This window comes from Bombina bombina, chromosome 4, assembly GCF_027579735.1.
Source record: "Bombina bombina isolate aBomBom1 chromosome 4, aBomBom1.pri, whole genome shotgun sequence".
In the NCBI taxonomy this organism is placed as follows: domain Eukaryota; kingdom Metazoa; phylum Chordata; class Amphibia; order Anura; family Bombinatoridae; genus Bombina; species Bombina bombina.
The window spans coordinates 94505054-94577142 of NC_069502.1; the positions used below are offsets into that span (position 1 = coordinate 94505054).

General features: G+C 41.5%; 1 protein-coding gene across 1 annotated transcript; it reads right to left on the minus strand.

Moving 5' to 3' along the window:
• Window positions 1–23423: 23423 nt before the first annotated feature.
• Window positions 23424–51910, minus strand: LOC128656912 (interleukin-17A-like). The gene is made up of 3 exons (XM_053711086.1): window positions 51884–51910; window positions 30191–30396; window positions 23424–23661 (listed from the first exon to the last, which is right to left on the minus strand). The coding sequence occupies exons 1-3, from the start codon at window positions 51908–51910 to the stop codon at window positions 23424–23426; spliced, it is 471 nt and encodes a 156-aa protein (XP_053567061.1).
• Window positions 51911–72089: the final 20179 nt, after the last annotated feature.

The following is a 72089-nucleotide window of genomic DNA, read 5'->3' on the forward strand; positions in this document are numbered from 1 at the left end:
TGCTATATTCACAATTATTCCTGCTCAGAATAATAATACATTTACACTATATACATATTGTGGTATAAATAAACACAGAGATATGACAGACAACATTGTTTAGAACAAGAAAGGAACTTAGAGACATGTAAATATGTTTGCAAAATATTTCTGACAGAACACACATATATATATAAACTGTATATACAGGTATGTGCAAAGAAATATGTACAAATTGTAGCATTAATTTATAATATTAATATAGCTACTAACACACACAGTAAGTGAGATATCCCTCTATTGCTAGTAACACACACACAGTGCAGGGAGCTATACCTCTTTAGCTAGTAACACACACACAGTAAGTGAGCTATCCCTCTATAACTATTTGTTCCAGAAATTGTTTTAACTTTATGCTCTTGATAAAGGCTTCTTTTAGACATAACGTGTTGAGCTGTATTTTAAATAAAATCTGAAGCTGCACCTGAAGACACCTTTGTGATGATTTTAATAAAAGACTTATTTTAACTGCAATGTTGTGAGTATAACTAGTTTATGCGCCAACAACATTGTCTGAAATCTGCTACACTATAGTGAGCTCTTTTATTTTGGAGGTGAAAGCAACAAGGTTGACTCAGAGGATGTGGCAGCTTAGTTCCCTGGAGTTGACACAGCGCCGCCACTTTCATCACTTTCTGCTTCTATAGCTGGCAGTGAGCACCTGAAGGGAAGGGCTAACATTGCTTCATACTTTATCCATTCTAATGAGCTATCTCTCTATAGCTAGTAATACACACACAGTAAGTGAGTTATCCATCTATAACTAGTAACACACAGTAAGTGAGTTATACCTCTATAGCTAGTAATACACACACAGTAAGTTAGATATCCCTCTAGAGCTAGTAACACACACACAGTAAGTTATCCCTCTATAGATAGTAACACACACACAGTAAGTGAGTTATCCCTCTATAGCTAGTAACACACACACAGTAAGTTATCCCTCTATAGATAGTAACACACACAGTAAGTGAGTTATCCCTCTATAGCTAGTAACAAACACAGTAAGTGAGATATCCCTCAATAGCTAGTAACACATGCAGTAAGTGAGTTATCCCTCTATAGATAATAGCACACACAGTAAGTGAGATATCCCTCTATAGCTAGTAACATACACACAGTAAGTAAGTTATCCCTCTATAGCTAGCAACACACACACAGTAAGTGAGCTATCCCTCAATAGCTAGTAACACATGCAGTGAGTTATCCCTCCATAGCTAGTAACACACACAGTAAGTGAGTTATCCCTCTATAGCTAGTAACACACACAGTAAGTGAGTTATCCCTCTATAGCTAGTAACACACACACAGTAAGTGAGTTATCCCTCTATAGCTAGTAAGACACACACACACAGTGCAGGGAGCTATCCCTCTATAGCTAGTAACACACACACAGTGAGATATCCCTCTATAGCTAGTAACACACACACAGTGAGATATCCCTCTTTAGCTAAGAGCACAACACAGTAAGTGAGTTATCCCTCTATAGCTAGTAACACACACACACACACAGTGCAGGGAGCTATCCCTCTATAGCTAGTAACACACAAACAGTGAGATATCCCTCTATAGCTAGTAAAACACACACAGTAAGTGAGATATCCCTCTCTAGCTAGTATCACACACAGTGAAGGGAGCTATCCCTCTATAGCTAGTAACACACACACAGTGAGATATCCCTCTATAGCTAGTAATACACACACACAGTAAGTGAGATATCTCTCTATAGCTAGTAACACACACTCAGTAAGTGAATTATACCTCTTTAGCTAGTAACACACACTCAGTAAGTGAGATATCCCTCTATAGCTAGTAAAACACACAGTAAGGGAGATATCCCTCTATAGCTAGTAACACACACTCAGTAAGTGAATTATACCTCTTTAGCTAGTAACACACACACAGTAAGTGAGATATCCCTCTATAGCTAGTAACACACACAGTAAGGGAGATATCCCTCTATAGCTAGTAACACACACTCAGTTAGTGAGATATCCCTCTATAGCAAGTAACACACATACAGTAAGTGAGTTATCCCTCTATAGCTAGTAACACACACACAGTAAGTGAGTTATCCCTCTATAGCTAGTACTACACACACAGTAATTGAGATATCCCTCTATAGCTAGTAATGCACACGCAGTAAATTAATTATCCCTCTAAAGCTAGTAACACACACACAGTAAGTGATATATCCCTCTATAGCTAGTAACACACACAGTAAGGGAGATATCCCTCTATAGCTAGTAACACACACACAGTAAGTGAGATATCCCTCTATAGCTAGTAAAACACACAGTAAGGGAGATATCCCTCTATAGCTAGTAACACACACTCAGTAAGTGAGATATGCCTGTATAGCAAGTAACACACATACAGTAAATGAGTTATCCCTCTATAGCTAGTAACACACACTCAGTAAGTGAGTTATTCCTCTATAGCTAGTACTATACACACAGTAAGTGAGTTATCCCTCTATAGCTAGTGAAACACACAGTGAGATATCCCTCTATAGCTAGTAACACACGCACAGTAAGTGAGAAATCCCTCTATAGCTAGTAACACACACTCAGTAAGTGAGTTACCCCTCTATAGAAAGTAACACACACACAGTAAGTGAGTTAACCCTCTATAGCTAGTAATACACACACAGTAAGTTACGTTATTTAGCTCCATACCGCACACAATCAGAGCGCTGCTGAGACGTGCTCGTGCACAATTTCCCCCTAGACATCAATGGGGAGAGTCGGCAAAAAAAAAAACAACTAACACTTGCGATCGTGAAAACAAAAGTTCTGTAACGCAGCCCCATTGATGTCTATGGGGAAATAAAAATACTGTTTAAACCTAACACCCTAACATAAACCCTAAGTCTAAACACCCCTAATCTGCTTCCCTCAACATTGCTGATGTCTACCTACAGTTATTAACCCCTAATCTGCTGTTCCCGATATCTCTGCTACCTAAATAAAATGATTAACCCCTAATCTGCCGCTCCCGATATTGCTGCCACTATACTACATTTATTAACCCCTAAACCACCAGCCCCCCACACTGAATCTTCAATGCAATGGACGCTATGGTGTCTGTTGTGATATTATAATATATAATGCTTTCTTCCTAGTTTGTGCTCTGACTTGTAAATGTATATAATTGTTGCAAAGAAGCAGGGGCGTGGGCAGTGTTGTTAGAGTGAGGAACCAGGAAATAGTGTGTAGTTAGTTGCTGTATAAATGGACTCTATGTTAGATATATTTCTAAATCACCTGGATTTACAAACACTACATTTTGGTGATGAGGATTATGTTTGAACCCTATTGCTTTGTCTCAGCAAACAGTAAGTAACCTGGTACAATACCCACAAGAATGGCTGCATGTAATGAATACAACTTCCCTGTGTTTGACTCTGATGAAGAACTTAGCTCAGTAGGCCCAAGATGGCTAAAATGGATTCCGAGATTTGAAAATTATCTTATTGCTTTGGATTTTACTGATGCAAACAGAAAATGACAGTGGAGGGCCCTCTAGTGGGACTGGAACATCATTAAGGGAGCACCAGATTGAAGTCTGGAGGAGGGTAGCATGTGTTGTTACAATGTTGCAGGAGTGGAGGCGGTGTTTGTGCTTACCTTTATAGGGTCCTGCAGCAGTGTATCCGGCCTCTTCCTGATCCAGACTTCGAGGAGAAATTTTCTGCTGTTCTGTGTTGAGTGTGTAATATGGAGAGATCGAGGAGAAAAGTGATGCCCCCAAAGAGATACAGGGAGGTGGTGGAGCTGAGGTCCAGGAAGAAGGGTCCAGCTACAGGAGGAGAAGGACATATGTCAGATGAGGCGGTACCCCCCCCACCCCAAAAAAAAACCCTAGCAGACGTTTTAATAAGGGGAAGAATGCTAGAGCTGGAAATGCAGGCCCTGGGAACCAAGCTAGGGGTGAAGGAGGGGAGGGGGTAGTGGCAGTACAGGCCAGGTGACCTTGGCAGCTGCAGCATCTCCTGGTGCTGTGTACTTGTGCAGGCTGTCTCTCAGGGGCATCCGGTGGGGCTAGCAGTCCTAGGGGAGCAGGCCATTTCGGGCCCTCTGCCCAGCTTACCTCCGGTCGCAATGGCGGCCGTTCTTGCCCTGGCCCAGTCGTTGCTTTCAGTTATGGGGCCATCAGGCCTCGTGCAGGGCCAGGGGGAGCCAAGGCTGGAGGTGGCGTGGTCGAGGGCTTGCGGCCTGGTCCCCTGCCTGGATCGGATGTGGTGCACGCGCAGAATATCCAAGATGGCGGCTCCCGCGAGACTTCCTCCTCGAGATCTTCAAGCGAGGAGGATCTCGGCCGCCATCTTGGAAGAAGGGAGGTACCCAGTGAGGAGGGCCCACGTGACTGGAGCAGCCCAGGTAACTTGGGGAGGCTCTGGGATGCGGATGGGGCCCTGGGAGGTTGGGAGATGACACCGGGGGCACAGAGGCACTTACCGGCGGGCAGGTCAGGTGGCATCAGAGTAGTGCGGGGGGGCGGATGTTCCCCAGGAGTCAGTGGTGCATGGACGAAGTTTGCTGGGTGCAGTGGAGGAGAGGCATAGAGCGGATGCAGGGCTTGGCAGCAGGGGGCCTTCTGGTGTTAAGGCGGCCGATTGTGGGCCTCAGGCCAGGAATGTATATGTGTCAGAGGGGGCGGGGCATGCAGGGATAACACATGCAGGGCCTTCTGGGGCACAGCGCAGTAGGGGAGAGAGCTTGAGGCATGGAATGCAGTCTGATGGTGTGTATGAGGTTCAAGAGCACAGCAGACAGGGTGTACAGAGTATGAGTGCACAACAAGGGGTTAATGGGCCTCGAGTGTTTAGACAGCAGCAAAACCAGGGCGCTGGTATGCATGTGGTGCAGATGAGTGGGCACCAGGGAAATCATGGTGTGAGTGTGCAGGAGGCTGGGCAGGAGCATGCGGGAGCAGTCTCTGAAGTGACAATCAGGAGGGCAGTGGAGGCTGCGCTCAGGGAAGCAGCTAGGCCTAATGTAGCTCCTGTGTTTAGTGCGCACGCCCGGTAGGCTGCTGGGCAGGAAGAAATCATCAGAAGGGCAGTAGCAGCAGCGTTGGGGGTGGAGGTTGGGGTAGGTAATCGGGAGAAAAGTGCCAGCTCCTCTCTCGAGACCTCATTTGCAGACCGGAGTACTCCCCAAGTTGTTTTGTCTCCACATGCGCAGGAACAACAGCCCTCAGTTATGGCGAATTCAACAGCAAGTGCCTTGGTGGTGGCAGGCCCCAGCAGAGAGCAGCCAACGGAGGATGGACCTATGCCACAAGCGGCCAACGCGGACCAGGCGGTGAACCGTGATTACTTTCCACACGACATTACACAGGCTGACACAGGGTCTTCCACTAGTGGGTCTGGTTCAGAGAGTGTGGAGGACTTAGGGCTAGTGGGGAAAGGGCAGCGCAGAATGTTTAAGTGGATAAAGAAAATGGCAGCAGAGCAGGCGAAGGCGAGGGTTCCAAATTTTGTGGGTGGGCCTGCGGCGGCCCCGGGTGCAGGGGGCAATGTGCTCCCTGCGGGTCAGGTGCGCAGCAAGGTGGCTGTGCAGGGGGATACATACGCCTGCTTGGTTCATTCACTGTATGGTCATCTAAAGATGAAGGTCATTAAAAAGATAAGAAGGGCGGTATGCTAATGTCTTCAACCTCTCCTTGGATGCTTTTAGAGCAAAGGAGAGGGCCGGGGATGGCACTGGCCCAAATAAAGTGCATAGGCCTGAGACCTATGATGAGTGGGTAAAGTGCTTCAGAGTCTTTGCCGCATGCTTCGTGGATAGGTGGCCTCTACAGGGGCACAACCTATTCAAATACCAGGATACCATTGAGGATATCCACTTGAGATTTAAGGAAGGGGCATGGCAGTGATATGATATGGCTTTTCGAAGAAAGATGGTGGGCAACCCTTTGCTCCCTTTTGGCATGCAGGACATGCACCTGTGGTCGAAGTTGGGGATTGAGGGGGGCTCCCCGTCACTGGGATTGGGGCGTCAGGGAGCAGCACGAGCTAGCTCACGTCAAAACAGAAGGGGCAAAGAGTGCTGGAAATTCCAGGATAGGCAGTGTGACAGAGGGAGCAGCTGCTCCTTTCGTCACATATATAAATTCTGTGGTGGGCCTCACCCAGGAGCCAAATGTGGGAAGCAAAAGGAGCAAAGCCAGGGAAAACCAGCTACTAAACAAGGAGCTGGAGCTAAGGGCCCCAACCCCTCTTAAATTGGCAGCCATGGAGATATGGCTGGCGAATTACCTGGATCCAGAGGCTGCTGCTTTACTCCGGTCTGGGTTGGGGGGGGTTTAGGATCCCGGTGTTGGGTGAGGTTGTGGGATCAAAAATACATAAGAACTTAAAGTCTGCTTATGAATTCCCACAGGTAGTAAGGGAAAAGCTGGATAAGGAGATTGCCATGGGCAGAGTGGTTGGTCCATTTGCTGCACCGCCATTGTGTGACCTCGTGGTATCCCCGTTAGGGGTAGTACCTAAGAAGGAGGCTGGAAAGTTCCGGCTACTACATCACCTGTCTTTCCCAAAAGGGGGTTCTGTCAATAACGCCATTGACCCAGACCTTAGCTTGGTGCATTATCAGTCGTTTGATGATGCACTGGAGCTAGTTTGGGCCTTAATGGCAAAGCTAGACATAGAGTCTGTGTTCCGGCTGTTACCATTACACCCCTCTGCGTATAGGCTGATGGGGATGAAATTTGAGGGTGCATATTATGTAGACAGGTGCTTGCCCATGGGATGCTCATTGTCTTGTGCGCTGTTCGAGTGCTTTCGCTCGTTTCTCCATTGTGCGGTGCAGAAAGCGTCCAGGGTGGGTGTGTGGCACACTATCTAGACGATTTTCTGCTCGTAGGGAGGGCTGGTTCCGATGAATGTGAACAGCTCATGGAAGTAATGGGGGATTTGACGGCCAGGTTCGGGGTCCTGTTGGCAGCCGACAAAACACAAGGCCCCTGCACTTGTCTCACATTCCTTGGGATTGAGATAGACTCTGTGCAAGCGGTTTGCAGGCTCCCAAAGGACAAGGTGGATCGCAGGCTACAATTGGTGCAGAAGGTCCGAGGCTTAGATAGGGTCCCCATTAAGGAAGTACAGTCGCTACTGGGTTTACTTAATTTTGCAGGGAGGGCCATTCCAATGGGCAGAGTCTTTAACCGCCGTTTGGAAGGCCAGTTGAAAGGCCCAGTGGGGTGACGCAAGTGGGCTAGAGTCACAGATGAGGTGAATGATGACCTGGCCGTATGGGCCAGGTTTCTAGTGCAATTTAATGGGGTTTGTCTCTGGAGGGGACCTCCAGTGTCAAATCAGGTCCTTCATCTCTTCATGGATGCAGCAGGTGGCTTCGGGTATGGAGCATACCTGGATGGGGAATGGAGCGCAGCCCCTTGGCCCAAGGAGTGGATAAAGGCTGCCTATACTAGAAACCTTGCCTTGTTGGAACTCTTTCCAATAGTGGTAGCCATTGAGATATGGGGAGCACGCCTGGCGAACAGGTCAGTGGTGTTCTGGACGGACAATATGAGTGTGGGGTACACCATTAACAAATTGTTCGCTTCCTCCCCAGGGGTAGTATGCTACTTGAGGCATTTGGTGTTGCGCTGCTTGCAGCTCAACATATGCTTTGTCGCAAAACACGTTCCCGGGAGTGCAGAACGTGATCGCTGATGCACTCTCTCGATTTAATTGGGAACAGTTTAGAAAGGTGGTGCCGAGAGCAGAGAAAGAGGGTTTAACATGCCCACTTTTTCTTTGGCAGATGTTGAAGGTTGGGAAGGCATCCTCCCCCTAATTAGGGCATCCTTGGCGCCGAAGACATGGTCCTCCTACCTGGGTCATTGGAAGAAGTGGGAAATCTTCTGCCAGCAGAAGGGCATTCAGGAATGGGGGGCCTCACAGATGCAGGTGCTTGCATGGCTAGCGGCTTTGAGGAAGGAAGGGGTTAGTAGAATGGGTGCAGGAGGTAGATTATCGGCAATAGCCTTCTTTAACAGGGCGCTGGGGTATGTTGATCAGTCGAAAACTTTCTTAGTGCGACAAGTGTTAAAAGGGTGGGGTAGACCGGCCCTGCGTCCAAAAGACCAAAGAAAACCGATTACCCAGCTTCGATTGAGACAGTTGGCTACCGAACTGACAACGGTATGCTCATCGGAGTATGAAAAACTGCTATTCAGGGCTGCTTTCGCTTTGGCCTTTGCGGGGGCACTACGCTTGGGGGAGCTGGTGTCCTCGGCTAAGGTGAATGGGTCAGGCGGTATTCAGGTAGAACATGTCAGATTGACAGAGGGGTTTTTGCTGTTGTTTGTGCCTAGGTCGAAGACAGACCAGGAGGACAGAGGGACGTGGCTTCCGCTTGCGGAGCATCAGTTTCCGGAGTGTTGTCCGGTGCACTGTGTAGAGGCTTTTATGAGAGTACGTCCTGCGGGTCCACAGCAGTTTCTCGTGCACGAGGACACTAGTTCCTTGTCGATGTTTCAGTTCCGGAAGGTTCTGTACAAGGCAGCAAGTAGGGCGGTGTTGGATCCGGCTAGGATTGCCCCGCATTCATTTAGGATTGGGGCCGCAACTAGCGCGGCGGGAAGGGATGCACCTGTGCAGGAAATCAAGCTACTGGGGTGATGGAAGTCAGCCCGGTATAAAACATACATCAGGCCCCTGAATAAGATATAAAAAAGAAAAAAGAAAAAAAAGGTTTTCAGTTCATTATGTATATAGGTTTGTTGGTCTTCTGGAGACTGGGGTTGCTAACCTTTACAGTTTAGGTTAGGGGTTTAGGCAGCACCAGCGGGGAAGGGAACACCGGGGTGGGGGTCTTGAGGGCAGGAGATAATATGGTTTGCTCATTTTTTGCCAGGTTCGCTAGGTGACACTTCCCCACCGGTGCGGGTATGGATAGTAGGTCACTCCTACATCCATTGGGCTTCCATCAGGGCGTTGCAGACTACGGAAGGGCAGCAGCTTGGATTCGCTACGTCCAGGGCCAACTTTCGGTGGTTGGGGCGCAGGGGCCTGGTATGGGAGGATTTACCGGCTCTTTTGCAAGAGGCTCATAGGGGGTGGGGGCAGCCAAAGGTTTTTGTGCTGCATTTGGGCGGGAACGACTTGGGGTCGGTACTCGCATTGGACCTCATTAAGAGGATGGCTGCAGATTTGAGATGGGAACACACATGGTTCAGGGATGTGTGTATTGGTTGGTCAAATGTGGTTGCTCGACTACAATGGCGGTATATTGTGACCCAGAAGGCAGCGTACAATGTACAAAAGAAGGTCAACAGGGAGATGGGAAGACGGTCTTGGCCCTGGGGGGCTTTATGATCAGACATGAGACAATTACAGCCGACAAGAAGGAACTATTTCGCCCCGATGGTGTCCACCTAACAGATGTTGGGTTGGATATGTTCCTGAAGGACATCAGGGGGGCATTGTTAAAGGTGCTTTAAGTGTCACACGGGCTGTGTAACTGGGGGAGGTACCCTATTGAACAGTTTAAAAAAAAAAAAGTTAAAAAAAAAAAATGTGTTGATGATTACAATTTGGTGTTAGTTGTTAGTTATGATACCTGTCGGTTTTTCGTGTGGCGGCAGGAGGACGCCTGGCTCTTGTGGCGGGCACAGAGGGAGAAAAGTGACGGTCCAGAAAAGGGAGGGGTGATGCCCGCTAGGCGCCGGCCTGGGGTCCTCTCCCTTACGATCGAGGGCCGGATATCTCTTAAACAACACAGCTCTCTCTTCGTGCCATTTGGGTGTGACAACTGGGTGTTGCGCCGCAAGCATCGAAAGGGGCCCTGGCCAGCTTCTAGTAGGGGTTAGGTTAGGGTGAGATGCCGCCACCAAGTGTTATGATAGAACGTCTTATAAAGTTACAGTTAATATGTCTGAGCACCTAGGTATTTATAAAGAATACGTAGGCACTAGTTAAGCGTTTATTTAATAAACGTGACCGGGACAGGTCTTTTCCCAAGAATTGGTGTTGTATCTTATTTTATTAGAGGGTTCTACATTACGTAGGACGGAGTAGATGGTTGAAACCTTATGACAGTGGAGGGCCCTCTAGTGGGACTGGAACATCATTAAGGGAGCACCAGATTGAAGTCTGGAGGAGGGTAGCATGTGTTCTTACAATGTTGCAGGAGTGGAGGCGGTGTTTGTGCTTACCTTTATAGGGTCCTGCAGCAGTGTATCTGGCCTCTTCCTGATCCAGACTTTGAGGAGAAAGTTTCCCGCCCACCCGTCCCTGAGGAAGAAGAAGGTGTCGGCAACGATGCGGCTGAGCAAGGGTGAGTGTAGCCCGGCAGGGGTAGGTTTAGTTGAGCTAGCCTTAGTAAGCCTGGGTTTGTAATATAGCCATCCACCCCCGACAAGAGGGTTGTACGACTCGATTGGAGGGGGTTGCCCCTTTAGGGTCGGGTGGGGATGCCCTAGCTGGCGGGTGGTCAGGGCCCTGGGGAGCGGGCACGGAGGGAGAAGAGTGGCAGTCCAGGAAAGGGAGGGGTGACGCCCGTTAGGCGCCAGCCTGGGGGTCCTCTCCCTTACGATTGTGGGCCGGATATCTCTAAAACAACACAGCTCTCTCTTTGTGCCATTTGGGTGTGACAACCGGGTGTCGAGCCGCAAGCATCGAAAGGGGCCCTGGCCAGCTGCTAGTAGGGGTTAGGTTAGGGTGAGATGCCGCCACCAAGTGTTATGATAGAACTTGTTATAAAGTTACAGTTATATGTCTGAGTGCCTAGAATACGTAGGCACTAGTTAAGCGTTTATTTAATAAACGTGACCGGGACCGGTCTTTTCCCAAGAATTGGTGTTGTGTCTTATTTTATTAGAGGGTTCTACATTATGTAGGATGGAGTAGATGGTTGAAACCTTAAAGGCTTTACTGCTTCATTTAGCTGGAGAAAAAGTGTATGACATTTATGATACCTTGTCTGCAACCTTTGACACATGCAATGATGTTAAAGATAAACTGACAACATATTTTCTCCATAAAAAGAACACTCAGTATGAAATATACATATTCAGACAGGCAACACAACAGGGTGATGAACCTTTAGATGCATTTCAAACCAGGTTACATTTACTAGCAAAGAATTGTGAGTTTTCTAATACAAAGCTGCCCTTCTTCAAAACTTAGGAAATATGCACTAAGACAATCTGAATTATCTTTAAAAGATTTGCTTGATTATGGCAGAACATTAGAAATTGCTGACAGGCAAGCTGCAAGCATAGAAAATAGATCTACTGAAGATCAGTTTATTACAAATAGAGTTCAAAAAGACAGTTCAACAGTACAGCCCACAAGAAAGAACCAGACCTCATGTTTGTTATGCAGGAACTGTGGGGGTTTCTATCCACATAATGGGACTTGTCCAGCAAGGAATAAGCAATGCAGGGCATGTGGAAAATTTAATTGCTTTGCAAAGCAATGTAGAACAAAGCTGTATCAAATACCTCAATCACATACTGAGCCACATACATCAGAGCAGTGGAAAGTAAATCTAGTCAGATTTCCTGATCAAAAAGGACAATATTCAAACAATGATGACAAATATGTATTTGTAGTAAACAACATGTGTAACCTAACTCAGCCACAAGTTGATGTACTCATTAATGACACTAAAATCACTGCATTGATTGATTCAGGATCTGCTGTTAATTTAGTGGGTGAACAAACATTTCACATGTTAAAACTACAGCCACAGCTATTACAGAGTAAAATAAATATATATGCATATGGATCAACTAAACCCATTAATGTAATTGGTAAATTTACAGCCACATGTGCATTTAAACACAACAAAACAGCAACTATGTTTTATGTTGTAAAGGGTCAAAACTCTTCTCTTCTGAGTTTTGAAACTTCATCCAGTTTGGGACTTATAAAGCTTATGAATGCAATTTCACCTAGAAAGGACAAAGCAGATCGGTTAGTACAGCAGTATTCTCATTTGTTTAATGGCATTGGTAAATTAAAAGATTTTGAAGTACAGCTGCATATTAATCCACATGTAAAACCTGTAATACAACCACATAGAAGAGTTCCATTTCATCTAAGGCACAAGGTTGATGCTGAACTCAGGAACCTTGAAACACAAGGAATCATCGAAAGAGTGCAGGGGCCAACTCCATGGGTCTCCCCAATAGTATCAATGCCAAAACCCAAAGACCCAAATAGTGTAAGAATTTGCATAGACATGAGACAAGCCAACACTGCCATTATCAGGGAGCGCCACGTTACTCCAACATTAGATGATATAATTCATGATCTCAACCAGGCAAAAGTTTTCTCCAAACTTGATTTAAAATCAGGCTATCATCAACTGGAATTGGATCCAACAAGCAGATATATAACTACATTCTCAACACACACAGGATTGTGGAGATACAAGCGCTTAAGTTTTGGTGTTTCTTCTGCTGCTGAAGTATTTCAAAATGCAATACAGCAAACATTATCTGGAATTCCAGGAGTTAAAAACTTCAGCGATGATATTATTGTGTTTGGAGCTACTCAAGAGGAACATGATAAAAATCTCACAGCAGTTTTTGAGCAACTTCATGAGAAAGGACTTACCTTAAATTGTAGTAAGTGTGAATTTAACAAAACTAAACTAGAATTTTATGGATTTGTCTTTTCAGCTGAAGGCATATCAGCAGACCCAAAGAAAGTGGAAGCAATTCAGAATGCAAATCCTCCAATAGACTCCAGTGAAGTCAGAAGTTTCCTAGGGATGGTAAATTAATGTTCTCGATTTATCCCTAATTTCTCTACTATTGCCACACCTTTAAGAGAGTTAACAAAGAAAAGTAATAGTTTGGAGTTGTGAATACTTTCATTTATATTTATATGGTTGTCCATTCACACTGATCACAGATCATAAGCCTTTACAGCTGATCTGGAATAATCCAAAATCCAAACCGCCCCACTAGAATAGAAAGATGGGGTTTAAGGCTACAACCATATAATTTTACTGTGGTTTACAAATCTGGAAAAGAGAACCCAGCAGACTATATGTCTTGACATCCTATATCAGCAGATTCATTCACAAGTTCTCCAAGTTCCATGGATGCAGAAGAATATATCAATTCTGTTACTAATCATGCTATACCTAAAGCTTTGAGTGTAGAAGAAATACAACAAGCAACATTAGCTGATCCTATACTGCAAAAACTCAATGTATTAGTCCGGAATGGAAAATGGTACACAGCTGATTCTGACAAAATACATGGAAAAGAGTTGAAGTCATTTGCAAGATTTGGCAAAGAACTCTCAGTAAATAATGACAACAGTATTATCTTGCTAGGTAATCGACTAGTCATTCCGACATGTTTACAACAACAAGTATTATCCTTAGCACATGAAGGTCACCAAGGAATAGTTAAAATGAAAAGTTTATTGCGAGAAATAGTGTGGTTTCCATCAACAGATCAACAAGCAGAAAAGTTGGTGAGAAATTGTATTGTGTATCAAGCCACAACTCCAGGAGCTCACAAAGAACCTTTAAAAATGTCTGCATTGCCTGAAGCACCATGGTGTAATGTGAGTATAGATTTTTATGGCCCATTACCTACTAGAGATTATTTGATGGTGGTTATAGATGAATATTCAAGATACCCGGTAGTAGAAGTTATCAGCTCAACATCTTCAGTCACTGTTATTCCGGTTTTAGACAAAGTTTTCTCTTTATTGGGAATTCCTAAAATTGTTAAAACAGATAATGGTTCCCCATTTAACAGTACTCAGTTTAATAAATTTGCTTCATATATTGGATTTAGACATAGGCGAATTACTCCTTTGTGGCCACAAGCTAATGCAGAAGCTGAAAGATTCATGCGTTCTATGGGGAAATTTCTAAGGGCAAATACAGCACAAGGTAGACCATGGAAACAAAATGTATACTCTTTTCTGAGAGACTATCGATCAACTCCCCATTGTACTACTGGCAGATCACCTGCAGAGCTGTTATTCAATCTCAAACTTCGGATCAAAATTCCGGATATAAATGATTCACAGAGATACTCAACAAGGACTTGATACAAAAAGACAGTCATGCCAAAGCCAAGATGAAAACTTATGCGGATAAATAATATCATACCAAATCTGCTCCTTTTGCTGTTGGAGTCCTGTGTAGGCAAGATAGACGACACAAGTTGGATACTTTATATGATGTCGTCCCATATACAGTTACAAGAATTCAAGGATCAATGATCACTGCAGTAAGAAATGGACATACAATTACTCGGAATTCTTCTTTCTTCAAGAAACTACACAAAGAGCAGGACACTGAATTATCTGATGCAGAAGATGATGATTCTGATATACCCAAATTATTTCAAGAACATGATGATAAAATGGATAACACAGAGAGCAGTGAGGGGGAAGAATACATAGCACATGATCAGTCCTTAGATACTAATCGAAAATACCCTCTCAGAGAAAACAGAAGACCTCCTGAATACCTTAAAGACTATGAAAAATAATGTGTTTTCATGTAATGTATTATGTCATCATGCAACTCTTTTGTGTGAAATATAGTTGGTCTTATTTCTAGATATTAAGCATAGTATAGATATAGTTATATTTATGATTAGTTTAATTGTTATGTTTCTAATCTAAAGTAAGGGAGAGATATGGTGTCTGTTGTGATATTATAATATATAATGCTTTCTTCCTAGTTTGTGCTCTGACTTGTAAATGTATATAATTGTTGCAAAGAAGCAGGGGCGGGGATAGTGTTGTTAGAGCGAGGAACCAGGAAATAAAGTGTGTAGTTAGTTGCTGTATAAATGGACTCTGTGTCAGATATAGTTCTAAATCACCTGGATTTACAAATACTACAGACGCTATTCAAGATGGCATCCCTTGCAATCATAATGGCTGAAAAATTCGAATTAGCCAAAAGAATGAGAGCTGCTTAAATCCTATTGGCTGATTTGAATAGCCAATAGGATTTTAGCAGCAATAATTCCTATTGGCTGATTCAAAATTTTAAGCCAATAGGAATGCAAGGGATGCCATCTTGAATTGCGTCCCTTGCATTGAAGATTCAGTGTATGGCAGCGACCATATGAAGAGGATGCTCCGCTCTGGATGTCTTCAGGATGGACCCGCTCCGCGCGGGCTGGATGAAGATCGAGGAGGCCACCTGGATGAAGACTTCTTGTCGCCTGGATGAGGACTTTGCAGGCTGGATGAAGATAGGAGAGGCCACCTGGATGAAGATTTCTTGCCGCATGGATGATGACTTTGCCGGCTGGATGAAGATAGGAGAGGCCGTCTGGATGAAGACTTCTTGCCGCATGGATGATGACATCGCCGGCTGGATGAAGATCGTTCAAGCGGGACTTCAACAACTGTAAGTGGATCATCGGCGGTTAGTGTTTGGTTTTTTTAAGGGTTTTTTGGGTGTTTTTTTTTTTAGTTTAGGGTCTGGGCAGTAAAAGAGCTAAATGCCATTTTAAGGGCAATGCCCATACAAATGCCCTTTTCAGGGCAATGGGTAGCTTAGGTTATTTTAGATAGTTTTTTTTATTTGGGGGGTTGGTTGGGTGGTGGGTTTTACTGTTGGGGGGGTGTTTGTAATTTTTTACAGGTAAAAGAGCTGATATCTTTGGGGCAATGCCCCACAAAAGGCCCTTTTAAGGGCCATTGGTAGTTTATTGTAGGCTAGGGTTTTTATTAGGGGGGGCTTTTTTATTTTGATAGGGCTATTAGATTAGGTGTAATTCTTTTTATTTTATTTTTGATAATTTCGCCTAGATTATGAGTTTTGTGTTAGGCTGAAAAAGCAGCTTTAACAGGTCCTAACGCTGCTTTTTCACTACCGCTGGTATTACGAGTCTTGCAGGTTTAGGGTACCCGCACACTTTTTTGGCCTTACCGCAAAATGACTTACGTAAACTTTGCAACCCCTTTTTTCTATGGGACTTCCATAGCGCTGATATTATGAGTCTGTCCTGGGAGGCCAAAAACTGAGCGGTAAACCCTACCCCGTCAAGAGTCCTAACGCCCTTTTGCGCGGCATTGCCCCAAAGTAATCAGCTCTTTTACCTGTAAAAAGAAAATACAAACAACCCCCCCAACAGTAAAACCCACCACCCACTTAACCAACCCCTCAAATAAAATACTAACTAAAAAAAACCTAAGCTCCCCATTGCCCTGAAAAGGGCATTTGGATGGGCATTACCCTTAAAAGGGCAGTTAGCTCTTTTGTGGCCCAAAGTCCCTAATCTAAAAAATAAACCCACCCAATACACCCTTAAAAAAACCTAACACTAACCCCCTGAAGATCGACTTACTGTACTGAAGACCGGACATCCATCTTCAAGGAAGCGGCAGAAGTCTTCATCCAACTAGGCTGAAGTCCTCAACGAAGCCAGGAGAAGTCTTCATCTAAGCCGGGTGAAGTGGTCCTCCAGACGGGCAGAAGTTTTCATCCAGACGGCATCTTCTATCTTCATCCATCCGACGCGGAGTGGGTCCATCCAGAGTTTTCTTACTGAATGATGGTACCTTTAAGTGACGTCATCCAAGATGGCGTCCCTTAGATTCCGATTGGCTGAAAGAATTCTATCAGCCAATCGGAATTAAGAAAAAATCCTATTGGCTGATCCGATCAGCCAATATGACTGAGCTCGCATTCTATTGGCTGTTCCAATCAGCCAATAGAATGCAAGCTCAATCCTATTGGCTGATTGGATCAGCAAATAGGATTGAACTTCTATCAGCCAATCGGAATCTAAGGGACGCCATCTTGGATGACGTCACTTAAAGGAACCGTCATTCATTAAGAAGACTCCGGAAGAAGAGGATGCTCCTCGTCGGATGTCTTGAAGATGGACCTGCTCTGCGTCGGATGGATGAAGATAGAAGATACCATCTGGATGAAGACTTCTGCCCGTCTGGAGGACCACTTCGCCCGGCTTGGATGAAGACTTCTCCCGGCTTCATTGAGGACTTCGGCCCGGTTGGATGAAGACTTCTGCCACTTCCTTGAGGATGGATATCCGGTCTTCAGAACTGTAAGTCGATCTTCAAGGGGTTAGTGTTAGGTTTTTTAAGGGTGTATTGGTTGGGTTTATTTTTTAGATTAGGGACTTTGGGGCGCAAAAGAACTAACTGCCCTTTTAAGGGCAATGCCCATCCAAATGCCCTTTTCAGGGCAATGGGGAGCTTAGGTTTTTTAGTTAGTATTTTATTTGGGGGGTTGGTTGTGTGGGTGGTGGGTTTTACTGTTGGGAGGGTTGTTTGTATTTTCTTTTTACAGGTAAAAGAGCTGATTACTTTGGGGCAATGCCCCGCAAAAGGCCCTTTTAAGGGCTTATGATAGTTTAGTTTAGGTTAGGGTTTTTTTTTTTATTTCGGGGGGGGAGCTTTTTTTATTTTGATAGGGCTATTAGATTAGGTGTAATTTGTTTAAAGATCTGTAATTTGTTTTTTATTTTCTGTAATTTAGTGGGGTTTTTTTTTGTGATTTAGCTAATTTAATTCTATCAGCCAATTGGAATTAAGGTAGAAAAAAATCCTATTGGCTGATCCAATCAGCCAATATGACTGAGCTCGCATTCTATTGGCTGTTCCACTCAGCCAATAGAATGCGAGCTCAATCGTATTGGCTGATTGGATCAGCAAATAGGATTGAACTTCAATTCTATTGGCTGATTGCATCAGCCAATAGGATATTTTCTACCTTAATTCCGATTGGCTGATAGAAGTCTATCAGCCAATCGGAATCTAAGGGACAATGGGGAGCTTAGGTTTTTTTTAGTTAGTATTTTATTTGGGGGGTTGGTTGTGTGGGTGGTGGGTTTTACTGTTGGGGGGGTTGTTTGTATTTTCTTTTCACAGGTAAAAGAGCTGATTACTTTGGGGTAATGCCCCGCAAAAGGCCCTTTTAAGGGCTATTGATAGTTTAGTTTAGGCTAGGGGTTTTTTTTATTTCGGGGGGGGGGGGGGCTTTTTTATTTTGATAGGGCTATTAGATTAGGTGTAATTAGTTTAAAGATCTGTAATTTTTTTTTTATTTTCTGTAATTTAGTGAAATTTTTTTGGGGGGGATTTAACTAATTTAATTTAATTTATTTAATTGTATTTAATTTAGGTAATTTATTTAATTGTAGTGTAGTGTTAGGTGTTATTGTAACTTAGGTTAGGTTTTATTTTACAGGTCAATTTGTATTTATTTTAGCTAGGTAGTTAGTAAATAGTTAATAACTATTTAATAACTATTCTACCTAGTTAAAATAAATACAAACTTGCCTGTAAAATAAAAATAAACCCTAAGCTAGCTACAATGTAACTATTAGTTATATTGTAGCTAGTTTAGGGTTTATTTTATAGGTAAGTATTTAGTTTTAAATAGGAATTATTTAGGTAATAATATTAGTTTTTATTTAGATTTATGGTAATTATATTTAAGTTAGGGGGTGTTAGGGTTAGACTTAGGTTTAGGGGTTAATACATTTAGTATAGTGGCGGCGACGTTGGGGACGGCATATTAGGGGTTAATAAATGTAGGTAGGTGGCGGTGATGTTAGGGACGGATAAATTAGGGGTTAATAATATTTAACTAATGTTTGCGAGGCGGGAGTGCGGCGGTTTAGGGGTTAATATGTTTATTATAGTGGCAGCGATGTCCGGAGCGGTAGATTAGGGGTTAATAAATATAATGTAGGTGTCTGTGATGTTGGGGGCGGCAGATTAGGGGTTAATAAGTGTAAGATTAGGGGTGTTTAGACTCGGGGTTCATGTTAGGGTGTAAACATAAATTTTATTTCCCCATAGGAATCAATGGGGCTGCGTTACTGAGTTTGACGCTGCTTTTTTGCAGGTGTTAGACTTTTTCTCAGCCGGCTCTCCCCGTTGATTCCTATGGGGAAATCGTGCACGAGCACGTACGACCAGCTCACCGCTGACTTAAGCAGCGCTGGTATTGAAGTGAAGAGCAAAATTTTGCTCTACGCTCACTTTTTTTCTTTTAACGCCGGGTTTGTAAAAACCCGTAATACCAGCGCTGTATGTAAGTAAGTGGTGACAATAAACTGCTCATTAGCACCGCATAGCCTCTAACACTAAACTCGTAATCTCGCTTTCTTTTTGTTATTTTTCGTAATTTAGTGTTTGTTTTTTTGTAATTGAGTTCGTTTTTATTTTTTTGTAATTAGATACTCTGTAATTTTTAGAGTAGTGTTAGGATTTTTTATTGGTAGTTTAGTTTTATTTAATTGGTAGTTAGTTTAATACTTATAATTGTTTAATTGTTAGTTTCAATTTTTTTTTTAATTTGACAGGTAAGTTTTAATTTAATTTAGGGATTAATAAGTTTATTATAGTGGGGACAATGTTGGGGAGGGATGGGGTAAATACATTATTTTAGTGGCGGCGATGTCGGGAGCGGCAGATTAGGGGTTAATAAATTTATTATAGTGTTTGCGATGCGGGAGGGCCTCAATTTAGGGGTTAATATGTAGTTTATGGGTGTTTAGTGTACTTTGTAACACTTTAGTTATTAGTTTTATGTAACAGCTTTGTAGCGTAAAACTCATAACTACTGACATTAGATGGCGGTACGGATTTTGTCATTTTAGGCTGTAACGCTCACTTTTTAGCCGTACCACAAAACTCATAATACTGGCGCTATGGGAATCCCATGAAAAAAACATTATTTTTACGAGTGCAGGACTGACGTTGCGGTACGGGCTAAAAGGCTTGCGGTACAGCTATACCGACAACACTTGTAATAGCTGTGGTGCTGTTTTAACTCTGAAAATGCCATATTTTCAGCGTTACAAGCTGCAACGCAAAACTTGTAATCTAGGTGTTAGTGGGTTAATGGCAGGAGGTAAATGCTGGGCCAAGAGTTAAAGGGACACTAAACCAAATTTTTTTATTTCATGGTTCAGATAGAACAGACAATTGTAAGCAACTTTCTAATTTACACCTATTATCATTTTTTCTTCATTCTCTTGCTATCTTTATTTAAAAAGCAAGAATGTAAAGCTTAGGAGATGGCCCACTTTTGGTTCAGAACCTAGGTTATGCTTGCTTGTCGGTGGCTTAATGTAGCCACCAATAAACAAGCGCTATCCAAGGTGCTGAACCTAAAATGGCTTGGCTCCTAAGCTTTACATTCCTGCTTTTTAAATAAAGATACAAAGAAAAATTGATAATAGGAGTAAATTAGAAAGTTGCTTAAAATCGCCTGCTCTATCTGAATCATGAAAGAAAAAAATTGGGTTTAGTGTTCCTTTAATAGCTAACGCCTAGTTAATAACTATTTAATAGCTACCTAGTTAAAATAATTACAAAATTACCTGTAAAATAAATCCTAACCTAAGTTACAATTAAACCTAACACTACACTATCAATAAATTAATTAACTAAACTATCTACAATTATCTACAATTAAATCAACTAAACTAAATTACAAAAACAAACAAACACTAAATTACAAAAAATAAAAAAAGATTACAAGAATTTTAAACTAATTACACCTACTCTAAGCCCCCTAAAAAAAATAACAAAGCCCCCCAAAATAAAAAAATGCCCTACCGTATTCTAAAATAAAAAGTTAACAGCTCTTTTAACTTACCAGCCCTTAAAAGGGCCTTTTGCGGGGCATGCCCCAAAGAAAACAGCTCTTTTGCATTTAAATAAACATACAATACCCCCCCCAACATTACAACCCACCACCCACATACCCCTAATCTAACCCAAACACCCCTTAAAAAACCTAACACTAAGCCCCTGAAGATCTCCCTACCTTATCTTCACCACGCCGGGTATCACCGATCCGTCCAGAAGAGGGTCCGAAGTCTTCATCCTAGCCGGCAAGAAGAGGTCCAGAAGAGGGTCCGAAGTCTTCATCCTATCCGGCAAGAAGAGGACATCCGGACCGGTAGACATGTTCATCCAGGCGGCGTCTTCTATCTTCATCCATCCGGCGCGGAGTGGGACCATCTTGAAGCAGCCAACGCGGATCCATCCTCTTCTTCGACTCCCGACGAATGAAGGTTCCTTTAAGTGACGTCTTTCAAGATGGCGTCCCTCGAATTCCAATTGGCTGATAGGATTCTATCAGCCAATCGGAATTAAGGTAGGAAAAATCTGATTGTCTGATTGAATCAGCCAATCAGATTCAAGTTCAATCCGATTGGCTGATCCAATCAGCCAATCAGATTGAGCTTGCATCCTATTGGCTGTTCCGATCAGCCAGAAGAAGCCGGCTGCTTCAAGATGGTCCCGCTCCATGCCGGATGGATGAAGATGGAAGACGCCACCTGGATGAACATGTCTACCAGTCCGGATGTCCTCTTCTTGCCAGATAGGATGAAGACTTCGGACCCTCTTCTGGACCTCTTCTTGCCAGATAGGATGAAGACTTCGGACCCTCTTCTGGACGGATCGGTGATACCCTGCGTGGTGAAGATAAGGTAGGGAGATCTTCAGGGGCTTAGTATAGATTTTTTAAAGGGGTGTTTGGGTTAGATTAGGGGTATGTGGGTGGTGGGTTGTAATATTGGGGGGTATTGTATGTTTATTTAAATGCAAAAGAGCTGTTTTCTTTGGGGCACGCCCCGCAAAAGGCCCTTTTAAGGGCTGGTAAGGTAAAAGAGCTGTTCACTTTTTATTTTAGAATAGGGTAGGGCATTTTTTTATTTTGGGGGGCTTTGTTATTTTTTAGGGGGCTTAGAGAAGGTGTAATTAGTTTAAAATTCTTGTAATCTTTTTTTATTTTTTGTAATTTAGTGGGGTTTTTTTTGTAATTTAGTTTAGTTGATTTAATTGTAGATAATTGTAGATAGTTTAGTTAATTAATTTATTGATAGTGTAGTGTTAGGTTTAATTATAACTTAGGTTAGGATTTATTTTACAGATAATTTTGTAATTATTTTAACTAGGTAACTAGGTTATTAACTATTTAATAGCTATTGTACCTAGTTAAAATAAATACAAAGTTGCCTGTAAAATAAATATTAATCCTAAAATAGCTACAATATAATTATAATTTATATTGTAGCTATATTAGGGTTTATTTTACAGGTAAGTATTTAGCTTTAAATAGGATTAATTTATTTAATAAGAGTTAATTTATTTTGTTAGATAAAAATTATATTTAATTTAGGGGGGTGTTAGTGTTAGGGTTAGACTTAGCTTTAGGGGTTAATACATTTATTATAGTAGCGGCGAGGTCCGGTCGGCAGATTAGGGGTTAAAACTTGAAGTTAGGTGTCGGCGATGTTAGGGAAGGCAGATTAGGGGTTAATACATTTATTATAGTGGCGTCGAGGTCCGGTCTGCAGATTAGGGTTTAAGAAGTGTAGGTAGGTAGCGGCGACTTTGGGGGGGCAGATTAGGGGGTAATAAATATAATATAGGGGTCGGCAATGTTAGGGGCAGCAGATTAGGGGTACATAGGGATAATGTATGTGGCGGCGGTGTGCGGTCGGTAGATTAGGGGTTAAAAAAATGTATTAGGGTGGCGGTGATGTTGGGGGCGTTAGTTTAGGGGTACATAGGTAGTTTATGGGTGTTACTGTACTTTAGAGCACAGTAGATAAGAGGTTTATGAACCGGCGTTAGCCCAGAAAGCTCTTAACTCCTGACTTTTTCTGCGGCTGGAGTCTTGTCGTTAGAGTTCTAACGCTCACTTCAGCCAAGACTCTAAATACCAGCATTTGGAAGATCCCATTGAAAAGATAGGATACGCAATTGGCGTAAGGGGATCTGCGGTATGGAAATGTCGTGGCTGGAAAGTGAGCGTTAGACCCTTTCCTGACTGACTCTAAATACCAGCGGGCGGCCAAAACCAGTGTTAGGACCCCCTAACGCTGGTTTGGACGGCTAACTAGGAACTCTAAATCTAGGCGTAATTATTTAGTTGTGATATAAATTAAGCAGATACAATATAAATGGTTCATTGGAAAGTGGGCAGCAGATTTCTGTTCCCATAAGGTATGCTGTAAACTAAAAATACAACTGCCCTAAACAGTTTTACAGGTAGATGGAAATGTGTAGTGCAAATGAAGGAATTGCACAGCTCAACTAGATGTCACCAAATTGTATTTATACCAAACCAAATATAAGATTATACAAGAGGTATAAAGATTTTTTACTTCTATTGAAATAAACATAAATTGTGTTACAAATATAAAAATAGATTATCATCTTCATAGGTGATGCAGTTTCATTATATAAATAGTTATTTTAAAATAAATATACTTAATATGTTGCAACAAAATTGCTTCATTTATACATGCACTTTAGAAATGCTACTATTTTATCTTATCCATGCTTTTAGTTTTTAAAGCACAAGAATAAGTTCACATTTTAGAAATGTAATTTCTTCTGACTTTAACAGAGAATATATCTACTGTCCCTACATTATGTGTTGGATAATGGGTCTGACGCAAGTGCAGCCAACAGTAACTATCTTCTTTGCCAATTTAAAGTTGTAGTTGCAGCCTCTGAGCTCCCGACGCAGGACCAGCATCTCCTGTCTGATGGGGATAGAATTCATACTGAAGTCCACGTTACCCTCAGAATCCAAACATCCATCATGCTGGCATTTAGCTTCAGCGATGACATGGGGGTATCGGTACTGATCAATATCAAGGCTGTAGGGATGGATATAACAGAATATATTTAATAAAATAACACTAGAAATTGAAAAGTTATCATGTGATCTAATTATTTTAAATTAAAACACACTTTTATATTCAAGCTCCATACATCAGCGAGGTTTAAGGGACAGGAAATAAAATTTCAGGATTCATGCACTATTAAAAACATTTGAAATTAATTGTATTGTCATCTATCTCTTAGGAATCCTTGTTAAAACTCACAGAGGTAGGCTCAGAGACACATGCACACTCCTCAGTCTACCTTGTGGATTTTTATTTGCATGAATTATTTTTCAGCTAGATTGCAAGTTTGTGCGTTCGTCTTTTAACGCTGAAAATATGGCATTTTCAGCCTTAAAACAGCAATGCGGCCATTACAAGTTTTGTCAGTATAGGTGTACCGCAAACCCATAACTAAAGTGTTAAAAAGTACACTAACACCCATAAACTACCTATTAACCCCTAAACTGAGGCCCTCCTGTATCACAAACACTAAAATAAACCTATTAACCCCTAATCTGCTGCTCCAGACATCGCTGCCACTAATACAATGTATTAACCCCTATTCCGCCGCTCCCCGACATCGTCGTCACTATATTAAAGTTATTAACCCCTAAACTGCTGCCCTCCCGCATCACAAATACTATTTAAATATTATTAACCCCTAATTTGCCACCCGCTCACACCACCGCTATAATAAACCTATTAACCCCTAAACCGCAAGCCCCCCACAACGAAATATGCTAAAATAAACTATTAACCCCTATACAAACGAAATTATCCAAAATAAAAAAGAATTACACCTAATCTAATAGCCCTATCAAAATAAAAAAGCCCACCCAAAATAAAAAAACCCTAGCCTACAATAAACTACCAATAGCCCTTAAAAGGGCTTTTTGTAGGGCATTGCCCTAAGTTTAACAGCTCTGTTACCTGTAAAAAAAAAATACAAAGACCCCCCAACAGTAAAACCTACCACCCAACCAACCCCCCAAAATAAAAAAAAACTATCTAAAAAATTCTAAGCTAACCATTGCCCTGAAAAGGGCATTTGTATGGGCATTTAGCTCTATTGCATTGCCCTAAAAAGGGCATTTAGCTCTATTCAGAAAGCCCAAACCCTAAACAAAAAAAAAAACCCACCCAAAAAAACCTTAAAAAAAACTAACACTAACCCTCGATGATCCACTTACAGTTTTTAAAGTTTCGCTTGAAGGATTTTGATCCAGGCGGCGAGAAGTCTTCATCCTGGCGCCTCTTCTATCTTCATCCAGGCAGCCAATAGAATGAGAGCTTAAATCCTATTGGCTGATTGGAACAGCCAATAGAATAAGTGTTGCTCAAATCCTATTGGCTGATTTGAACAGCCAATAGGATTTAATAGCTCTAATTCCTATTGTCTGATTAAAATGAACAGCCAATAGGAATGCAAGGGGCGCCATCTTGAATCGCGTCCCTTGCATTGAAGATCCAGTATATGGCGGCGACCATATGAAGAGGATTCTCCGCGCTGGATGTCTTCAGGATGGACCCACTCCGTGCCACCGGGATCAAGATAGAAGATCCCGCTCCGTGCCGCCTGGATGAGGATTTTGCCACCCGGTTGAAGATAGAAGAGGCCGCCTGCATGAAGAATTTTTGCCACCTGGATGAAGACTTCTTGCCGCCTGGATGAAGATCCTTCAAGCGGGACTTCAAAAACTGTAAGTGGATCATCAGTGGTTAGGGGTTATTTTAAGGTTTTTTTTTTTTAGTTTAGAGTTTGGGCTTACTAACTAGAGCTAAATGCCCTTTTAAGGGCAATGCAATAGAGCTAAATGCCCTTTTAAGGGCAATGCCCAGACAAATGCCCTTTTCAGGGCAATGGTTAGCTTAGGTTTTTTTAGATAGGTTTTTTTTTATTTTGTGGCTTTGGGGGGTGGGGGTTTATAATGTTAGTGGGACTTTGTTTGTTTTTGCCAGGTAAAAAAGAGCAATGGGCAATGACCTACAAAAGGCCCTTTTAAGGACTATTGGTAGTTTATTCTAGATTAGTTTTTTTATTTTGTGGTGTTTTTTTTTTTTTAAATGGGTATAATAGGAATACTTTTTATTATTTTTGATAATTTGTTATTTTTTGTAATGTATTTTTTCGATTTGGGGTGGGTTTTTATTTTAGATTAGTGCTTGGGCATTTCACAATAGAGCTGAATGCCCTTTTAAGGGCAAAGCCCATACAAATGCCCTTTTCAGGGCAATGGTTAGCTTAGGTTTTAATTTATTTTTATTTTGTGGGTTTGGGGGTGGGGGTTTGTATACTGTTAGGGGGTGGGGTTTTTAAAGCAAAAGAGCTGTTAAACTTAGGGCAATATCTTACAAAAGACCCTTTTAAGGGCTCACAAAAGGCCCTTTTAAGGGCCCTTGGTAGATTATTCTAGATTAGGCTTTTTTATTTTGGGGTGTTTTTTTTTGTAAAGGGTATTAGAATAGGAAAATTTTTTATTATTTTTGATAATTTCTTTTGTTATATTTTTGTAATGGTAGTTTTTATATTTTTAGTAATTTTAGTGTTTTAAATTTTTTGCAATGTTAGGTTTTAGTGTAAGGCAGGTTAGGTTTTATTTCACAGGTAAGTTTGTATTTATTTTAACTACATAGTTAATAAATAGTTAATAACTATTTACTAACTAGTCTACCTAATTGAAATAAATACAAATTTACCTGTAAAATAAAAATAAAACCTAAGATAGCTAAAATATAACTATTAGTTATATTGTAGCTAGCTTAGGTTTTATTTTACAGGTAAGTATGTATTTAGTTTTAAATATGTATTATTTAGTTAATAATTGTAAGTTTAATTTAGCTGTACTTTAATTATGTTAAAGTTAGGTGGTGTAGGGTTAGGGTTAGGTTTAGGGTTTACGTTAGGGTTTGGGTTAAGTTTAATTTAGCTTGTTGCGATGTGGGGGGCTGTTGGTTTAGGGGTTAATAGATTTATTTACTGGTAGTGATCTTGGAGGCTAGAGGTTTAGGGGTTAATAACTTTAGTATAGTGGCGGCGACATCGGGAGCGGCAGATTAGGGGTTAATAGTTTTATTTAGGTGGTGGCAATGTTGGGGGCAGCAGATTAGGGGTTAATAACTGTATGTAGTTGGTGACGATGTTGGGTGCGGCAGATTAGGGGTTAATACATTTTTGTTGGTAGCGGCACTATCAGGAGCGGCAGATTAGGGGTTAATAACATAATGTAGGTGGCGGCGATGTTGGGGATGGCAGATTAGGGGTGTTTAGACGTGGGGTTTATGTTAGGGTGTTAGGTTCAAACATTACTTTTTTTTCCCCCATAGATATCAATTGCTGCGTTACGGAGCTTTTCATTCTGCGATTGCAGGTGTTATTTTTTTTTTGCCCTCTCTCCCCATTGATGTCTATGGGGAAATCGTGCACAGTGTGGTATGGAGCTCAAAGCAACCATATAGCCCGCACAAGCCTGCTTTTTTAAAACTTGCAATGGCAGCGCTATAGGGGTTGAAATAACGACGTTTTTGTTGCCGTAATCTAGCTGATTGTCAGCAAATTTTTGATAATCACCCTAAGTTTCAAACAAGGTTACAGAAAGAGGTAAATTTGCCAACAAAGTGAAATGGAATTTTAAATAAATAAATATATAAAAACTTGGGGGAAGATTTAATAGGCAGCGGATGCTGCTATCTCCACCCATAGTTTCCGGATCGCCGGAAACCGTCATAAGACCGCTGCTATTTCAAAGGGACAGCCTACACCTTGGTCATCTTAAAGTCTTACCTTAGATTAAGCTGCAAATAGTCTCCTGCACCTTTTCTATATCATGCATTGCAGCAGGAACGGTAAAACAATTATTTTACAATTAATATTTTTTCCTACCAGTTTGAAATGGCTGCCAAGCTCCACTCACCGATGAGATCATGATCTGGGCTGTATCTAGGCACTCTGCTGAATAGCATTGAAAGTCTGTTGAATCCAACTAGTGAGCCTTTTTTGATTGGAAGCAATATGCAGCCCAGTTTGTGATGTCATCAGTGGGTGGAGCTTGGCAGCCATTTCAAACTGGTCAGAAACAATATTCATTTTAAAATAACTGTTTTACCATTCCTGCATTATGATTTAGAAAAGGTGCAGGAGACTATTTGCAGTTTAATCTAAGTTAAGACTTTAAGATGACTAAGGTATAGACTGTCCCTTTAACTTGTCCCTTTAACTTGACACCCCCTGCTAGTGGCCGATTGGCCTCGAATGTAAAGAGGGCGGCATTGCACAAGCATTTCTTGTGAAATGCTTGTGCAATGTTAAATGCTGACAGTGTATGCTGTTGGCATTTAGCGATGTCGGGAGGACATGGTTCCCTATAGCGAATCATGTCCGTCCGACATTTGGTAAATTGACCCACTGGTCTGGCTGAATCATAAAACATGTTAGGTTCTATGGTACTTTAGAGATTTCAAAAATATTAAAGCAGATATTATCATCTGCATAAATATATTACTAAAGCTGAGAGCTTTGCATAGTAAATTATGTTATAATCAGGTTGCCACAGTATTTTTTTTAACACTAGAGCAGAAATTTTACAATAGCCACAGGTACTGATCTCAGTGTTTAGCTGTTGATTGGTACATATGTTCTTGTGCATAGCTTGACTGTTTGGCAGCTAGTGCACAAAGTACTCACCAGTAAAGCTGATTTTAATGTCACAATCAGCTGGTATAAGTTAAGTGACAGGAAACCACAACATTCTCTCTCATGATTTGGATAGAACATACAATTTTAAACATCTTTCCAATTTACTTCTATTATCAAATTTGCTTCATTCTCTTGTTATCCTTTGCTGAAGGAACATCATTGCACTACTGACAGGAAGCTGAACACATCTAGTTGGCCAATCACAAGAGACAAATGTGTGCAGGCACCAATGAGCAGCAGCTCCCACTAGTGAAGAATATGTGCATATTATTTTTCAACAAGCGATACCAAGTGAACGAAGCATATTAGAAAATAGAACTGAAATTAAAAGTGTCTTAAAATTAAAGGAACACTGAACCCTTTTTTTTTCTTTCATGATTCAGACAGAGCATGCAATTTTAAGCAACTTTCTAATTTACTCCTATTATCAATTTTTCTTCATTCTCTTGCTATCTTTATTTGAAAAAGAAAGTCCAGGACCCTGGACAGCACTTTTTTATTGGTGGATGAATTTATCCACCAATCAGCAAGAACAACACAGGTTGTTCATCAAAAATGGGCCGTCATCTAAACTTACATACTTGCTTTTCAAATAATGATACCAAGAGAATTAAGAACATTTGCTAATAGGAGTAAATTAGAAAGTTGCTTAAAATTGCATGCGCTATCTGTATCACAAAAGAAAAAATTTGGGTTTGGTGTCCCTTTAAATGCTTTATCTGAATTATGCAAGTTTAATTTATTTTGACTTTCCTATCCCTTTAATAAGTTAATCTTTTCTATTCAAAGATATTTTATATATATTAAATGAAAGTTCTCCACATCCAGTCCCAAATTGACAAAATATATGAAAACATTTTTAAAACATTGTTTTGCATAACACCCTATTTGTAGTCATCTGCCCTTGCTACATTTGATACATGGGGCGGGATACAGAACACTAGAATAATTACAATCTTTCCACAGAAGATGGATTCACACCTTGTATGCCATTGGCTACTGTGTAATAACAATCTTCTAGTTTATTTTAACATGATTGAAATAAGTATGAAGTTGATAATGGGACTGTCCTAAATTGTGACCACAGACTTGCATGTCTCCTCTAACTCTTTTAAAGAGACAGTCAACACCAAAATTGTTATTGTTTCAAAAGATACAATTTCCCAGTTTTGCACAACTAACATTGTTATATTAATATACTTTATAACATTTAAAACCTCTAAATTTCTGCCTGTTTCAAAGCCTCTACATGCAGCCTCTTAATCACATGCTTTTTAATAGCTTTTCACAACAAGAGACTGCTCGTTCATGTGGGCCATATAGATAACACTGTATTAACGCCCATAGAGTTGTGCATGACACTGCACTAATTGGCTAAAATGCAAGTCATGTGATCAGGGGGTTGTCAAAAGAGGCTTAGGGGAATATTTATCAAGCTCCGTATAGAGCTTGATGCCACGTGTTTCTGGCGAGCCTTCAAAGACCGCTGCTCCATAACCTGTCCGCCTGCTCTGAGGCAACGGACAGAAATCAACCTGATCGAATACGATCGGGTTGATTGACGCCCCCTGCTAGCGATTGGCCGTGAATCTGCAGGGGGCGGCATTGCACCAGCAGTTCGCCAGATTTTCTGGTGCAATGATTAATGATGCAATGATAAAGGACAAGAGCGTATCACTTATCACTTCCAAATATAAACCAAGCCCCCTTTAGACACCAGTGCTTGGTTTATATTTGAAAGTGATAAGAAATAGTATTTATCTAGCAGCTCCTGCTTGGCAGTAGTTTAATGGTTTGCATTGCAACAGTAATATATATCAATTTTACCTGTAATCCCAGGGAGAGATGGAGCGTTTTCTGATGTCATTCGCCACATTCTGGGCTTGCCCGCTGATATTCAGGCTGACCCGCACTACTGGGGGAAATGCCATGCTTCTGGGGGGTGGGCATCCTTTCTTCACAGGATGCAGGTCTACACCATAGACAGAGACCATTATACTGGCTCCTAAAATAAGAAGCAATGTGGCAGGAAACTGGGAGAAAGAACAAAATATGTAGACACGTTAGACGTTGTTAATACAATCCCCTAATAAAACTATTCATTTTGTGATTCAGATAGAGAATACAATTTTAAACAACTTTCCAATTTACTTCAGTTATCTAATTTGTCTTCATAATCTTCATATCCTTTGTTGAAGAAGCAGCAATGCACAACTGGGAGATACCTAGTTAATGCACTGGGTTAGACAATAACATGAAACATATATGTGCTGCAACCAATTAGTAGCTCCTGAGCCTACCTACGTATTATTTTCTACACAGGATACGAAGAGAACAAAACAAATTGGATTATAGAAAAATATTGGAAATTTGTTTAAAATCACAAGTTCTATCTGAATTATGAAAGAAAAAAATGGGTTTCATGTCCCTTTAGTAGTAGACTTAAAGGGACACTCAAGTCAAAATTAAGCTTTCATGGGGCCCGATTCGATATGCAGCATCGCCCGCAAAAGCCGGCAACGCCAGATTTTGCGCGATTTGGTATTACATATACGGCGTAGCATACAAGTTACGCGCGTATATTTCACCCTTCGGCCGTATTTTTTTTACTCATAGACTAACATAGAACGACGCGCAATGTGGTATCCAATATACAGACTTACGCGCGCAGAATTCAGAAAATCTACTCCATTCTCATCTCGCCACAAATTGCAGGCGCAGGAACCCTTGCACTGACTAAAAAAACAACGTAACTCCCTGGAAGCCTTAACAAACACATACATTTAAGCAGCATCTCAAGGTTAAAGGGACAGTATATGAGCTTGTAGGTACTTTATCACATTGTGGACATATACTTGCTTATTTACTTTAAATTGGATTACCTTCATCTCTTTAGAACCCACTGGAGTGTAATTTATTCTAATGCTAACCCAGCTTGGCACTGATGCCAAAATATATAAAGGGACAGTCAAGTCCAAAGAAAACCTTCTTCTTTTAAATAGGGCATGTTATTTCAAACTACTTTCAGATTTAATTATAACACTTGCTTTGTTCTCTTGGTATTCTTAGTTGAAAGCAAAACCTAGGATGGCTCATATGATAATTTCTAAGACCTTCTTGAAGGCTGCCTCTATGCAAATGTGTCAAAACAATCACAGACACCACAACCTCTCACCTGCAGACTTATAACACCTGATAATGCCCACCCTATCAGTAACACCACTACTATATATACCAATGTGTCAATTTATATTGGATGTGAGATACATTGATTTACATCTTACAAGTGAATATTACTATATATACCCTTCAGAAAGAACTATTGTGGATGTGAGTTATAGTACAAGAATATGTCATAAACAGGATAATATTACCTTTTTTGGGCCATTTCCACACAGGCCTTATTATATGTTTTAACAATATTAGTGTACTAAAACACACCTCACATGGATGTGGATGACAATTATATGGTAAATAACAGAGGACAAGATTTATGATGAACTAGAAGAATATTTATTTATTTTTTGGCTTCTTGGATGAGGGAGCTGAGGTGGCTGTAGTGGATTGCCTTGTTCTCCTGGTTTGAGAAGATTCTTCTGTTTCTGCTGGTGTGCTGGCCACAGACGATAGGCTGGAGACAGTGTCCTGTTGGTGTGTAAAGTGCTCAACCAACACACCCAAGAGTTGATTTTGTTCCCGCCATCTATTGTCCATTTGCATCTGCATATCAGACAGAATTCGCATCATCTGTGATTGGTTATAAACACTTGCACTTAATGATGCTGCTATGTCCCTGTGTAGCTCTATCCTACATTGTTGTCTCCTCTGTTGGCTCCTGAAGAACCTCTCTTGGCCTCTTTGTATGTTCTCCGTGCTTGTTATGAGCCTCCTCTGCAGTGCAATGTATTCCTCACCCAGGGGTGAATACAATGCATCCACAGGCTCTTGAGCAGCATGGCTTCTAGGTGCTTGAGGTGCAGGTTCAGCTGCATCTGCTGGTTCCTGTGGGACATTTTCAGCTGCATCTGCTGGTGCTTGAGGTGCATGTTCAGCTGCATCTGCTGGTGCTTTAGGTGCAGGTTCAGCTGCATCTGCTGCTGCTTGAGTACTTTCAGCTATATGTTCTTCTGCAGATGGTGGAGCTCTACCAAGTGAAGAGGATGGTGGAGCTCTTCCAAGTGAAGAGGATGGTGGAGCTCTTCCAAGTGAAGAGAATGGTGGAGCTCTCAGGGTGGATTGATAGTCCCACTGATGACCAGTGTGTGACCACTCAGCCTGTCCAGTTGGCACTTCTTGTGACATAGCCTGTGTGTAAAAGCCATGACTGCCCTGAGATTGTGTTGGGGGGGGGGGGGGGTAAATACATGGACCCTTTGTGGCTGTCTTGGCTCCCCCTCAAAGCCAAAAGAAGAATATTCCTCTGTCCAGGAATCTTGCCAGGGGTCATATGTCAATGGTGGTGGCATCACTTCTGGGTCCTCAACTGAAGCCATCCAACCCTGCTCATGCCTGGGAGCATAATGTTCATGTGGTTGTCTGAATACTGGTGGTGGTGGCTGCATGCCTGTGACTGGTGGTGGTGGTGGAGGTGGCGGCATGCATGTGACTGGTGGTGGTGGTGGAGGTGGCGGCATGCCTGTTTGCATCCTCATGACAGGAGGTTCTGTGGAGGAGTCAAATGATGAGAGGGATTAGTACAGTCATATATATGTCCATGTGGGCATACAATATACATTGATACATGCTAGGGCCTATACTGATTCTCATGTCAAACTCTATAACATGCATGTGCACATTGTGATTTGTGATATGAGGGATTTTAATATGCGCAGTATACGGTATGTGTTTCATACAATAGTTATGTGTACATGTCAATGATGGAAAAAATGTGTTCTTTAAGTGACACTATGGTCACACAATTTACTTTAGCCTGATGTAGGCACAGAACCTGCTTTCTTGAGCTAAAAGTATTGTGATGGCTATAGTGTCCATTTACTGAAAACTCTACATGTGGCTTGTGGCCTGTGTTACTCTGAGACATGTTAGTATTGCACTATTCCACCTCATATCATGAATTGCATTGTGTTAAGTAGCATTAATGTCAAATATAATTGTAGATGTTTTTGTTAGTAGGCCAAATACCATGCTCCTCATTGTGTACATGAATGTGTGACATTAAAGGATGTTATATCTCAAATACATATAATACTGGTGTGTGGGATGTTACTCACCAGCATGATGTGCTGTGGTTGCAGCCCCTGAGTCACGAGCCCCTGGAAGTCCATGGACTGCTGTGATACTCAGGGACCTGCGTATCATCTCCTGCCAGGTGTTGTATTCTATGTCCAGGGGTGGACCAGCGCCTATTCCCCTCTGGTGAATAGCTTCCTGCCCCATCTTTTCTTTCACCAGCCTCTTACAGTCATTCCACCTTTTTTTAAGGCCCTCAACAGTCCTCCTCTGCGGGGCCACACTGTTGACGGCATCCTCTACCGCCAACCATGCTGTTTTATGCCTTTTGGCAACGCCTTTGCCCTTCTCCTGGCCAAAGAGGGCACTGTGATTGTCCATGATGGCCTGGACTAGGGCAACATTCTCATCGAATGAGAAGTTTGGACATCTCATCCTCTCATCCTCCATGGACACTTGGCTTGCTCCCTGTGATGTCCCTGGTGTGGGTTCCTCCCTATCCTCTCCCTCTTCCCCCCTTCTGTCCCCATGTGCACCCTCTGTCCCTCTTCTAGATGTGCCTGGTCTCTGGGGCTCTTGGGCATCTCCCCTCCCATCATCCCTTCTAGCACTCCCTCTCTCCACTCCACTTACTCCCTGACGGGGACCCCACTGCTCCTCCTGTCCTCTACAATGCTCCTCTCGCTGCCACTCCTCTCCCCTCCTCTCCTCCGCCCTACCTCTCCCTGCCATCCTCACACTACACACACTCACACACTCACACTCACTCCCAGTTCAACCACACACAATCAAAACCAAACACTCAGCCTATCACACTGTAAAATTTAAATAAAATGTGTGAGGTGTTAGAAAAAAAAGTGTGGTGTATTTGTATATGTATGTATGCAATATGTAAAAATATGTGTAAGTGTACAAGCTTTATCAACCAACAATGCGACCTAACTCCTCTGTTTGCGCCTCTATCTCTACTCTGACTAATCCTCCACTCCACTGTAGTGTGCTGTAGCTCAACGAACCATCCAAACACACTGAAGAAAATGGCGGCTGCACATGGGTTTATATATGACTTTTGAATAGCGTAATTACGTGTCGCATTTTTAGATGGAGTCGCGGTTCATTTTTACGAGTGTTAGCCTAATTTGCATAAAACTACTCTTTATTGAGACTTTACATGGACAAAATATAGGCGTAAGTGACTTGCGACAACGAAAATGTGTATTTGCGCACTTTTCGGAAGATCGCCAGTTTGTCCTACTTACGCCAGTTAAGCATCTAACGGCGCAGTATATGTAATACCCCGATGTGCGAGGTGAAATTACGGGCGGCGTGGGTTCCCACTCTTGTGCCGAAAACTACGCCATATATCGGATCGCGCCCATAATTCAGATGCAATTTTAAACAGCGTTCCAATTTAGTTCCATTACAATATTTACACTTTTTGAGTCACCAGCTCCTACTGAGCGCTTTCAAGACTTCACAGAATATACATATATTTATTTGTGATTGGCTGATGGCTGTTGCATGATACAGGAAGAGTGGATATTTCTCAGAAAAAAATCAAATTCTCATTTGAAGTTCTGACTAAGGGCTCCATTACATATGCAGCGTCACCCGCAAAAGCCGGTGACAACGGTTTTTGTGTGAGTTTGGTATTCTATATACTTCACCCGTCACTCGCAATTTTTACTCCCTTAAGTTAACATGGGACCGCGTCACAAATCGGTATCCAATATTCAGTGCAAGGACTTACGTGGTGAAAATGGATACATCTTACTCCATTTTCACCTCGCCATACATGGCAGCCGCAGCAGGCCTTGCGCTGAGTATAGGAGCACCGTAACTCCCAAAAATGCCTGCAAAAATAAACTAACACCTAACGCATGTGCAATATCTATCTACCTGTCAACCGCAATCCCCCACCGCAATAACTAATAAAGTGTATTAACCCCTATATCCGCCATCAAACCCACATCGGAACTAATACAAGTATTAACCCCTAAACCGACAACCCCCCCACAACACAATAAGTCTAATTAAACTATTAACCCCTATATACATATATATATATATATCAAACCCACACCGCAAGTAATAACTAAATTATTAACCCCTAAATCCGCCAACCCCAACATCGCAAACTACCTATTAAAACTATTAATCCCTAATCCTAGTCATTAACCCACAACGTAAACTACCTATTAAAGTATTAACCCCTAAACCACCAAAGCCCACAACGCAATAAACCTAACCCCTAACCTAACACCCCCTAACCTAACACCCCCTAAATGAACCCAAATTACCTAAATTACAAAATACTAAAGTTACTATTAAAATAAAAAAAACCTAACACTACTTTGAAAATAAAAATAAACTAAGTATAAATTAAAGGGACAGTCTAGTCAAAATTAAAATTCTGGTGTAGACTGTCTCTTTAAGCTAAAATTACAGAAAATAAAAAAATCTAAGATTACATAAAATAAAAAAATAAAAAACAAAATTTATGCTTACCTGATAAATGTATTTATTTCTTGACACAATGAGTTCACGGATCATCATTAATTACTGTTGGGAATATCACTCCTGCCCAGCAGGAGGTGGCAAAGAGCACCACAGCAAAGCTGTTAATTATCAGCTCCCTTCTATCCCACCCCAGTCATTCGACCGAAGTAAAGGAGAGAGAGGAAGCAACAAGGTGCAGAGGTGTCTGAAGTTTATAAAATACTAACAACCTGTCTAAATAACAGGGCGGGCCATGGACTCATCGTGTCAAGAAATAAATACATTTATCAGGTAAGCATAAATTTTGTTTTCTTTCTAATGACACAATGAGTCCACGGATCATCATTAATTACTGATGGGAATCAATACCCAAGCTAGAGTACACAGATGATACGGGAGGGACAAGACAGAAAATCTAAACGGAAGGCACCACTGCTTGAAAAACCTTTCTCCCAAAAGCGACCTCAGCCGAGGTTAAAAAGTCAAATTTATAGAAGTTTGAAAAAGAGTGAAGAGAGGACCAAGTTGCAGCCTTGCAAAACTCTTCCATAAAGGCTTCATTTTGAATGCCCGGGAAGAGGAAACAACCCTCATAGAAAGAGCCGTTACTCCCTCGGGAGACTGCTGTCCAGCAGTTTCATATGCAAAGCAAATTATACTCTTCAGTGACAAAGAAAGAGAAGTAGCAGTAGCTTTCTGTCCCGTACGTTAAACAGAAAACTGAAGAAATCCTTAGTCGCCTGTAAAAAGAATTTTAGTGCACGAACCACGTCCAGATTGTGTAGAAGCCATTCCTCCTGAGAAGAAGGATTAGGACACAAGGAAGGAACAACAAACTCCTGATTAATGTTCCGGTCTGAAACTACTTTAGGGAGAAACCCTAATTTAGTACGAAAAAAAGGAGACTCATACTCCTGATTAATGTTCCAGTCTGAAACTATGCAATACCGAGAGCTCTGAAAATCTACGAACAGATGAAATAGCGACAAGAAACAAAACTTTCCAAGATAACAACTTAATATCTAAGGAATGCATCGTCTCAAACTGAGCCCCTTGAAGAACTTTAAGAACTAAATTAAGACTCCAAAAAGTAACTGATTTGAATATGGGCCTGATCCTGACTAAGGTCTGACAAAACGATTGTACATCTGGAAAGTCTGCCAGACATTAATGTAACAAAATAGACAAGGCCGATATTTGAACCTTTAGGGAACTTGCCTATAATCCCTTCTCCAAACTTCTTGGAGAAAGGACAGAATTCTAGGAATCCAAACTCTACTCAAAGAGTAGCCCTTGGATTCACACCAGTATAGATATTTACGCCATATCTTATGGTAAATCTTCCTAGTCCCAGGTTTATGAACCTGAATCATGGTCTCAATGACTGATTCCGAAAATCCACGCTTGGATAAAATTAAGCGTTCAATCTTGAAGCAGTCAGCTTCTGCGAAACTAGATTTGGATGAAAGAAAGGTCCTTGAATTAGAAGCTCCTTCCTCAAAAGAAGTCTCCAAGGTGGAAGAGATGACATGTCCACCAGGTCTGCATACCAAATCCTGCGAGGCCATGCCGGTGCAAGGAGGATCACCAATGCCCTCTCCTGCTTGATTCGAGCAATGACCCAAGGTAGAAGAGCAAATGGAGGAAATCGGTATGCAAGACTGAAATTCCAAGGTACCATCAGAGCGTCTATCAGTACAGCCTGTGGGTTCCTAGCCCTTGACCTGTACCACGGAAGCTTGGCATTCTGCCAAGAATCAATGAGATCCAATTCCGAATGACCCATTTGAGAATCAGGCTGGAAAACACTTCCGGATGGAGTTCCCACTCCCCCGGGTGAAAGGTCTGCCTGCTTAGGAAGTCCGCCTCCCAGATGTCCACTCCTGGAATGTGGATCGCCAACAGACAGCAATTGTGGGTCTCCGCCCACTGAATGATCTTGGCTACCTCTGTCATGGCCAAGGAACTCCAAGTTCCTCCCTGACTGGTGGAGTAAGCCACTGAAGTTATATTATTTGACTGGAACGTGATTAACCGGGCCAAAGCTAATTGAGGCCAGGCCAGGAGAGCATTGAAGATTGTTCTCAATTCCAGAATGTTTATGGGTAGAACAGACTCCGACCGAGTCCATGTTCCCTGAGCCTTTAGAGAGCCCCAAACTGCTCCCCATCCCAGAAGGCTGGCATCTGTTGTCACAATTACCCAGGAAGATCTGCAAAAGCAGGTTCCCTGGGAGAGATGATCCTGAGACAACCACCAAAGTAGAGATCCCTTGTCTCCTGCTCCAGCTGTAATCGTGGAGACAGATCCGCATAATCTCAGTTCCACTGCCTGAGCATGATAAACTGCAGAAGTCTGAGATGGAAACGGGCGAACAGGATGATGTCCATTGCTGCTACCATCAGCCCAATTACCTCCATGCACTGAGCCACTGATGACCGAGGAGAGGACTGAAGTGCTAGGCAACAATTAAAAATTCCTTGATTTCCTGACTTCTGTCAGAATTTTTTTTTATAAGGAGTCTATTATGGATCCCCAGAAAACTACCCTTGTAGTTAGAACTAAGGAACTCTTTTCCAAATTCACCTTCCATCCGAGAGTAGAGAAAATTCTGGGAGCTGTGGCAAGGCCGAATGGAAGAGCCCCAAGCTGGAAGTGTTTGTCTAGAAAGGCAAACCTTAGAAAATTGGATGGTCCTTGTGGATGGGAACCTGCAAGTAAGCATCCTTTAAATCCACCGTGGTCATGTTAACTGACCCTCTTGGACCCAAGGAAGAATGGAACAAATAGTTTCCATCTTAAAGGACAGCACTCTGAGAAACTGAAACTTGATTAGACTCAAGGGTAAAATTGGTCTGACGGTTCCCTCCTTCTTGGGAACCACAAACAGATTGGAAAAGAATCCAAGACCTCGTTCCTGATTTGGAACAGAAACTACCAAGTCGGAGAAGTTCCGTACAAGTGTAAGAATGCCTGTCTTTTTGTCTGGTCTGCAGAGAATCTTGAAGGCAGAACCTGCCCCTGGGAGGAAAAATCTTAAACTCCAGTTTGTATTTCGAAACCAAGCTTGAGCGAAGAAAGAAAGCCTGACCCCCACAAGATCCGGTCCCGGATCGGAGGCAGGCTCTTCATGCTGTCTTTGATTCAACAGCAGGCTTTTTGAATTGCTTTCCCCAATTCCAAGACTGATTGGGTCTCCAGGAAGGCTTGGACTGCTAACGCTTGGAAGAGGGAGTGGAAGGAACGAAAATTACTCTGACATTTCTCTTATCCTGAGGGAGGAAATATCCCTTACCTCTCATAATATCAGAGTTATCTCCGTCAAACCAGGTCCAAACAAGTTCTTTCCCTTGTAAGGAATCGCCAAAAGTTTAGACTTAGATGAGACATCCGCAGACCAGGATTTTAACCATAATGTTCTGCGGGCTAATAAAGGAAGCCTGAAATCTTAGCTCCCAGCTTAATAACCTGAAGGGAAGCATCTGTAATAAAGAAGTTAGTTAACTTCAAGGCCCTTATCCAATCCTGGATTTCTTCGAGGGGAGTGTCTGTCCAATAGAAACATACAACACATCAAACCAGTATGCTGCCGCACTAGTGACGTTAACACTGCAGGTAGCCATTGTAAACCCTGGTGCACATACATTCTTTGAGCGACCACTCTAACTTCTTATCCATAGGATCTTTAAAGAAACAACTATCCTCTATGGGAATAGTAGTCCTCTGACTAGCGTGGAAATTGTCCCTTCCACCTAGGGAACTGTCAGCCAAGACTCCTTAATTGAGTCTGCTATAGGAAACATCCTTTTAAATTAGGAGATGGAGAAAAAGGGATACCCAATTTCTCCCATTCCTTAGCCATAATCTCTGTAACCCTTTCTGGTACAGGAAATACTTCCACCATGGAGGGCACGTCAAAATACTTGTTTAGTTTTACTGTACTTTTTAGGATTGACTAAGCCGGTAGTGAGGGAGTCGTCCAGGGTAGCTAAGACCTCTTTAAGTAACAAATGGAGGTGTTCAAGCTTAAACCTGGAGGAAACAACTTCAGTATCAGATAAAGGCATTACACTGTTTGAGTCTGAAATTCACCCCTCAGATACTACCAAAGTATCTTCCTCTTCAGGCTTCTGGGAAGAAAAATTCAGTGCAGGGCACTGCATATGTGGGCACTTTAGAAACTGCCGGCGCCTAAGAAAAGTAAAAAAAAAAAACGAATCTCCCGTAAAAGTCTAACACGCCTCCCAAAAATAAGCCTGACGCGTAAAACCCCTATATCCGCAATCCCCTCTCTCACAACTAATAATAAATGTATTAACTTCTTAACCGACAACCCCCCACAATACAATATGCCTAATTATACTATTAACCCCTATATCAAACCCACACCGCAAGTAATAACTAAATTATTAACCTCTAAATCTGCCAACCCCAACATCGCAAACTACCTATTAAAACTATTAACCCCTAATTCGCCATTAACCCACAACACAAACTACTTATTCAATTATTAACCCCTAAACCGCCAAAGTCCACAACACAATAAACCTATGAAAGTATTAACCCCTAAACCACCAAAGCCCACAATGCAATAAACCTATGAAAGTATTAACCCCTAAACCGCCAAAGCCCACAACGCAATAAACCTATCAAAGTATTAACCCCTAAACCGCCAAAGCCCACAACCCAATAAACCTATTAAAGTATTAAACCCTAAACCGCCAAAACCCACAACGCAATAAACCTAACCCCTAAAATAACACCCCCTAACCTAACACCCCTTAAATGAACCCAAATTACCTAAATTACAAAATACTAAAGTTACTATTAAAATAAAAAAACCTAACACTATTTTAAAAATAAAAATAAACTAAGTATAAATTAAAGGGACAGTCTAGTCAAAATTAAAATTCTGGTGTTAACTGTCCCTTTAAGCTACAATTACATAAAATAAAAAAATCGAAGATTACATAAAATAAAAAACAAAATTACTAAATTTTTAAAAATTATACCTAATCCCTATAAAAATAAAAAAGCCCCCCAAAATAAAAACACCCCCTACTCTAAGAATAAACTACCAGTAGCCCTTAAAAGGGCTTTTTGCAGGGCATTGCCCCAAGATAATCAGCTCTTTTACAACAAAATACACAAAGTCCCACCTAACAGTAAAACGCCCCCACCCGCCAAACCCCCCAAAATAAAAGAACTTAACACTAAAAAACCTAAACTACCCATTGCCCTGAAAAGGGCATTTGTTGGGCATTGCCCTTAAAAGGGCATTTAGATCTTATACTGCCCACCCTAATCTAAATAAAAAAAAAAACCCAAAAAACTTTAAAAAACCTGTCTAAACCCCCAGGTTGGTACTCACCGTTCCTGAAGTCCGGTAGAGAAGGTTCTGTTCCAGGCGGTGAAGTCTTCTTCCAAGCGGCGACCTCTTCTTTCTTCTTCCAGGAACATCCATCGCGGAGCAGAGCTGAAGACAGATGAACGCGGAAGTGAAGACTGGTGGCCCTGGAACTGAAGACCTGTGACCCTGGAACTGAAAACCGGCGACCACGGAGCCATGAAGCGTGGAGGATACTCTTCGTATGATCGCCGCTGTACCCTGGATAGAGAATTCCAGGTACGAGATTAAAAATGGCGTCCCTTGAATTTCTATTGGCTGATTTGATTCTTCAAATTCAAATCAGCCAATAGGATGAAAGCTACTTAAATCCTATTGGCTGTTCAAATCAGCCAATAGGATGAGAGCTACTGAAATTATATTGGCTATTCAACAATAGAATTTCTGTAGCTCTCAGTTCAAGGGTCGCCAGTCTTCAGCTACGCGGTCATCGTTCTTTAGCTCCGCTACGCACCGGATGTTCCTGGAAGAAGAAAGAAGAGGTGGCCTCTTTATTAAGGTTTTTTTTGGGGGGGGGATTGTTTTATTTAGGTTAGGGTGGGCAGTAAAAGAACTAAATGCCCTTTTAACGGCAATGCCCAAAAAATGCCTTTTTCAGGGCATTGGTAGTTTACTTTTTTAGTGTTATGTTCTTTTATTTTGGGGAGTTTGGTGGTTGGGGGGGTTTACTGTTAGGGGGGATTATCTTGGGGCAATGCCCTGCAAAAATCCCTTTTAAGGGCTACTGGTAGTTTATTCTTAGAGTAGGGGGTGTTTTTATTTGGGGGGGCTTTTTTTATTTTCATAGGGATTAGGTATAATTTTTTAAAATTTGGTATTTCTTTCTAATGACACGATGAGTCCACGGATCACCATTAATTACTGTTGGGAAAATCACTCATGCCCAGCAGGAGGCGGCAAAGAGCACCACAGCAAAGCTGTTAAATATCACCTCCCTTCTACCCCACCCCAGTGATTCTCTTTGCCTACGTTAGAGCAAGGAAGCTGTTAGTTAAAGATTCTTCAATCAAGAGTTTATTATTTTTTAAGTAATGCAAGATTGTGCTGCTTTGTTCTGGGGTGTAGCCGTAGTCCACAGTCTCTTCAGTAGAGCAGTGGTGGCTTTAGAGCAATGGGAACTTGTGGGACATAATTCTCACTGTGCCTCCAATGTAATTTATGCTGCCCTAATCCTGATAGCCTAAGTAAGATTACTCAGGCTTTATCTTTTCTCCACGGGGCTATGTGAGGGAGAGGACCTCTCAAACCTGGTGAGCTGCCTTGCTGTCTGGCAGATTTACAAGGTAAGTAGTGCTGGTTTCACTGTTCACATATAGTACTGGCTAAATAGCTGCCTAGCAAGTTACGGAAGGGTTATAAAGAGGCTTGACAGAATGTTTATTTTACCCCGGTGGCTTGATTTTTAAAATAAACATGGCGACCTGGAAATTGCCTTTTGAAACGCCCACGATGGACGGAGCTATATATGGCACCAATTTGCGCTGTGCACCGGTTTCTCTGCACTTCCTGTTATCGGAAGGAATGGAGCAGAGTCCTCAGAGCACTTACATATGCGTTAGGACCGGACAGCGCTACAGCTGAGCTCCGGATCTTTTCTGAGAGGATTGTAACTGGTGTCAGAAGGGCTAATAGGCATCTCAGCAAAGTTAAGCTTAGGTGTAGAGGGGTTCCACAGTATTTGTGTACCTAATTAGCCTTTTTCAGCACACAAAAATAAAAAAGTTAAGTTTTAAAAGTTAAAGAGACAGTAATGTTTTTCTGTTTTAAATTTTATTAAAAAATGTAAGAATTTTATTTGAATAATTCATCCATTGTGAGTCAGAATGGACCAAGAGGCCCTGCAAAGTGTCACTTGTTCCTTATGTTTTTGATGCCAATGTGGAACCACCAATCCCTTTCTGTTCCTCATGTGTTGAGAGAATTTTAAAATATAGGGAATTTTTTTTTTTCTGAGCCAACTCCTTCCAGGGCGGATGCTGTTCAGGAGTCACATGACAATGTTCAATATACGCCACAATTGTCTCCTCAAGTGTCCCAAATTTTATTGCCCACATATGCAGTGCCCTGCACTGAATTTTTCTTCCCAGAAGCCTGAAGAGGAAGATACTTTGGTAGTATCTGAGGGGTAAATTTCAGACTCAAACAGTGTAATGCCTTTATCTGATACTGAAGTTGTTTCCTCCAGGTTTAAGCTTGAACACCTCCGTTTGTTACTTAAAGAGGTCTTAGCTACCCTGGACAACTCCCTCACTACCGGCGTAGTCAATCCTAAAAAGTACAGTAAAACTAAACAAGTATTTTGACGTGCCCTCCATGGTGGAAGTATTTCCTGTACTACAAAGGGTTACAGAGATTATGGCTAAGGAATGGGAGAAATCGGGTATCCCTTTTTCTCCATCTCCTAATTTAAAAGGAGGTTTCCTATAGCAGACTCTATTAAGGAGTCTTGGCTGACAGTTCCCTAGGTGGAAGGGACAATTTCCACGCTAGTCAGAGGACTACTATTCCCATAGAGGATAGTTGTTTCTTTAAAGATCCTATGGATAAGAAGTTAGAGTGGTCGCTCAAAGAATGTATGTGCACCAGGGTTTACAATGGCTACCTGCAGTGTTAACGTCACTAGTGCGGCAGCATACTGGTTTGATGTGTTGTCTGTTTCTATCGGACAGACACTCCCCTCGAAGAAATCCAGGATTGGATAAGGGCCTTGAAGTTAACTAACTTCTTTATTACAGATGCTTCCCTTCAGGTTATTAAGCTGGGAGCTAAGACTCCAGAAATTTGTATTTACGCTCATTTATGAAAGTCGCTAGTTTATCAGACTTATGGCACTTTATGGGCTGCCGGTGGGTTTATTGGATACCCCGATGTGCAAGGTGAAATTACGGGGGCGCGGGTTGCAGCGCTTGTGCTGTAGCCTGCGCCGTATATGTAATTTCGCCCTAAGAGCTTTTGCATTTTCTTTTTACCGTGCATTTGTTGATTATGCAAATCTATAATATTTACTGGTCATTTAAAGGAACATTAAGAATATTATATCTTGCATATGGCAGAGCACTATTTAAACACATCAAATTGATTTAAATTTGTTGTAAATCTATCAGGAAGTGCATGTTTGTGCACAGTTCATGCACAGTGATACATTGCTCACTGGCTGATAAGGAAATAAGCTCCAGCTGTGTTGCTGGACAGTGGAAAACTCCCACTAAATAATTTCTGCACAAGATCATATTGTAATATGTTTTAAAATGCCAATTTTTAGATGATATAATTATATGAAAACACTGTATACAACCATGTAGGCACTATTAAAATGTATCAGAATTTAAATGCACATTTGAATTGGATCACAGCTGACCTCATTCAATTGTACCAATTTTGGGATTCATTGTGGTCAAAGTTCAAGCATACTGGCTCTTTGAACGATCACTGTGTATATAGACAATGGCAAAATATATGCACTAAACAAACAAAATTGGCCAAGGCCCAATATTTCAGTGAAAATCAGAACATATCAAACCCTAGAAGGTTTTGGAAAGTCAAAAATACCTACCAAACTCCACGAATCCACTCCCAACCCTCCACTGTCAATGTGGACAACCAAACCCTGCAACTTCCCTTAGAAGTAGCAACCTTTAACAATTATTTTGTCAGATGCTCCTCCACCCTGATTGTCAAACTAATAAATGACACACATTCTGAAACTACAAATGTGGATCAGGCCCCACTAAATCAGCAAAGACCCAATACAGAGAAGTTCAATTTTAGACCTGTACCCATCAATGTCATTAAGAAACACCTTAATAATCTAAAAATGAAAAACCAGTCTGGACCTGATCAAATCCCAGCAATGCTGTTGAAGCTCAGTGCACCGGCAATTGCTAAACCTGTTACAAACCTAATTAATGAATCCTTGGTGTCTGGATACATACCCAAACTTTGGAAGACTGCAAGAGTAGTGCCTATCCATAAAACTAGGGAGATAACCTTTGTTTCTAACTATCGGCCAATATCATTGCTCCCAGTATTGTCAAAAATCTTAGAAAAATGCGATAACGCAATTATGTGAGTATTACCAACAATCTATCTGACCCCTGATCAATCAGGTTACAACTGCCCTCCTAAAAGTTTGCAATGACATCCAAACTGGCATTGAACTGGAGCCATTTTCCTTGATTTTGCAAAGGCTTTTGACACAGTAGACCATGACATACTACTGCTCAAACTAAAAAACTCAGGTATTGCTGATCGTCCGCTAACCTGGTTTCGATCATATGCATCGGATCGATCACAATATGGCCTCTATTTATCAAGGTCTGGTGGACCTGATCCGACAGTGCAGATCAGGTCCACCAGACCTCACTGAATACGGAGAGCAATACGCTCTCCGTATTCAGCATTGCACCAGCAGCTCACAAGAGCTGCTGGTGCAACGCCGCCCCCTGCAGAATCGCGGCCAATCGGCCAACAGCAGGGGGGTGTCAATCAACCCGATCAAGTACTTGATCGGGTTGAATTGCGGCGATGTCTGTCCGCCTGCTCAGAGCAGGCGGACAGGTTATGAAGCAGCAGTCTTTGTGACTGCAGGCTCACCAGAAACACGGGGCATCAAGCTCCATTCGGAGCTTGATAGATAGGCCCCAATGTCTCCATTTCTGACAGCGACTCCCTCCCTCTCCCAGTCACGTGTGGTGTTCCCCAAGGTTCCATTCTCGGCCCTCTACTATTCACATTATTTATAAATTATCTGCCTAATGTCTGCAAATCCTCAACTGTACACATGTACGCAGATGACACGGTAATCTATGCAAACAATTCCGATCTGTCGCAGCTTAAAGCAGTGCTCCGAGACCAGTTCACAGAGGTAAAAAGTGGATCTCAAAAAACAAACTCTTTCTAAACACTGACAAAACTGTCACAATGATCTTTGGAACGGGACCTAAATTACACAAACTACAAAATCCCCATCTATGCATCAAAACAAAATCAAATTGTACAATGACCACCATCCACTCTTTCAAATACTTAGGTATGTTGTTAGACCCCAATCTATCTTTTGGCCTCCACATAGAAAAACTTGCATCTAAACTTTATCCAAAACTAGGTGCCCTGTACAGAAACAAATCCTGCCTCAGCCCTACTGTAAAGGAAAAGATTGTACAGCAAATGCTGATGTCAATCATGGATCATGTGGATGTAGTATATGCGCCTGCACCGCAAACTCACCTTAATAAACTTAATACATTGTATAACTTTTTCTGCCGCTTTGTGCTACAATGTAACTACAGGATCCACCATTGTGACATGCTAATAGAACTAAACTGGCTGTCTCTGGAATCCAGACGCACCCTCCATCTTTCCTGCCTTGTCTTTAAGAGCCTTTCTGGGAAGCTCCCACCCTACCTGAGCAGAATGCTCTCCCCGGCTATTCTCACCTCCTATAACCTCCGATCCAGTACCAGCACATTATTTAGCTTGCCTCAATACAAAAAGAAAGCAGCTCGATCCTCCTTTTCCTACAGAGCACCACAATTATGGAACGACCTCCCGCACACTTTCAAACCTTCCCCAAGCCTAATATCCTTTAAGAGATCCCTCTCTACATATCTCAAAACAGAATACACCTGTTATGGTTGATTATATATTTCCTACATGTTCTATGTTAAATGTATGCATATATTGTGTATTATTATTGTTTTTGTATTTTATTGTACCCTACTGTATCAATGCAATGTTTTCTGGACCCAGGACATTCGTGAAAACGAGAGAAATCTCAATGTATCCTTCCAGGTAAAATATTTTATAAACAAATAAATAAATCTGAGGGACAGTTACCTAATATGAGAAAGAAACAGCATTTAAATGAAGATGGAAGCCAGCATTTTTCCTTTGTGATTCAGACCGAGCATAATTTTTTTTTTTAATTTTTTAATAAATAAATAAAGTTGCCAATTGACTTTGTTCTCATGGTTTTTCTTGATGAAGAGATACCTAGGTAGGTAACATAGTAACATAGTAGATGAGGTTGAAAAAAGACTGAAGTCCATCGAGTTCAACCTATACAAATCTAATATACTTACAAAAACAAAAAAGCTCCAGTTGAGCTTAAATTATTCCCACTAAAAGGTGACCCATTTAATACAAGCAATCATATCCATGAATTTTGTTTCTAGCCAGAAATGTATCCAAACATTTTTTAAATGTATCTAGGGTATTGGCATTTGTTACCTCCTTTGGTAATGAGTTCCACAATTTTATTGCTCTTACAGTGAAAAAAAACGTTTCCGTTGCAGGAGATTAAAACTTCTTTCCTCCAACCTTAAATTGTGACCCCTGGTCACAATCAATTTTCTTGGAATAAACAGAGCTTCTGCCATCTCTGTATATGGGCCTTGAATATATTTATATAAAGTAATCATGTCACCTCTCAAGCGCCTTTTTTCTAGGGAAAACATACCCAGTTTGGCTATCCTCTCCTCAAAGCTCAAATTCTTTATTCCCCTTAATAGGTTTGTGGCCCTTCTCTGAACTTTTTCTAGCTCTGCAATATCTTTTTTTGCGATTGGTCCCCAGAACTGCACTCCATACTCAAGGTGAGGTCTTACCAGTGATTTAAATAGTGACAGAATTAAGCTTTCCTCCCTTGAATCAATGTTTCTTTTAATACATGCTAGTATCTTATTAGCCTTTGAAGCCGCTGCCCTGCATTATGCATCCATCTTTAGCTTGTTATCTATTACTACTCCCAAATTCCTTTCCTCCTTTGTTTGGCTAAGTCTTGTCACATTTAAATAATACATTGCCTGCATATCTTTACTTACAAAATGTAGAACCTTGCATTTTCCCGTATTAAATCTCATTTTCCATTTACCTGCCCATACTTCTAATTTTTGCAGATCCCTTTGTAGGTAGTTTGCACATGTCTGGAACACTACTTACTAAGAAAAAATACTGCAAATGTATAACATTCTTGCAAAACTGGCGCCTTATAGTGCTACTGGCAAGTGCACGCTCCTGAGCTTACCTCCCTGTTTTTCAACAAAGAATATTGACAGAATGAAAAAAATTGATAATCCAAGTTAAATGGAAAGTTGTTTAAAATGACATGCTCTATCTGAATCAAAATAGTCTGGGTTTTTATGTCCCTTTAATGTTTTTTAAAGTTAAAGGGAGCCTACCTGATTTTTCAATAAGTATTCACAATAAGTATTTTTATTGTACACTCTATCTAAATAATGAAAGGAAAAATGGGTTTAATGTCCCGTTAAGTTAAAGCAGTTTAAATGAAAAGTAACACTAACAAGAAGTGCATGATTCTCTACTTCTGGGTCCCAGGACTTTATTGATCATTAGCTGATAGGAAAACTCATAGAAAAAGGAGGCTTTGTTTAGTACTGGAACATCTATTTTTCAAAAAGCAAATGCTGCAATACATTCTTAAACACATGTCCCTTCCAACCTACTCCATTTGGCTTAAATGTCCTTTATGTGTAAGGTGTGTCAGACTTATTGCCAATATATTTAGCATATACAGCAAATACACTCACCTAGATTACAAGTTTTGCGTTAACAGGGGTGCGGTGCTAACGAGCAGTTTATGCTCACCGCTCACTTTCAGACAGCGCTGGTATTACGGGATCTTACAAACCCGGCGTTAGCCGCAAAAAAAGTGAGCGAAGAGCAAAATTTAGCTCCACATCTCACCTCAATACCAGCTCGTGCACGATTTCCCCATAGGAATCAACAGGGAGAGCCGGCTAAAAAAAGCCTAACACCTGCAAAAAAGCAGCGTAAAGCTCCTAACGCAGCCCCATTGATTCCTATGGGGAAATAAATGTCTACACCTAACACGAACCCCGAGTCTAAACACCCATAATCTTACACTTATTAACCACTAATCTGCCACCCACGAGATCGTCGACACCTGCATTATATTATTAACCCCTAACCTGCCGCTCCGGAAACGCCGCCACCTACATTATACTTATTAACCCCTAATCTACTGCCCTCAACATTGCTGACACCTACATTTTATTTATTACCCCCTAATCTGCCGCCCCTTATGTCGCTGCAACCTACCAACATTTATTAACCCCTAATCTGCCACCCCCAACGTCGCCACTATAATAAAGTTATTAACCCCTAAATCTAAGTCTAACCCTAACACCCCCTAGCTTAAATATAATTTAAATCAATCTAAATAAAATTACTACAATTAACTAAATTATTCCTATTTAAAACTAAATACCTACCTATAAAATAAACCCTAAGCTAGCTACAATATAACTAATAGTTACATTGTAGCTAGCTTAGGGTTTAGTTTTATTTTACAGGCAATTTTGTATTTATTTTAACTAGGTACAATAGTTGTTAAATAGTTATTAACTATTTAATAACTACCTAGTTAAAATAAAGAAAAAAGTACCTGTAAAATAAAACCTAACCTAAGTTACACTAACACCTAACACTACACTATAATTAAATTAATTCCCAAAACTAAATACAATTAATTACAATTAAATAAAATTATCTAAAGTACGAAAAAAACACTAAATTACAGAAAATAATAAAATAATTACAAGATTTTTAAACTAATTACACCTACTCTAATCCCCCTAACAAAATAAAAAAGCCCCCCAAAATAAAAAAAAGCCCTACCCTACACTAAATTAAAATAGCCCTTAAAAGGGCCTTTTGCGGGGCATTGCCCCAAAGTAATCAGCTCTTTTACCTGTAAAGAAAAAAGTACAAATACCCCCCAACATTAAAACCCACCACCCACACAGCCAACCCTACTCTAAAACCCACCCAATCCCCCCTTAAAAAAACCTAACACTAACCCCTTGAAGATCACCCTACCATGAGACGTCTTCACCCAACCGGGCAGAAGTGGACCTCCAGACGGGCAGAAGTCTTCACCCAACCAGGCAGAAGTGGACCTCCAGACGGGCAGAAGTCTTCATTCAGACTGCATCTTCTATCTTCATCCATCCAGCGCGAAACGGGTCCATCTTCAAGACATCCGACGCGGAGCATCCTCTTCAAATGACGGCCGACGACTGAATGCAGGTTTCTTTAAATGACATCATCCAAGATGGCGTCCCTTCAATTCCGATTGGCTGATAGAATTCTATCAGCCAATCAGAATTAAGGTAGAAAAAATACTATTGGCTGATGCAATCAGCCAATTGGATTAAATTTCAATCCTATTGGCTGATCCAATCAGCCAATAGGATTGAGCTCACATTCTATTGGCTGTTCCAATCAGCCAATAGAATGCGAGCTCAATCCTATTGGCTGATTGGATCAGCCAATAGGATTGAAGTTTTAGGGGTTAATAGGGCCTCGGTTTAGGGGTTAATAGGTAGTTTTTGTGTGTTAGTGTACTTTTTAGCACTTTAGTTAAGATTTTTATGCTACGGCGTTGTAGTGTAAAACTCTTAACTACTGACTTTAAAATGCGGTATCAGGCTTGACAGGCGAGGCTGTACGGCTCACTTTTGGTCAGACTCGTAATACCGGCGCTATGCAAGTCCCATTGAAAATATAGGATACGCAATTGACATAAGTGGATTTGCGGTATTTCCGAGTCTGGCCAAAAAAGTGAGCAGTACATCTGTACCTTCAAGACTCGTAATACCAGTGGGCGTTAAAAAGCAGCATTGGGACCTCTCAACGCTGCTTTTTAACCCTAACGCAAGACTAGTAATCCAGCCGACTGTGTTTTTGTTTCCCATACAATGTCTGTGCCTTCTAGATCTTTCAGTAAGACTATACTGAATAAAATATATTGGAGAAGAGAACAAAAATAAAAAATGTCCAAGCAATATAACGTGTATGCTGTCAAAGGGACATGAAACCCTTTTTTTTTCTTTCATGATTTAGATAGAACATACCATTTTAACCTACTTTCCAGTTTACTTAAATGATCAAATTTGCTTCATTCTCATGTTATTCTTTGTTAAAGGAGCAGGAATGCACTCCTCTTAGGAAGCTGAACACAGTGGGCAAGCAAATGACAAGAGGCATATATATGCAGGTACCAATCAGCAGCTAACTCCCAGTAGTGTATTGCAGATCTTGAGCCTACATATGTATGCTTTTAGATGTCCGACAAACTAAGCAAATTAATAAAAGTAAATTGTTTAAATTCGCAAGCTCTATCTTAATCATAAAATGATCAAACAGTGGCTCAAATAGTTTGTTTACTCTGATCACCATTAATTATATGATTTGACAATTTCCCTGTAACATAACAAATCTAATATCTTAGTATATTACTTAAGCATTACTGTAAAGGTCTTCAAATTACATTAAATTAAAAAAAGCCAATATTATCTATTTGTTATCGGATCTGATATTATTATATATAATAATAATAATAAAAATAACTATACTAATAATGTAACTATAAATTTGCTTACCACAGACGGTATTCTTAGAGAATTCATTTCGTTGCTGCTTCTTCTGAGGTGTAATATGGTGAGAAGATTGCAGATAAGTATACTGGAATCTGCATGTCAATGATTTACTAAGCTATTCAGATATTTTTAATGATCGTGGAGACAGAACATTTGCATATGACTGTACAATTTTTATAGAGAAATCAGGTCATGATGATGTATAGATGTGATGGGATTATACTAGATAACTTATAAACTATTTATATTAACGTCTACTAAAATAACACATAGGTGTAAAGAAGAAAGAGTAATTGCCCCCTCCAAATATTCATGATATTATTCTTGGCTAGATTACAAGTTGAGCGTAATAATTTGTGACATAGCGATAAGGGGTATATTGCAAGGGATTGCACTCATCGGGCTTACCGCTGGTATTACAAGTTGAGCATAAACGCGATCACATGAGCGCAATCGTGGTTTACGCTAGAATCATTACTGTGATTGCAAAGGTCTGGTTAACTGTTTGGCAAAAAAAGAAAGTTGCATAAAACACTTCAAAAATGCATTACAATGTACAGTTACACTTATAATAACACTGTCTAATAAAATATATTTAAAAATATGGCACACAAAAGTTATAAGGGCTCAAAGATATGAGATCTTGGGTGTTAGAAAAACAAACAAACTGCAAAAGCCTTTAACATAGAGATACATACATATACATGTATACAGATTGATATTATATCTATATATGTGTACATATGTATTTATATGTGTACATATGTATTTACAGACATATATATAAAATTATAAACACATATATATATAAATTAAAAGAAAGAAGTGCTCAACCTGGGAACGAACAATAGCATCATAGTTTGTTCTATGGCTAGTTACCACCCAAGAAGCAGCCTCTTTTTGCTCAACATATGCCTTTCACAGAGAAGAAATTTCCTGTAGCATATCAGTCTGATCCTGACTTAACAGTACAGTCCAGGCCCGAAATACCAGACAATCCCTCTCTGAACAAGGAAAATGGCAAAACCCCAGACATACATTTCAGCCTATTGTAGACGTCCTCACTGAGGTGCAGCCATATCCCACTAGGCACGCTGAGCAACAGGTCCACATCTGGATTCCTGCATCACACTTAGGGAGACTTCCCTAAGAGTCATAATTTGCATAAATTAAAAGAGAGAAGCGCTCAACCTGGGAACGAACAATAGCATAATAGCCTGTTCTATGGCTAGTTACCACCCAAGAAGCAGTCTCTTTTTGCTCAACATACGCTTTTCATAGAGAAGAACTTTCCTGTAGCATATCAGTCTGATCCTGACTTAACACTACAGTCCATTTTACAGTTTTGCCATTTCTCTCGTTCAGAGAAGGATTGCTTGGTATTTCGGGGCATATTGAGCAAAAAGAGGCTGCTTCTTGGGTGGTAACTAGCCATAGAACAAGCTATTATGCTATTGTTCGTTACTAGGTTGAGTGCTTCCATCTTTTTATTTACATAAATATATATATATATGTGCATTAGAGCCTTTTGCCGTTAAGTGAGTGGAAGAAAACATGTAAAAACATATTATGCAACATTCATATTTAATAAAAATGTTAACAGTGTATTTACTGTAAATATTTCATATTCCAATGATCTGCACATAGCAGAATATGTTTTAAGTATTTCTAAATAGATATTCCTATATATATCTATACCTATAAATCATCATCAATATAAATAGGTATAAATATATATTTGTTTAAAAAAACATCAGATATATCTAAAAATATTTAAAGGGACACTCTACACCAAACATTTTTATTGTTTTAAAATATAGATAATCCATTTATTACCCATTCCCTTGTTTTGCATAACCAACACAGTTATATCAAACACTTTTTACCTCTGTGATTATCTTGTATCTAAGCCTCTGCAAACTGCCCCCTTATTTCAGTTCTTTTGACAGACATGCATTTTAGCCAATCAGTGCTGGCTCCTAGCAACTCCACGTGCGTTAGCACAGTGTTATCTGTATGAGACACATGAACTAACACCATTTAGTGGTGAAAAACTGTCAAAATGCCCTGAGAGAAGAGGCGGCCTTCAAAGACATATGCATATGAACCTCCTAGGTTTAGCTTTCCACTAAGAATATCAAGAGAACAAAGCAAAATTGATACTAAAAGTAAATTGGATTTTTTAAAAAAATTAGATGCCCTTTCTGAATAATTAAAGTTTATTTTGGACTATACTGTCCCTTTAAGTATGAATAAATAGAACATATTCCTTTAAGTAAAAAACATTGGAATATGGAATATTTATATTTTCATGTTGGGTTAGCACTAATGAAAATATGTGATGGTGTTTGTTTTTCAAATTTCCTCCATTGTCTTCTTTGTGGGAATATGGGAACACGCATGAACTATTCTTAGTTCAGATTTTTGCGCATAGCGGCGTTATGACTATAGCGGACACGCAAAATACTGCTCCACTTTGTGATTCAGATTATTCTAACCTTGGTGCCTAAATAATCTAGATTTTATTAAAGACAGGAGGCGAATATTTTGCATAATCTTTACTGACTTCCAAACAGCAGCAAAGAAAACCATAACATAGTAACAAAAAACATCCAATCAGGAGAGAGCAGATCATATAACCACATAAGCACAGGAAATAACTTCCTATTTTTGCTGCCATAACATAAGAAGGAAAGTCCATCAACTCGAAAACTTCACACAGGATGACCATAGAGATTCCATTGAAGGAAGGGAGAATATCGACATTCCAGTTCTAAGCCAGCAAAGCTCCTTTAAGCTGAAAACAAACAAAAGAAAAAAGGGAGAAGTAATACTGCAACATAACAGTAGACGAACCAACGGGGAACAAAGGTTAACAAGGTTAAGACAACAGATCCAGAATATTAATAATAATATAAATAGAATATATATATATATATTATATTTATTCTACTTCCAGGGAGGGAAGAGGTGTGAAAATATTCACCTCCTGTCTTTAATAAAATCTAGATTATTTAGTCACCAAGGTTACAATATTATGGCAAGACAGGAGGCTTCCAATTTTGCATATTTTAAAGCCCCAAAAGGACAGAGAGGAATGCATGTACAGAGTGGAACTCATGAGGCGAAGGTTAAGAAAAAAAAACAGGATGGAAGACCCAACGGTCGAAGTCAAGAAACCTGAGGCAACGGCCCACCAAAGAATGATGAGAGACCACAGGATCCTCTGCCAGATGAGAACAAAAAGGCCTGAAAGGATGTAACGAAGGAATGCATTAAGATGGTGAGAAGTCCCTGAACGAAGGAGAGTCTGCCTCTACAGTTGCTTAAACTGTAGTAAGGGATCAGTGCATAAAAGTGCAGCTCTACACTTTACCCTGGAGATAGTGTAATCTAGCAGATAAAAGGCCCAGGAAACCCAAATTCCAAGCATGGAAAGATGAAAGGAGGAGTCTGAAAGAATAGCCATGTCTGAAATAAAAAGATAGTAAAAATGTCAGAGTCTGTGCACAGACATCCCTGGTTTGTATCCTCAGGGTCAAGGATTCTCTGCCCCGCATTACCTCAGAGGTTGAGGTTCTATCACCCCTATTAATCCTGCCCGGGGGAAGGGCCTTCATTTACGTGCTGTTTCTTGCCCTTAGAAGGCTAAGGAGAATTAGAAAGAGCAAGTGCTATGTGTGAGGTTGTCACTCACTTCCTTATGAGACTGATGCACAACTTACTGTGCTAACAAATTAATTAGAAAAAATGAGAGTCAACGGCCAAACCCTAACACTTACCCTGCGTACACCTACGTAAGAAAATAAATATGTATATATGTCATAACATGCAAATTGTTAACCTGCAAAAGGTAAAACATGAACTTAAATAAATATTCGTATATCCACACATATACACATATAAACTAATAGATGTGATTAAAAGTATAATATTCTAACATATAAATATATACCTATAATATAGCCTTAATACAGGGTCAAAATACTGAAATATAATATAGGTAAAAAATACTTATCTACTTGTATCCGGAAACACCTTAATACAGGCTAATACACCATATAAATGATATATATAAGGTGAGGAAAAAGAACACGCTGGGTCTCTTAGTATATCCACAGATTTATTGGGATACAGGCTTCGATAAGCAAAGGTAAACTCCTATCTGACGCATTTTGCGCATGCGTACATGCGCTTCATCAGAGATAATGGCCTCTACTGCTGTGGGTCATTTTGTAGGTAAGTGGAACCAATTGCTGTAAAGGGGTGTGTACCTATATTAGTGTTTAACTATTGATGGTCCTAGGTAACAGGACAAGTTGCTTTTTTGGAAGCTAAGTATATTTACACTCTGTTAAACAAAAATAAAAAATTAAATTGGGTATAAGAACATTAGTATCCACTTTCTACTAGAATCCACAGCAGTTAAGGAGGCTGAAGAACAGATACATTCTTTTAATATTTACTAGATATTGTTGTTACTTTTTTAGTATATAAATATGTATATCCAATTCTTACATAATTAAGTACTAACATATTTATCAAATGCATAATCAAGATCGTGAAAAAAATATATCAGAAATATGGGGAGAGGGGAAATAATTATTGGAAATAAAACATAAAATCAATTATTGGTAAAGAAACATTTTTTTCTTTAATTTTGTCTTTTTTCTATTCTTGCTCCTCTGGTTTGCCTTCCTGTTAGTCTAACCTTGCTAACTATCGGCTAGATTACGAGTTTTGTGTTATGAGGGGTGCGGTGCTAACTTGCATGTTATTGTTACCGCTCACTTCCCTACAGCGCTGGTATTACAGGTTTATAAAAACCCAGCGTTAACAAGCAAGAAGAGAGCGTTGAGCAAAATTGAGCTCCATACCGCACTCCAATACCAGCGCTGCTGAAAGCCTCAGTGAGCTGGTTTTCCCCATAGACATCAATGCGGAGAGACAGATGAGAAAAAGTCTAACACCTGCAAAAAAGCAGCGTAAAGCTCCATAACGCAGCCCCATTGATTCCTATGGGGAAACAAAATTTATGTTTACACCTAACACCCTAACATGAACCCCGAGTCTAAACACCCCTAATCTTACACTTATTAACCACTAATCTGCTGTCCCGACATCGCCGATACCTACAATATACTTATTAACCCCTAATCTGCCGCTCCGGACATCGCCAACACTATAATAAACATATTAACCCCTAAACTGCCGCACTCCCGCCTCGAAAACACTAGTTAAATATTATTAACCCCTAATCTGCCACCCCTAACATCCCCGCCACCTACCTACATTTATTAACCCCTAAAATGCCGCCCCCCAATGCCGCCGCCACTATACTAAATTTATTAACCCCTAAACCTAAGTCTAACCCTAAACCCTAACACCCCCTTTAATATAATTAAAATAAATCTAAATAAAACCTACTATCATTACCTAAATTATTCCTATTTAAAACTAAATACTTACATATAAAATAAACCCTAAGATAGCTACAATATAACTAATAGTGATGTCGCAAATAGTTTGCTGGCGAATATGTGATGTTCGATCCGCCCCCTATTCATCATCATTGAGTAATACTTTGACCCTGTACCTCACAGTCAGCAGGCACATTCCAGCCAATCAGCAGCAGACCCTCCCTCCCAGACCCTCCTACCTCCTGGACAGCATCCATTTTAGATTCATTCGGAAACTGCATTCTTAGGGAGAGGAGGGACAGTGTAGCTGCTGCTGATTAATAGGGAAATCGATAGCTAGGCTAGTGTATTCAGTGTCCACTACAGTCCTGAAGGACTCATCTGATCTCTGCTGTAAGGACAGCACCCCAAAAAGCCCTTTTTAGGGCTGCTTTTTTTTTTTTCCTGTGTAATCTAATTGCAGTTGCCTGCCTGCCAGCGTGTGTGTCAGGCTCACAGCGTATATTGTGCCCACTTGCCCAGTGCCACCACTCATATCTGGTGTAACAGTAGTATAGATTTAAAAAAACAACACTTTTTGGACTGTGTTAAAAAATAGCAGTCATTTTCCTTCACACGTGTGCGTTTCAGTGCCTGCCTGCCAGGGCACAGTGTCACCCCAGTGCAACTCATATCTGGTGTAACAGTAGTTTAAATATAAAAAAACAACACTTTTTTGACTGTGTTAAATAATAGCAGTCAGTTTCCTTCACACGTGTGTGTTTCAGTGCCTGCCTGCCAGGGCACAGTGTCTCCCCAGTGCAACTCATATCTGGTGTAACAGTAGTGTAGATTTAAAAAAAACAACACTTTTTTGACTGTGTTAAATAATAGCAGTCAGTTTCCCTCACACGTGTGCGTTTCAGTGCCTGCCTGCCAGAGCACAGTGTCACCCCAGTGCAACTCATATCTGGTGTAACAGTAGTTTAAATATAAAAAAACAACACTTTTTTGACTGTGTTAAATAATAGCAGTCAGTTTCCCTCACACGTGTGCGTTTCAGTGCCTGCCAGGGAACAGTGTCACCCTAGTGCAACTCATATGTGGTGTAACAGTAGTGTAGATTTAAAAAAAAACAACACTTTTTTGACTGTGTTAAATAATAGCAGTCAGTTTCCTTCACACGTGTGCGTTTCAGTGCCTGCCTGTCAGGGCACAGTGTCACCCCAGTGCAACTCATATCTGGTGTAACAGTAGTGTACATTTAAAAAAAAACAACAATTTTTGACTGTGTTAAATAATAGCAGTCAGTTTCCTTCACGCGTGTGCATTTCAGTGCCTGCCTGGGCACAGTGCCCCCCAGTGCAACTCATATCTGGTGTAAGAGTAGTGTACATTTAAAAAAAAAATACAATTTTGACTTTAATAGATTGAATAGCAGTTAGTTGTCTGCAAGCGTGTGTGTCAGGCCTACAGCGTCTACTCTGCCAACTTCTGCCAGTGCACATTGCCACTCATATCTGTTGTCACAGTAGCTTGCACGCATAGTACCACTAATCGGAAAAAAAAAATGACAGGCAGAGGAAGGCCACCCCGCAGGGGCCGTCGTGTTCGTGGTGCTGTGATTCCCTTTGGCCCTAGAATAATGCCCAGTGTTCAGAGGCCACGTACCCCAAACTCGAACAGTTCTGAGGACATAGTTGACTGGCTAACACAGGACACCCAATCTTCTACAGCTTCCGCTCGGAACCTTGACGCACCATCCTCCTCCATCTTAGCTTCGGGCACCTCTCAAGTTACCACTCGCCCGCCTGCCGCCACCACCAACACTAGCACCACAGTCGCTTCACTTGATCTGTCAGAGGAGTTATTTACACATCAGTTGGAAGAAATGAGTGATAGTGATGCGCAACCATTATTGCCAGAGGATGTAGATAACAGGGATATGTCTCAGTCAGGCAGCATTACACACATGGACGTAACAGGGATTAAACTGATAAGAATAGAACTACTTAACACACCACTCCTATCTGGTGGCACATTAGATTGCACGCGCAGTGCCCCAAATTTGAAGCAGGAGGACCGATCAAGCATCTTTTTCCATCTCCCGGTTCCTAAAATCGATGCCATATACACGTCCCCTGATAGGGGACGTAACAGGGATTAAACTGATAAGAATAGAACTACTTAACACACCACTCCTATCTGGTGGCACATTAGATTGCACGCGCAGTGCCCCAAATTTGAAGTAGGAGGACAGACGAAGCATCTTTTTCCATCTCCCGGTTCCTAAAATCGATGCCATATACAGGGATTAAACTGATAAGAATAGAACCACCACTCCTATCTGGTGGCACATTAGATTGCACGCACAGTGCCCCAAATTTGAAGTTATTAGGACCGACTAAGCATCTTTTTCCATCTCCCGGTTCCTAAAATCGATGCCATATACACGTCCCCTGATAGGGGACGTAACAGGGATTAAATTGATAGGAATACTACTACTTAACACACCTTATAATAACGCAGAGAGAGGCAATGCAGAGAGAGGAGTCTGAAGAAGAGGAGTCAGAGGAGGAAGGTGACTTAGAGGAGGTTAAACACAGCAGGCGTCCCAGGGGGCTTGTTGTCACCTTTCGGGGGCCCTTGGTGTTGTACGTGGCTGGGTGGAGGAAGAGACCTTCAATGACATCAATGAGGAGAAGGAACGGGACATGGCTAGCTTGGTATCCAACCTTGTGCAAATGGGGAGTTTGCGGTTGTGCAAATGGACTGCTTGCGGTTGTTTGCGGTGCGTTAAAGGGACAGTCTAGGCCAAAATAAACTTTCATGATTCAGATAGAGCATGTAATTTTAAACAATTTACTTTTATCACCAATTTTGCTTTGTTCTCTTGGCATTCTTAATTGAAAGCTTAACCTAGGAGTTTCATATGCTAATTTCTTAGACCTTGAAGCCCACCTCTTTCAGATTGTATTTTAACAGTTTTTCACCACTAGAGGGTGTTAGTTCACGTATTTCATATAGATAACACTGTGCTCGTGCACGAGAAGTTATCTGGGAGCAGGCACTGATTGGCTAGACTGCAAGTCTGTCAAAAGAACTGAAAAAAGGGCAGTTTGCAGAGGCTTAGATACAAGATAATCACAGAGGTTAAAAGTATATTATTATAAATGTGTTAGTTATGCAAAACTGGGAAATGGGTAATAAAGGGATTATCTATCTTTTAAAACAATAAAAATTCTGGTGTAGACTGTCCCTTTAAACATTGAGTTTGGTCTGTCACTGTGAAGCGGGTGTAACCCTTACACTACCTGATCGATACAACATCAAACCTGATGTTTTAAAGCACGTTATTCCAAACAATTTAGGAATGTTAGGTGATTTATGCCCTTTATGGCTTAAAACCAGACTCTGCATCAACTATGTAATTTTCCATGGGAGTTTTGCATGGATCCCCCTCCGGCATGCCACAGTCTAGGTGTTAGTCCCCTTGAAACAACTTTTCCATCACTATTGTGGCCAGAAAAAGTCCCTGTGGGTTTTAAAGTTCGCCTGCCTATTGAAGTCTATGGGGGTTCGCCGGTTCACAAACAGTTGGGGAAGTTCACGTTCGCAGTTCGCGAACCCAAATTTTTAGGTTTGCGACATCACTAATAACTAATAGTCACATTGCATCTATCTTAGGGTTTAGTTTTATTTTACAGGCAACTTTGTATTTATTTTAACTAGGTAGAATAGTTTCTAAATAGTTATTAACTATTTACTAACTACCTAGTTAAAATAAATACAAATTTACCTGTAAAATAAAACCTAACCTGTCTTACATTAACACCTAACCTTACACTACAATTAAATACAATTAACTAAATTACAAAAACAAACACTAAATTACATAAAATAAAAATGAAATTATCAAATATTTAAACTAATTACACCTAATCTAATAGCCCTATCAAAATAAAAAAGCCGCCCCAAAATAAAAAATAAAAACCTAGCCTAAACTAAACTGCCAATAGCCCTTAAAAGGGCCTTTTGCGGGACATTGCCCCAAAGAAATCAGCTCTTTTACTTGTAAAAAATAAATACAAACAACCCCCCAACAGTAAAACCCACCACCCACACAACCAAACCCCCAAATAAAATCCTATCTAAAAAACTAAGCTCCCCATTGCCCTGAAAAGGGCATTTGTATGGGAATTGCCCTTAAAAGGGCATTTAGCTCTTTTCCATTGCCCAAACCCTAAGCTAAAAATAAAACCCACACAATATATCTATTATCTTTTATCATACTAGTGGGTGCTCAAAAATAGAGCTATAGTAAGTTATTTTTATATGGATTGTGTGTTTAACTAACGGCTAGATTACGAGTTTTGCGTTATGGCTGGCTCGCTACTAATTTGCAAGTTATTTCCACAGCTCACTTCCCTATAGCGCTGCTATTACAGGTTTGCAAAAACTCGGTGTTAGCAGGCAATATGGCAGCGTTGAGCTCCATACCGCACTCGAATACTAGCGCTGCTTTGAGCTGGTTTTACGTCCCTGTGCACGATTTCCCCATAGACATCAAAGGGGAGTGCCAGCTAAAAAAAAAGCCTAACACGTCGAATAAAGGAGCGTAAAGCTCAGTAACGCAGCCCCATTGATGTCTATGGGGAAATAAAATTTGTGTTTACACCTAACACCCTAACATAAACCCAGAGTCTAAACACCCCTAATTTGCCGCCCCCGACATCGCCGACACCTACATTGCACTTATTAACCCCTAATCTTTCGCCCCCTACATCGCAGACACCTACCTACACTTATTAACCCCTAATCTGCTGCCCCTGACATCGCCGCCACCTACATTACACTTATTAACCCCTATTCTGCCGTCCCCGACATTGCCGCCACCTACCTACACTTATTAACCCCTAATCTGCCGCCCCCAATGTCGCCGCCACTATACTAAAGTTATTAACCCCTAAACCTAACCTTAAGTCTAACCCTTACACCCCTAACTTTAATATAATTAAAATAAATCTAAATAAAAATTACTATCATTAACTTAATAATTCCTATTTAAAACTAAATACTTACCTATAAAATAAACCCTAAGCTAGCTACAATATAACTAATAGTTACAATTGTAGCTATCTTAGGTTTTATTTTTATTTCACAAGCAAGTTTGTATTTATTTTAACTAGGTAGACTAGTTAGTACATAGTTATCAACTATTTACTAACTACCTAGTTAAAATAAAAACAAACTTACTTGTAAAATAAAACCTAACCTGCCTTACACTAACACCTAATATTACACTACAATTAAATTAATTACATTAATTAAATACAATTAACTAAATTACCAAAAAAAACCCACTAAATTACACAAAAAAATGAAATTATCAATTATTTAAACTAATTACACCTAATCTAACAGCCCTATCAAAATAAAAAAGCCCTCCCAAAAAAAAAACCCTAGCCTACACTAAACTACCAATGGCCCTTAAAAGGACCTTTTGCGGGGCATTGCCCCACAGAAATCAACTCTTTTACCTGTAAAAAAACCCCCACAAACATCCCCCAACAGTAAAACCCACCACCCACACAACCAAGCCCACCCAAATAAAATCCTATCTAAAAAACCTAAGCTCCCCATTGCCCTGAAAAGGGCATTTGGATGGGCATTGCCCTTAAAAGGGCATTTAGCTCTTTTCCATTGCCCAAACCCTAAGCTAAAAATAAAACCCACCCAATAAACCCTTAAAAAAACCTAACACTAACCCCCGAAGATCCACTTACAATTTTTGAAGACCGGACATCCATCCTCATCAAGCCGGGAGAAGTCTTCATCCAAGCGGCAAGAAGTGGTCCTCCAGGCAGGCAGAGTCTTCATCCAGATGGCATATTCTATCTTCAACCTTCCGACGCGGAGAAGCTCCATCTTCAAGACATCCGGCGCAGAGCATCCTCTTCTGTTGATGGCTACTGAAGAATAAAGGTTCCTTTAAGGGACATCATCCAAGAATTCTATCAGCCAATCGGAATTAAATTTGAAAAAATCCTATTGGCTGATGCAATCAGCCAATAGGATTGAGCTTCAATCCTATTGGCTGATCCAATCAGCCAATAGAATGCAAGCTCAATCCTATTGGCTGATTGGATTGGAATGAAAGTTCCTTTAAGGGACATCATCCAAGATGGTGTCCCTTGAATTCCGATTGGCTGATAGAATTCTATCAGCCAATCGGAATTAAAGTTTAAAAAATCCTATTGGCTGATGCAATCAGCTAATAGGATTGAGCTTCAATCCTATTGGCTGAACCAATCAGTCAATAGTATGCAAGCTCAATCCTATTGTCTGATTGGATCAAACAATAGGATGGAAGCTCAATCCTATTGGCTGATCCAATCGGAATTCAAGAGACGCCATCTTGGATGACGTCTCTTAAAGGAACATTCATTCTTCAGTAGCCGTCGACAGAAGAAGATGCTCTGTGCCGGATGTCTTGAAGATGGAGCCGCTCTGCGTCGGAAGGATGAAGATAGAAGATGCCATCTGGATGAAGACTTCTGCCCGCCTGGAGGACCACTTCTTGCCGCTTGGATGAAGACTTCTCCTGGCTTGATGAGGATGGATGTCCAGTCTTCAAAAACTGTAAGTGGATTTTCGGGGGTTAGTGTTAGGTTTTTTTAAGGGTTTATTGGGTGGGTTTTATTTTTAGCTTAGATTGTATAAAAATTAGATTGTATAAAAAATAGCTCATTTGCGAGCCATAGGCGCAATGGGAAAGCTCCTTGTCGCCACAAATCCACGGTCCAGTGCGTGTCTGCCGAAGCTGAAGGAGGAAAGAAAAAAGAGACTGAAGGGAATAGCACCCACGTGGTGTGTCAGAGCGGGAATCATTGAGAGGAGGAGGCCAGAGGCGATCAAGGCGCCGGCAGAGGCACAGGAAGATGGCCAGGTGCTCCTCTCAATGATTATGGCAGAAGACAAGCCAAACAATGGCACTCAACATAGGCATCCAGATGCACAACCCGCAGCATGCGCATCCTGCCGCCAACAAGCATGGCCCGATGCACGTCTGCTTGGACAGTCAAACATTGAAAACTTTACTTAAACAAATCCCACACATTTCTTTAAGGGCTCCCGCTTGTCGTGATAGGAGACCTAATTGTAGGTACTATCCAAATCAGCAGCACGTGCATCATGCCGCCATCTGTCACGGCCTGATGTGCGTCTACTGAAAGGAGATTCTGTGAGGAGATGGTGGCCTACAACGTTCCTGGCCGCAACTGATCACGTGAAGCGTGACCGGGATAGATAGAAAGAGATGGGGCCAACGTGACCTCGTCCGCCGTGAACCACAAGAAAGACGGTTCCAAGCTCCTTGCACCAAGTAACATGTTGATAAAATGAGCAGAGGGAATGCCTATGACAGGAGCGGCATAAGGGATGGGCTCCTAGCTGGAATAGTGAGGAGGAGAAGGGGGGGTAGGAGTTAGAGGGGGAATAGGGAGAGAAATAGATAAGAGTTTGAGAAGGGTTTACAGGGATAGCAGATAGGGGGTAGGGAAGGGGTATATATAGTCAGGAAAACAGGAAGTGGATCATTACTAACCTTTTTTTGTTTCCAAGTGCTGCTTGTAGCTGTGTTACAGAAGAAGTTGTTTGAAGATGTCGACTAGAAGCAGGAAGATTCCCAGGAGTTTCCTCACCGACGATGAGACCCTCTGGAGGACAAGAGCAATGCGGGCACAGAAGAGGCTGAAGCTGTTGGAGAGAAGGCAAAAAGAGAATCAGAAGCAGCAAGAGGCGGTTCCGGACCGGGTGGATGTGGTAATGCCCCCAGGGAGAGCGAGCGTGGCAGACGGAGCTGTGAGTATAAATAGGGGGTTAGGGCAGGCAAAGGGGCCATGTCTGATATAAGTATGGGGGAGCCTTTTACTTTTCAGCGATTGCTCAGCTAGCCCCGAAATTCCCCTGGGGCAGGGGGGCAGTTGCGGATAGGCGGAGGCCAAAGAGGGGGCACCCCCCAGGCATAGAGTGCAGGATGCACGACAGGGATTAGGGCCTCAAGCGGGGCGGCATGGCAATCCAGCGGCAGAAATTAGTCCATAGAGCAGGGGTCGGGTGGGCAGCAGTAGGCAGGTCAGGGCCGTATATAGGAGACCCATATCCTCGGATGAGGACGGCGCCCCCCATGTTGATGGGGCATCATGGCAGCATTACTCCCCCTTCTTCCCTGGGCCTAAGATCCCAATTGCACATGCGCACGCCGGAAGGGTGTCAGTGTTCAGATGACATCACCCCGCAAAAAAGGGCGGAAGCGTCAGGGAGTAACAAGGCCCTCATGTTTGGTCACAGCAGCGGGAGCGGGCAGGGGGCCAATACAGCGGGGGGCATTAGCAGACCAGGGAGGGAAACAATGCATGCAGGCAGGGCACAATCACAAGGGGAAGTTTCAGGCCCGGGACCATGCGGTCCGGGCCGTTTTTCCAGGTAGGGGCAGGGAGGGAAGCATCAAAGGAGAGGGAGGAGGAGTACAGGGGGCTTCCAGGGTATTTGGAGGTATATGATAGGGATTTAGGCAATGCAAGGCCTATAAAATGAGTGAGGCAGGAAGGGGGTAGGTTAGAGCGCCCTAGGGTAATTAGAGACATTGAGGGTAATACCTACATAATGGTAGAGGAGGATATGGGGGAAAAGGGGTTTAGGAGTATGAATAAGAAGTGCCAGGCCAGAAGCCTGGGAGGCATAACAGCCAAAAGGGGGGGGGGGATTATGCTAACGTAAATGTGGATATGTTACAGAAGGGAGACAAGGGACATACAGCAACTAAAGAAGCAAAGGACAAGGAAGAAGACGGAGACAGCGCAGCATCGCAGGGAATGGCAGCATCGGACAAGGACAGAAGGGGTTTCCCAAGCAGCAGCAGAAACAAGGTAAGAAAATGTATTATAGTGGGAGTAGTGAATCAGATTCATCAGAGAGTTCTACGGAATGGGATTCTGAGGACATAAGCACAATGGTAACGAGCATATAAAAATTGTTATAAGGATATATGCAAAACAAGGGAAAATAAGAGTGGGGAAGGAGGGGTTAGAGGAAAGGGACAGCGGTCATAATTAGGTGAATTTGGATGATGAGGTGGCAGGGACCAAGCTGATGAGGTGCAGGAAAGCGCAGAAGGGCAGGTATGTGGATGTTTTTGAGATGACTAGGGATGCGCTGGCATTTAAGTCCAGGGGGGATGAAGGTAAAGGGAGGAAGGCAAGGCAAACATTTCCAGAATGGGTGAAGGGAATAGTAATATATGCAGCGATGTTAGGGACAGCAGATTAGGGGTTAATAATATTTAACTAGTGTTTGCGATGCGGGAGTACGGCGGTTTAGGGGTTAATATGTTTATTATAGTGGCGGCAATGTCCAGAGTGGCAGATTAGGGGTTAATAATTTAATTTTAGTGTTTTTAGTGTAGCGGGAGGGCCTCGGTTTAGAGGTTAATAGGTAGTTTACGGGTGTTAGTGTACTTTTTAGTTTAGTTATAAGTTTTATGTTACGGCTTTGTAACATAAAACCCATAACTACTGACTTTCAGTTTACGGTACGGATCTTGTAGTTATGGGCTGTACCGCTCACTTTTTGGCCGGACAGGCAAACTCGTAATACTGGCGCTATGGAAGTCCCATTGAAAAAGGACTTTTTGAAAGCTGCAGTAGTTACGTTGCGTTACGCCCAAAAAAGTGTGCAGTACAGCTATACCTGCAAGACTCGTAATAGCAGTGGTAGTGAAAAAAGCAGCATTATGAAACTTTTTCACTCATAATGCAAAACTCGTAACGGAAGAGGGCGGAAGGAGGGGTTAGATAGGGGGGACGCATGTAAATACAAGCACGCATGCAGATACTGCGGCGGAGCTCAACCAGGCGTAGATTGTAGAAGGGGTAATGCCGGTGCCAGCAATACATTTTCCTTTCGAGGGCAAGGGAGCAACAGTAGCGGGGCAGGAGTGGCAGGAAATGGCCAAAACACCGCTGAGAATCGATAGAATTGTTAAGGAATTAGCAGCATATCCGCTGAGAGTAGAAAGAAATTTATTGACAGAGGGTCAATCCCTCAAAGATAGGGCTCACAGAGCGATTAGACCAAGAGTCATATCTGATGACAAACCCAGGGACGTGGTTTTGAGACTGCATTAATACACCTTTAGGGAGAAATTCCTGAGAGCAGTTAATTCTGGATCTCTAAAAGCCTTGAGATTTGACAGTCTGCAGATCTTCCCGGACCTCTCTCCCCACACTGTACAGCAGCGAAAGGCATACCAGAGCTCCTTGCATCCACAACTATCACCTCCTCTCATGCTAGACTGCACTCCCTCGTGCTGTCAGGCTTTGCCCTGATCTGTCTTCCTTTAAATGTTCCCTGAAGACTTTTCTGTTCAGGGAAGCCTACCACCCAACTCAATAATAAATTAACTTCACTTACCTAACATTTCCCTCATCTAACTCTGTATTAACATCTTTCCAAATCTTGCAGTCCTCACCTCCTGTTTCTCAACCTCCTACCCTTCTAGATTGTAAGTTCCCACGGGAATAGGGCCCTTAATCCCTCCTGTATGTGTTTGTAAATTTTGTCCTGTCTCTTACAAGTCTTGTATTGTTTTATTTAAATGAATTGTATCCATGGACAGCGCTGCGAAATATGTTGGTGCTTCATAAATAAAGTATTATAATACAGGGAGTGCAGAATTATTAGGCAAATGAGTATTTTGACCACATCATCCTCTTTATGCATGTTGTCTTACTCCAAGCTGTATAGGCTCGAAAGCCTACTACCAATTAAGCATATTAGGTGATGTGCATCTCTGTAATGAGAAGGGGTGTGGTCTAATGACATCAACACCCTATATCAGGTGTGCATAATTATTAGGCAACTTCCTTTCCTTTGGCAAAATGGGTCAAAAGAAGGACTTGACAGGCTCAGAAAAGTCAAAAATAGTGAGATATCTTGCAGAGGGATGCAGCACTCTTAAAATTGCAAAGCTTCTGAAGCGTGATCATCGAACAATCAAGCGTTTCATTAAAAATAGTCAACAGGGTCGCAAGAAGCGTGTGGAAAAACCAAGGCGCAAAATAACTGCCCATGAACTGAGAAAAGTCAAGCGTGCAGCTGCCAAGATGCCACTTGCCACCAGTTTGGCCATATTTCAGAGTTGCACCATCACTGGAGTGCCCAAAAGCACAAGGTGTGCAATACTCAGAGACATGGCCAAGGTAAGAAAGGCTGAAAGACGACCACCACTGAACAAGACACACAAGCTGAAACGTCAAGACTGGGCCAAGAAATATCTCAAGAATGATTTTTCTAAGGTTTTATGGACTGATGAAATGAGAGTGAGTCTTGATGGGCCAGATGGATGGGCCCGTGGCTGGATTGGTAAAGGGCAGAGAGCTCCAGTCCGACTCAGACGCCAGCAAGGTGGAGGTGGAGTACTGGTTTGGGCTGGTATCATCAAAGATGAGCTTGTGGGGCCTTTTCGGGTTGAGGGTGGAGTCAAGCTCAACTCCCAGTCCTACTGCCAGTTTCTGGAAGACACCTTCTTCAAGCAGTGGTACAGGAAGAAGTCTGCATCCTTCAAGAAAAACATGATTTTCATGCAGGACAATGCTCCATCACACGCGTCCAAGTACTCCACAGCGTGGCTGGCAAGAAAGGGTATAAAAGAAGAAAATCTAATGACATGCCCTCCTTGTTCACCTGATCTGAACCCCATTGAGAACCTGTGGTCCATCATCAAATGTGAGATTTACAAGGAGGGAAAACAGTACACCTCTCTGAACAGTGTCTGGGAGGCTGTGGTTGCTGCTGCACGCAATGTTGATGGTGAACAGATCAAAACACTGACAGAATCCATGGATGGCAGGCTTTTGAGTGTCCTTGCAAAGAAAGGTGGCTATATTGGTCACTGATTTGTTTTTGTTTTGTTTTTGAATGTCAGAAATGTATATTTGTGAATGTTGAGATGTTATATTGGTTTCACTGGTAAAAATAAATAATTGAAATGGGTATATATTTGTTTTTTGTTAAGTTGCCTAATAATTATGCACAGTAATAGTCACCTGCACACACAGATATCCCCCTAAAATAGCTATAACTAAAAACAAACTAAAAACTACTTCCAAAACTATTCAGCTTTGATATTAATGAGTTTTTTGGGTTCATTGAGAACATGGTTGTTCTTCAATAATAAAATTAATCCTCAAAAATACAACTTGCCTAATAATTCTGCACTCCCTGTAATAATACCAGGATTTCACGAGAATTCTTAGGAATAAGGAAATCAAGTACAGGTGGGGGTTTCCGGTACGACTCTTCATCACCAAAGACGACATCCAGCATATATTTTCACCGGAACAAGCTAGAAATCTTCTCTCCAAATGGGACCTCCTTCCAGATAAGTCAACCCCTACAATCTCCAATATCCCCGCTGGGGAATTAAGGGCAGAGGCCCCACCATGGAAACAGCTTTCCCCCAGGGAAATAAATAGAAACCCTTCGCAAGCTTCATCTTCCAAATCCCCATCTCCTACTGGTGGGATGAGTGAAGCCAGAGGCCCTTATCTTCTGATCTTTCTTCTTTGATGCATCACTAAACTGGTGCACTTCTTGCTGAAGGCTCATGACAGGGATGATGGGACTTCCTGACCTAGGGGGTCTCACTTGCAGTCATCTGTATCCTTTATTGAATGTTTGTCTACAGACTCTTGAGTAATAATAGTGGACATCCTAACCCTGTACTGAAGAACTGAGGCAAGAGACCTATTATCTGTTTTGTTGTTCTTTCTCTCTTTCCTTTTTCCTCCATTAGATATACAGTCCTGGAGCAGTTCAGGAACTATTGGACTTCAAGGAGATCGAGATGGTCCGGACCTTGACCTCACTAGAGTAAGATGAGGGGACTGCTATCCTCAGCGTCCCCCCCGAACACAATTCTGGGAATTATTAATTTACACTGTTTAAGTTGTTCAGTTACAAGGGAGGCACTGTTGGGTGGTTGAAGGGGGAGATACCATAGCTCACTGTATATCCTCATACCTTTGTGAGTTCCCCAAAGTCTACCCTACCCCTAACGGTGAAATGCCCGACCTGCCCCTCCTTCCACTTTGCAGACTTTTCCCAATAGTTCCTCTCCAGGGATATGGCCCCTACCCTGTTTAACAACACCTTCCCCCCTGACTGTAAAAGGGAGGGTGGGTTGAGGTGTTCTCGTTGTTGTTATTATGATTACTGAATGCTTTTCCTGTCACGTTCTAGCAGGAAATATTAATCTCTCAGAGGCAGTCAATGTTGCTGTACTAAATGTCCATTACGAATGCCCATCCCAAAACCTGAGTTCACCCCCTCGGGCCCTCATGGCCTTATGCCTTAGAAATTAGCCCTACCTAATATACTCTCTGTGCCCCTGGCACCCCCCCCCCCACACTCTTTGATCTGCTTTGTTCTTCGCTTTTCTAGTGAAGTACAATGCAGATATTGGCTGTGTTCTTCTACCACAGACCTTAGTTACTAACACACACGAGAGGTAATTTACTATTAAACAGAGCCTACGTCACACTATCTGTGGCAGTCTGTACCGCCGTAGTTAGAGAACATTGCCTAACTCCCCTTACCTTTTCTAACTTCCCTCCCCCACCTCCCCTGAGTAAATCCCCCTTTTTTTTTTTTTGTTGTTTCAGTATGGCTCTTAAATTTGCCACCTTGAACACCTTGGGATTGAACTCTCCTACGAAGAGGAGCCTCCTTCTTAGATACCTCCTGAAAACTAATGTAAAAGTTGCCTTTCTTAAAGAAACCCACTGGCCCCAGGGCTCCTCTTTCATGCAAAACTCTAAGCTTTTTCCAATCTGCCTGTTGGCCTCCCACCCAACAAAAAAGAGAGGCATCGCCATTGTTGTCAACAAGTTGGTTGCATGTGTTATCCAGCACGTGGAGAGGGACCAGGACGGTAGGTACCACTCTGACCTCATTATATGCTCCGAATGTAGGCCAACTCGCCTTCCTGAAGTCGATTCTTCCTTTGATAGACCAACTAACCAGAGGTACTCTTTTGATAAGGGGAGGTCTGAATATAGTATGGGATCCAATCTTAGATAGGAGAACCTCCAAACGCAAATCCCTGGACCCCGTAGTCAAGCGGGCCTCAAACCAGTTTAGATCCTTAATGTACCAGTTTAGTCTGTATGATGCGTGGAGGTGCCTGTCTCCTTCTGAGAGAGATTTCACCTTCTACTCTAACCCCCACCTCTGCTACTCAAGAATAGTTGTGTCACTCTCCCCTCCTGGATAGACTTTCCCACCCTTCTATTCAGGTTTGTCCATGGTCAGACCATGATATGGTCTCCATTGTTCTTGCTAACCCTCATACGCAGGGACCTCGCCCCTCTGCCTGGAGACTGCACCCCTCTTTAATTTCCAGACCAGCTGGATCAGATGTCTCCAAGGTCATCTCAGATTTTCTTGTCATCAACGAAAATGCAATGACCGATGATCCCATACTATGGGCAACCCTGAAGGCCTTTATGAGAAGCCATTTCATAAAACAGGCCTCAACAAACCGCAAACTTATGGGGAAACCCCTTGCCCAATTATATTTGGAGTAACGCTCATTGTTAAAACACAACAAAGACGACCCCACGAGACAGATAGCCGAAAAGATAGCAGTCATTAGATCTAAAATGAACACAATTGAGGACAAAAGGGTACAATCGAATCTGCTAGCCCTCAAACAACTGTACTACTATAAGGGTAATAGAGCCGATCGG

Coding starts and splice junctions, on each gene's coding strand:
- LOC128656912 (XM_053711086.1), bottom strand. CDS start 51,910: ATGAATTCTCTAAGAATACCGTCTGTG. Junction 30,397..51,883: donor CTCTAAGAATACCGTCTGTG/GTAAGCAAATTT, acceptor TCTTTCTCCCAG/TTTCCTGCCACATTGCTTCT. Junction 23,662..30,190: donor ATCTCTCCCTGGGATTACAG/GTAAAATTGATA, acceptor CCATCCCTACAG/CCTTGATATTGATCAGTACC.